The sequence below is a fragment of the Ranitomeya variabilis genome, chromosome 6, assembly GCF_051348905.1.
Source record: "Ranitomeya variabilis isolate aRanVar5 chromosome 6, aRanVar5.hap1, whole genome shotgun sequence".
NCBI classification, from domain to species: Eukaryota; Metazoa; Chordata; class Amphibia; order Anura; family Dendrobatidae; genus Ranitomeya; species Ranitomeya variabilis.
In genome coordinates this window covers 579,794,783-579,866,871 of record NC_135237.1, presented here as the reverse complement: position 1 = coordinate 579,866,871, position 72,089 = coordinate 579,794,783, and positions in this window count along the sequence as shown.

Genomic DNA, 72,089 nt, shown 5'->3' with positions numbered 1-72,089 from the left:
TAGTGTGAATGTATACAGTATATTAGTGATGGAGCAGTAGGTTATTAGTGTGAATGTATACAGTATATTAGTGATGGAGCAGTAGATTATTAGTGTGAATGTATACAGTATATTAGTGATGGGAGCAGTAGATTATTAGTGTGAATGTATACAGTATATTAGTGATGGGAGCAGTAGATTATTAGTGTGAATGTATACAGTATATTAGTGATGGGAGCAGTAGATTATTAGTGTGAATGTATACAGTATATTAGTGATGGAGCAGTAGGTTATTAGTGTGAATGTATACAGTATATTAGTGATGGGAGCAGTAGATTATTAGTGTGAATGTATACAGTATATTAGTGATGGAGCAGTAGGTTATTAGTGTGAATGTATACAGTATATTAGTGATGGAGCAGTAGATTATTAGTGTGAATGTACACAGTATATTAGTGATGGAGCAGTAGGTTATTAGTGTGAATGTATACAGTATATTAGTGATGGAGCAGTAGGTTATTAGTGTGAATGTATACAGTATATTAGTGATGGAGCAGTAGATTATTAGTGTGAATGTATACAGTATATTAGTGATGGGAGCAGTAGATTATTAGTGTGAATGTATACAGTATATTAGTGATGGGAGCAGTAGATTATTAGTGTGAATGTATACAGTATATTAGTGATGGAGCAGTAGATTATTAGTGTGAATGTATACAGTATATTAGTGATGGAGCAGTAGATTATTAGTGTGAATGTATACAGTATATTAGTGATGGAGCAGTAGGTTATTAGTGTGAATGTATACAGTATATTAGTGATGGGAGCAGTAGGTTATTAGTGTGAATGTATACAGTATATTAGTGATGGAGCAGTAGGTTATTAGTGTGAATGTATACAGTATATTAGTGATGGAGCAGTAGGTTATTAGTGTGAATCTATACAGTATATTAGTGATGGGAGCAGTAGATTATTAGTGTGAATGTATACAGTATATTAGTGATGGAGCAGTAGGTTATTAGTGTGAATGTATACAGTATATTAGTGATGGAGCAGTAGATTATTAGTGTGAATGTATACAGTATATTAGTGATGGAGCAGTAGATTATTAGTGTGAATGTATACAGTATATTAGTGATGGAGCAGTAGGTTATTAGTGTGAATGTATACAGTATATTAGTGATGGAGCAGTAGGTTATTAGTGTGAATGTATACAGTATATTAGTGATGGAGCAGTAGATTATTAGTGTGAATGTATACAGTATATTAGTGATGGAGCAGTAGATTATTAGTGTGAATGTATACAGTATATTAGTGATGGGAGCAGTAGATTATTAGTGTGAATGTATACAGTATATTAGTGATGGAGCAGTAGGTTATTAGTGTGAATGTATACAGTATATTAGTGATGGAGCAGTAGATTATTAGTGTGAATGTATACAGTATATTAGTGATGGAGCAGTAGGTTATTAGTGTGAATGTATACAGTATATTAGTGATGGAGCAGTAGGTTATTAGTGTGAATGTATACAGTATATTAGTGATGGAGCAGTAGGTTATTAGTGTGAATGTATACAGTATATTAGTGATGAGAGCAGTAGGTTATTAGTGTGAATGTATACAGTATATTAGTGATGGAGCAGTAGGTTATTAGTGTGAATGTATACAGTATATTAGTGATGGAGCAGTAGATTATTAGTGTGAATGTATACAGTATATTAGTGATGGAGCAGTAGGTTATTAGTGTGAATGTATACAGTATATTAGTGATGGAGCAGTAGATTATTAGTGTGAATGTATACAGTATATTAGTGATGGAGCAGTAGGTTATTAGTGTGAATGTATACAGTATATTAGTGATGGAGCAGTAGGTTATTAGTGTGAATGTATACAGTATATTAGTGATGGAGCAGTAGGTTATTAGTGTGAATGTATACAGTATATTAGTGATGGAGCAGTAGGTTATTAGTGTGAATGTATACAGTATATTAGTGATGGAGCAGTAGGTTATTAGTGTGAATGTATACAGTATATTAGTGATGAGAGCAGTAGATTATTAGTGTGAATGTATACAGTATATTAGTGATGGAGCAGTAGGTTATTAGTGTGAATGTATACAGTATATTAGTGATGGAGCAGTAGGTTATTAGTGTGAATGTATACAGTATATTAGTGATGGAGCAGTAGATTATTAGTGTGAATGTATACAGTATATTAGTGATGGAGCAGTAGGTTATTAGTGTGAATGTATACAGTATATTAGTGATGAGAGCAGTAGATTATTAGTGTGAATGTATACAGTATATTAGTGATGGAGCAGTAGGTTATTAGTGTGAATGTATACAGTATATTAGTGATGAGAGCAGTAGGTTATTAGTGTGAATGTATACAGTATATTAGTGATGGAGCAGTAGGTTATTAGTGTGAATGTATACAGTATATTAGTGATGGAGCAGTAGATTATTAGGGTGAATGTATACAGTATATTAGTGATGGAGCAGTAGATTATTAGTGTGAATGTATACAGTATATTAGTGATGGAGCAGTAGATTATTAGTGTGAATGTATACAGTATATTAGTGATGGGAGCAGTAGGTTATTAGTGTGAATGTATACAGTATATTAGTGATGGAGCAGTAGATTATTAGTGTGAATGATTACAGTATATTAGTGATGGAGCAGTAGATTATTAGGGTGAATGTATACAGTATATTAGTGATGGAGCAGTAGATTATTAGTGTGAATGTATACAGTATATTAGTGATGGAGCAGTAGGTTATTAGTGTGAATGTATACAGTATATTAGTGATGGAGCAGCAGGTTATTAGTGTGAATGTATACAGTATATTAGTGATGGAGCAGTAGATTATTAGTGTGAATGTATACAGTATATTAGTGATGGAGCAGTAGATTATTAGTGTGAATGTATACAGTATATTAGTGATGGGAGCAGTAGATTATTAGTGTGAATGTATACAGTATATTAGTGATGGAGCAGTAGGTTATTAGTGTGAATGTATACAGTATATTAGTGATGGAGCAGTAGATTATTAGTGTGAATGTATACAGTATATTAGTGATGGGAGCAGTAGGTTATTAGTGTGAATGTATACAGTATATTAGTGATGGAGCAGTAGGTTATTAGTGTGAATGTATACAGTATATTAGTGATGGAGCAGTAGATTATTAGTGTGAATGTATACAGTATATTAGTGATGGAGCAGTAGGTTATTAGTGTGAATGTATACAGTATATTAGTGATGGAGCAGTAGGTTATTAGTGTGAATGTATACAGTATATTAGTGATGGAGCAGTAGGTTATTAGTGTGAATGTATACAGTATATTAGTGATGGAGCAGTAGGTTATTAGTGTGAATGTATACAGTATATTAGTGATGGAGCAGTAGATTATTAGTGTGAATGTATACAGTATATTAGTGATGGAGCAGTAGGTTATTAGTGTGAATGTATACAGTATATTAGTGATGGAGCAGTAGATTATTAGTGTGAATGTATACAGTATATTAGTGATGGAGCAGTAGATTATTAGTGTGAATGTATACAGTATATTAGTGATGGAGCAGTAGATTATTAGTGTGAATGTATACAGTATATTAGTGATGGAGCAGTAGGTTATTAGTGTGAATGTATACAGTATATTAGTGATGGAGCAGTAGGTTATTAGTGTGAATGTATACAGTATATTAGTGATGGGAGCAGTAGATTATTAGTGTGAATGTATACAGTATATTAGTGATGGGAGCAGTAGGTTATTAGTGTGAATGTATACAGTATATTAGTGATGGAGCAGTAGGTTATTAGTGTGAATGTATACAGTATATTAGTGATGGGAGCAGTAGATTATTAGTGTGAATGTATACAGTATATTAGTGATGGAGCAGTAGATTATTAGTGTGAATGTATACAGTATATTAGTGATGGGAGCAGTAGGTTATTAGTGTGAATGTATACAGTATATTAGTGATGGGGGCAGTAGATTATTAGTGTGAATGTATACAGTATATTAGTGATGGGAGCAGTAGATTATTAGTGTGAATGTATACAGTATATTAGTGATGGAGCAGTAGGTTATTAGTGTGAATGTATACAGTATATTAGTGATGGAGCAGTAGGTTATTAGTGTGAATGTATACAGTATATTAGTGATGGGAGCAGTAGATTATTAGTGTGAATGTATACAGTATATTAGTGATGGGAGCAGTAGGTTATTAGTGTGAATGTATACAGTATATTAGTGATGGAGCAGTAGGTTATTAGTGTGAATGTATACAGTATATTAGTGATGGGAGCAGTAGATTATTAGTGTGAATGTATACAGTATATTAGTGATGGAGCAGTAGATTATTAGTGTGAATGTATACAGTATATTAGTGATGGGAGCAGTAGGTTATTAGTGTGAATGTATACAGTATATTAGTGATGGGGGCAGTAGATTATTAGTGTGAATGTATACAGTATATTAGTGATGGAGCAGTAGGTTATTAGTGTGAATGTATACAGTATATTAGTGATGGGAGCAGTAGGTTATTAGTGTGAATGTATACAGTATATTAGTGATGGAGCAGTAGATTATTAGTGTGAATGTATACAGTATATTAGTGATGGGAGCAGTAGATTATTAGTGTGAATGTATACAGTATATTAGTGATGGGAGCAGTAGATTATTAGTGTGAATGTATACAGTATATTAGTGATGGGAGCAGTAGATTATTAGTGTGAATGTATACAGTATATTAGTGATGGAGCAGTAGATTATTAGTGTGAATGTATACAGTATATTAGTGATGGAGCAGTAGGTTATTAGTGTGAATGTATACAGTATATTAGTGATGGAGCAGTAGGTTATTAGTGTGAATGTATACAGTATATTAGTGATGGAGCAGTAGATTATTAGTGTGAATGTATACAGTATATTAGTGATGGAGCAGTAGATTATTAGTGTGAATGTATACAGTATATTAGTGATGGAGTAGTAGATTATTAGTGTGAATGTATACAGTATATTAGTGATGGGAGCAGTAGGTTATTAGTGTGAATGTATACAGTATATTAGTGATGGGAGCAGTAGATTATTAGTGTGAATGTATACAGTATATTAGTGATGGAGCAGTAGATTATTAGTGTGAATGTATACAGTATATTAGTGATGGAGCAGTAGATTATTAGTGTGAATGTATACAGTATATTAGTGATGGAGCAGTAGGTTATTAGTGTGAATGTATACAGTATATTAGTGATGGAGCAGTAGGTTATTAGTGTGAATGTATACAGTATATTAGTGATGGAGCAGTAGATTATTAGTGTGAATGTATACAGTATATTAGTGATGGAGCAGTAGGTTATTAGTGTGAATGTATACAGTATATTAGTGATGGAGCAGTAGAATATTACTGTGAATGTATACAGTATATTAGTGATGGAGCAGTAGATTATTAGTGTGAATGTATACAGTATATTAGTGATGGAGCAGTGGGTTATTAGTGTGAATGTATACAGTATATTAGTGATGGAGCAGTAGATTATTAGTGTGAATGTATACAGTATATTAGTGATGGAGCAGTAGATTATTAGTGTGAATGTATACAGTATATTAGTGATGGGAGCAGTAGATTATTAGTGTGAATGTATACAGTATATTAGTGATGGAGCAGTAGATTATTAGTGTGAATGTATACAGTATATTAGTGATGGGAGCAGTAGGTTATTAGTGTGAATGTATACAGTATATTAGTGATGGGAGCAGTAGGTTATTAGTGTGAATGTATACAGTATATTAGTGATGGAGCAGTAGATTATTAGTGTGAATGTATACAGTATATTAGTGATGGAGCAGTAGATTATTAGTGTGAATGTATACAGTATATTAGTGATGGGAGCAGTAGATTATTAGTGTGAATGTATACAGTATATTAGTGATGGGAGCAGTAGGTTATTAGTGTGAATGTATACAGTATATTAGTGATGGGAGCAGTAGATTATTAGTGTGAATGTATACAGTATATTAGTGATGGAGCAGTAGATTATTAGTGTGAATGTATACAGTATATTAGTGATGGGAGCAGTAGATTATTAGTGTGAATGTATACAGTATATTAGTGATGGGAGCAGTAGATTATTAGTGTGAATGTATACAGTATATTAGTGATGGAGCAGTAGATTATTAGTGTGAATGTATACAGTATATTAGTGATGGAGCAGTAGGTTATTAGTGTGAATGTATACAGTATATTAGTGATGGAGCAGTAGGTTATTAGTGTGAATGTATACAGTATATTAGTGATGGAGCAGTAGATTATTAGTGTGAATGTATACAGTATATTAGTGATGGAGCAGTAGATTATTAGTGTGAATGTATACAGTATATTAGTGATGGAGCAGTAGGTTATTAGTGTGAATGTATACAGTATATTAGTGATGGAGCAGTAGATTATTAGTGTGAATGTATACAGTATATTAGTGATGAGAGCAGTAGGTTATTAGTGTGAATGTATACAGTATATTAGTGATGGGAGCAGTAGATTATTAGTGTGAATGTATACAGTATATTAGTGATGGGGGCAGTAGATTATTAGTGTGAATGTATACAGTATATTAGTGATGGAGCAGTAGGTTATTAGTGTGAATGTATACAGTATATTAGTGATGGGAGCAGTAGGTTATTAGTGTGAATGTATACAGTATATTAGTGATGGAGCAGTAGATTATTAGTGTGAATGTATACAGTATATTAGTGATGGGAGCAGTAGATTATTAGTGTGAATGTATACAGTATATTAGTGATGGGAGCAGTAGATTATTAGTGTGAATGTATACAGTATATTAGTGATGGAGCAGTAGGTTATTAGTGTGAATGTATACAGTATATTAGTGATGGAGCAGTAGGTTATTAGTGTGAATGTATACAGTATATTAGTGATGGGAGCAGTAGGTTATTAGTGTGAATGTATACAGTATATTAGTGATGGAGCAGTAGGTTATTAGTGTGAATGTATACAGTATATTAGTGATGGAGCAGTAGGTTATTAGTGTGAATGTATACAGTATATTAGTGATGGGAGCAGTAGGTTATTAGTGTGAATGTATACAGTATATTAGTGATGGAGCAGTAGATTATTAGTGTGAATGTATACAGTATATTAGTGATGGAGCAGTAGATTATTAGTGTGAATGTATACAGTATATTAGTGATGGAGCAGTAGGTTATTAGTGTGAATGTATACAGTATATTAGTGATGGAGCAGTAGGTTATTAGTGTGAATGTATACAGTATATTAGTGATGGAGCAGTAGATTATTAGTGTGAATGTATACAGTATATTAGTGATGGAGCAGTAGATTATTAGTGTGAATGTATACAGTATATTAGTGATGGAGCAGTAGGTTATTAGTGTGAATGTATACAGTATATTAGTGATGGAGCAGTAGGTTATTAGTGTGAATGTATACAGTATATTAGTGATGGAGCAGTAGATTATTAGTGTGAATGTATACAGTATATTAGTGATGGAGCAGTAGATTATTAGTGTGAATGTATACAGTATATTAGTGATGGAGCAGTAGGTTATTAGTGTGAATGTATACAGTATATTAGTGATGGGAGCAGTAGGTTATTAGTGTGAATGTATACAGTATATTAGTGATGGAGCAGTAGATTATTAGTGTGAATGTATACAGTATATTAGTGATGGGAGCAGTAGATTATTAGTGTGAATGTATACAGTATATTAGTGATGGGAGCAGTAGATTATTAGTGTGAATGTATACAGTATATTAGTGATGGAGCAGTAGGTTATTAGTGTGAATGTATACAGTATATTAGTGATGGAGCAGTAGGTTATTAGTGTGAATGTATACAGTATATTAGTGATGGAGCAGTAGATTATTAGTGTGAATGTATACAGTATATTAGTGATGGAGCAGTAGATTATTAGTGTGAATGTATACAGTATATTAGTGATGGAGCAGTAGGTTATTAGTGTGAATGTATACAGTATATTAGTGATGGAGCAGTAGGTTATTAGTGTGAATGTATACAGTATATTAGTGATGGAGCAGTAGATTATTAGTGTGAATGTATACAGTATATTAGTGATGGAGCAGTAGATTATTAGTGTGAATGTATACAGTATATTAGTGATGGAGCAGTAGGTTATTAGTGTGAATGTATACAGTATATTAGTGATGGAGCAGTAGGTTATTAGTGTGAATGTATACAGTATATTAGTGATGGAGCAGTAGATTATTAGTGTGAATGTATACAGTATATTAGTGATGGAGCAGTAGATTATTAGTGTGAATGTATACAGTATATTAGTGATGGAGCAGTAGGTTATTAGTGTGAATGTATACAGTATATTAGTGATGGGAGCAGTAGGTTATTAGTGTGAATGTATACAGTATATTAGTGATGGAGCAGTAGATTATTAGTGTGAATGTATACAGTATATTAGTGATGGGAGCAGTAGATTATTAGTGTGAATGTATACAGTATATTAGTGATGGGAGCAGTAGATTATTAGTGTGAATGTATACAGTATATTAGTGATGGAGCAGTAGGTTATTAGTGTGAATGTATACAGTATATTAGTGATGGAGCAGTAGGTTATTAGTGTGAATGTATACAGTATATTAGTGATGGAGCAGTAGATTATTAGTGTGAATGTATACAGTATATTAGTGATGGAGCAGTAGATTATTAGTGTGAATGTATACAGTATATTAGTGATGGAGTAGTAGATTATTAGTGTGAATGTATACAGTATATTAGTGATGGGAGCAGTAGGTTATTAGTGTGAATGTATACAGTATATTAGTGATGGGAGCAGTAGATTATTAGTGTGAATGTATACAGTATATTAGTGATGGGAGCAGTAGATTATTAGTGTGAATGTATACAGTATATTAGTGATGGAGCAGTAGGTTATTAGTGTGAATGTATACAGTATATTAGTGATGGAGCAGTAGGTTATTAGTGTGAATGTATACAGTATATTAGTGATGGAGCAGTAGGTTATTAGTGTGAATGTATACAGTATATTAGTGATGGAGCAGTAGATTATTAGTGTGAATGTATACAGTATATTAGTGATGGAGCAGTAGATTATTAGTGTGAATGTATACAGTATATTAGTGATGGAGCAGTAGGTTATTAGTGTGAATGTATACAGTATATTAGTGATGGAGCAGTAGGTTATTAGTGTGAATGTATACAGTATATTAGTGATGGAGCAGTAGGTTATTAGTGTGAATGTATACAGTATATTAGTGATGGAGCAGTAGATTATTAGTGTGAATGTATACAGTATATTAGTGATGGAGCAGTAGATTATTAGTGTGAATGTATACAGTATATTAGTGATGGAGCAGTAGGTTATTAGTGTGAATGTATACAGTATATTAGTGATGGAGCAGTAGGTTATTAGTGTGAATGTATACAGTATATTAGTGATGGAGCAGTAGATTATTAGTGTGAATGTATACAGTATATTAGTGATGGAGCAGTAGATTATTAGTGTGAATGTATACAGTATATTAGTGATGGAGCAGTAGGTTATTAGTGTGAATGTATACAGTATATTAGTGATGGGAGCAGTAGGTTATTAGTGTGAATGTATACAGTATATTAGTGATGGAGCAGTAGGTTATTAGTGTGAATGTATACAGTATATTAGTGATGGAGCAGTAGGTTATTAGTGTGAATGTATACAGTATATTAGTGATGGAGCAGTAGGTTATTAGTGTGAATGTATACAGTATATTAGTGATGGAGCAGTAGGTTATTAGTGTGAATGTATACAGTATATTAGTGATGGAGCAGTAGGTTATTAGTGTGAATGTATACAGTATATTAGTGATGGGAGCAGTAGATTATTAGTGTGAATGTATACAGTATATTAGTGATGGAGCAGTAGATTATTAGTGTGAATGTATACAGTATATTAGTGATGGAGCAGTAGGTTATTAGTGTGAATGTATACAGTATATTAGTGATGGAGCAGTAGGTTATTAGTGTGAATGTATACAGTATATTAGTGATGGGGCAGTAGGTTATTAGTGTGAATGTATACAGTATATTAGTGATGGAGCAGTAGATTATTAGTGTGAATGTATACAGTATATTAGTGATGGGAGCAGTAGATTATTAGTGTGAATGTATACAGTATATTAGTGATGGGAGCAGTAGATTATTAGTGTGAATGTATACAGTATATTAGTGATGGGAGCAGTAGATTATTAGTGTGAATGTATACAGTATATTAGTGATGGAGCAGTAGATTATTAGTGTGAATGTATACAGTATATTAGTGATGGAGCAGTAGATTATTAGTGTGAATGTATACAGTATATTAGTGATGGAGCAGTAGGTTATTAGTGTGAATGTATACAGTATATTAGTGATGGAGCAGTAGATTATTAGTGTGAATGTATACAGTATATTAGTGATGGAGCAGTAGATTATTAGTGTGAATGTATACAGTATATTAGTGATGGAGCAGTAGGTTATTAGTGTGAATGTATACAGTATATTAGTGATGGGAGCAGTAGGTTATTAGTGTGAATGTATACAGTATATTAGTGATGGAGCAGTAGATTATTAGTGTGAATGTATACAGTATATTAGTGATGGAGCAGTAGGTTATTAGTGTGAATGTATACAGTATATTAGTGATGGGAGCAGTAGGTTATTAGTGTGAATGTATACAGTATATTAGTGATGGAGCAGCAGGTTATTAGTGTGAATGTATACAGTATATTAGTGATGGAGCAGTAGGTTATTAGTGTGAATGTATACAGTATATTAGTGATGGAGCAGTAGGTTATTAGTGTGAATGTATACAGTATATTAGTGATGGAGCAGTAGATTATTAGTGTGAATGTATACAGTATATTAGTGATGGAGCAGTAGATTATTAGTGTGAATGTATACAGTATATTAGTGATGGAGCAGTAGGTTATTAGTGTGAATGTATACAGTATATTAGTGATGGAGCAGTAGGTTATTAGTGTGAATGTATACAGTATATTAGTGATGGAGCAGTAGATTATTAGTGTGAATGTATACAGTATATTAGTGATGGAGCAGTAGGTTATTAGTGTGAATGTATACAGTATATTAGTGATGGAGCAGTAGATTATTAGTGTGAATGTATACAGTATATTAGTGATGGAGCAGTAGGTTATTAGTGTGAATGTATACAGTATATTAGTGATGGAGCAGTAGGTTATTAGTGTGAATGTATACAGTATATTAGTGATGGAGCAGTAGATTATTAGTGTGAATGTATACAGTATATTAGTGATGGAGCAGTAGATTATTAGTGTGAATGTATACAGTATATTAGTGATGGAGTAGTAGATTATTAGTGTGAATGTATACAGTATATTAGTGATGGAGCAGTAGATTATTAGTGTGAATGTATACAGTATATTAGTGATGGAGCAGTAGATTATTACTGTGAATGTATACAGTATATTACTGATGGAGCAGTAGATTATTAGTGTGAATGTATACAGTATATTAGTGATGGAGCAGTAGGTTATTAGTGTGAATGTATACAGTATATTAGTGATGGGAGCAGTAGATTATTAGTGTGAATGTATACAGTATATTAGTGATGGAGCAGTAGATTATTAGTGTGAATGTATACAGTATATTAGTGATGGAGCAGTAGATTATTAGTGTGAATGTATACAGTATATTAGTGATGGAGCAGTAGGTTATTAGTGTGAATGTATACAGTATATTAGTGATGGAGCAGTAGATTATTAGTGTGAATGTATACAGTATATTAGTGATGGAGCAGTAGGTTATTAGTGTGAATGTATACAGTATATTAGTGATGGAGCAGTAGCTTATTAGTGTGAATGTATACAGTATATTAGTGATGGAGCAGTAGGTTATTAGTGTGAATGTATACAGTATATTAGTGATGGAGCAGTAGATTATTAGTGTGAATGTATACAGTATATTAGTGATGGAGCAGTAGATTATTAGTGTGAATGTATACAGTATATTAGTGATGGGGCAGTAGGTTATTAGTGTGAATGTATACAGTATATTAGTGATGGAGCAGTAGGTTATTATTGTGAATGTATACAGTATATTAGTGATGGAGCAGTAGGTTATTAGTGTGAATGTATACAGTATATTAGTGATGGAGCAGTAGATTATTAGTGTGAATGTATACAGTATATTAGTGATGGAGCAGTAGATTATTAGTGTGAATGTATACAGTATATTAGTGATGAGAGCAGTAGATTATTAGTGTGAATGTATACAGTATATTAGTGATGGAGCAGAAGGTTATTAGTGTGAATGTATACAGTATATTAGTGATGGAGCAGTAGGTTATTAGTGTGAATGTATACAGTATATTAGTGATGGAGCAGTAGGTTATTAGTGTGAATGTATACAGTATATTAGTGATGGAGCAGTAGATTATTAGTGTGAATGTATACAGTATATTAGTGATGGAGCAGTAGATTATTAGTGTGAATGTATACAGTATATTAGTGATGGAGCAGTAGGTTATTAGTGTGAATGTATACAGTATATTAGTGATGGAGCAGTAGATTATTAGTGTGAATGTATACAGTATATTAGTGATGGAGCAGTAGGTTATTAGTGTGAATGTATACAGTATATTAGTGATGGAGCAGTAGATTATTAGTGTGAATGTATACAGTATATTAGTGATGGAGCAGTAGGTTATTAGTGTGAATGTATACAGTATATTAGTGATGGAGCAGTAGGTTATTAGTGTGAATGTATACAGTATATTAGTGATGGAGCAGTAGATTATTAGTGTGAATGTATACAGTATATTAGTGATGGAGCAGTAGGTTATTAGTGTGAATGTATACAGTATATTAGTGATGGAGCAGTAGGTTATTAGTGTGAATGTATACAGTATATTAGTGATGGAGCAGTAGATTATTAGTGTGAATGTATACAGTATATTAGTGATGGAGCAGTAGGTTATTAGTGTGAATGTATACAGTATATTAGTGATGGGAGCAGTAGATTATTAGTGTGAATGTATACAGTATATTAGTGATGGGAGCAGTAGGTTATTAGTGTGAATGTATACAGTATAATAGTGATGAGAGCAGTAGGTTATTAGTGTGAATGTATACAGTATATTAGTGATGGAGCAGTAGATTATTAGTGTGAATGTATACAGTATATTAGTGATGGATCAGTAGGTTATTAGTGTGAATGTATACAGTATATTAGTGATGGAGCAGTAGGTTATTAGTGTGAATGTATACAGTATATTAGTGATGGAGCAGTAGGTTATTAGTGTGAATGTATACAGTATATTAGTGATGGAGCAGTAGGTTATTAGTGTGAATGTATACAGTATATTAGTGATGGGAGCAGTAGGTTATTAGTGTGAATGTATACAGTATATTAGTGATGGAGCAGTAGATTATTAGTGTGAATGTATACAGTATATTAGTGATGGGGCAGTAGGTTATTAGTGTGAATGTATACAGTATATTAGTGATGGAGCAGTAGATTATTAGTGTGAATGTATACAGTATATTAGTGATGGAGCAGTAGATTATTAGTGTGAATGTATACAGTATATTAGTGATGGGAGCAGTAGATTATTAGTGTGAATGTATACAGTATATTAGTGATGGAGCAGTAGGTTATTAGTGTGAATGTATACAGTATATTAGTGATGGAGCAGTAGATTATTAGTGTGAATGTATACAGTATATTAGTGATGGAGCAGTAGATTATTAGTGTGAATGTATACAGTATATTAGTGATGGAGCAGTAGAATATTAGTGTGAATGTATACAGTATATTAGTGATGAGAGCAGTAGGTTATTAGTGTGAATATATACAGTATATTAGTGATGGAGCAGTAGATTATTAGTGTGAATATATACAGTATATTAGTGATGGAGCAGTAGGTTATTAGTGTGAATGTATACAGTATATTAGTGATGGAGCAGTAGATTATTAGTGTGAATGTATACAGTATATTAGTGATGGAGCAGTAGATTATTAGTGTGAATGTATACAGTATATTAGTGATGGGAGCAGTAGGTTATTAGTGTGAATGTATACAGTATATTAGTGATGGAGCAGTAGATTATTAGTGTGAATGTATACAGTATATTAGTGATGGGAGCAGTAGGTTATTAGTGTGAATGTATACAGTATATTAGTGATGGAGCAGTAGGTTATTAGTGTGAATGTATACAGTATATTAGTGATGGAGCAGTAGATTATTAGTGTGAATGTATACAGTATATTAGTGATGGAGCAGTAGGTTATTAGTGTGAATGTATACAGTATATTAGTGATGGGAGCAGTAGATTATTAGTGTGAATGTATACAGTATATTAGTGATGGGAGCAGTAGGTTATTAGTGTGAATGTATACAGTATAATAGTGATGAGAGCAGTAGGTTATTAGTGTGAATGTATACAGTATATTAGTGATGGAGCAGTAGATTATTAGTGTGAATGTATACAGTATATTAGTGATGGATCAGTAGGTTATTAGTGTGAATGTATACAGTATATTAGTGATGGAGCAGTAGGTTATTAGTGTGAATGTATACAGTATATTAGTGATGGAGCAGTAGGTTATTAGTGTGAATGTATACAGTATATTAGTGATGGAGCAGTAGGTTATTAGTGTGAATGTATACAGTATATTAGTGATGGGAGCAGTAGGTTATTAGTGTGAATGTATACAGTATATTAGTGATGGAGCAGTAGATTATTAGTGTGAATGTATACAGTATATTAGTGATGGGGCAGTAGGTTATTAGTGTGAATGTATACAGTATATTAGTGATGGAGCAGTAGATTATTAGTGTGAATGTATACAGTATATTAGTGATGGAGCAGTAGATTATTAGTGTGAATGTATACAGTATATTAGTGATGGGAGCAGTAGATTATTAGTGTGAATGTATACAGTATATTAGTGATGGAGCAGTAGGTTATTAGTGTGAATGTATACAGTATATTAGTGATGGAGCAGTAGATTATTAGTGTGAATGTATACAGTATATTAGTGATGGAGCAGTAGATTATTAGTGTGAATGTATACAGTATATTAGTGATGGAGCAGTAGAATATTAGTGTGAATGTATACAGTATATTAGTGATGAGAGCAGTAGGTTATTAGTGTGAATATATACAGTATATTAGTGATGGAGCAGTAGATTATTAGTGTGAATATATACAGTATATTAGTGATGGAGCAGTAGGTTATTAGTGTGAATGTATACAGTATATTAGTGATGGAGCAGTAGATTATTAGTGTGAATGTATACAGTATATTAGTGATGGAGCAGTAGATTATTAGTGTGAATGTATACAGTATATTAGTGATGGGAGCAGTAGGTTATTAGTGTGAATGTATACAGTATATTAGTGATGGAGCAGTAGATTATTAGTGTGAATGTATACAGTATATTAGTGATGGAGCAGTAGATTATTAGTGTGAATGTATACAGTATATTAGTGATGGGAGCAGTAGATTATTAGTGTGAATGTATACAGTATATTAGTGATGGGAGCAGTAGGTTATTAGTGTGAATGTATACAGTATATTAGTGATGGAGCAGTAGATTATTAGTGTGAATGTATACAGTATATTAGTGATGGAGCAGTAGATTATTAGTGTGAATGTATACAGTATATTAGTGATGGAGCAGTAGATTATTAGTGTGAATGTATACAGTATATTAGTGATGGAGCAGTAGGTTATTAGTGTGAATGTATACAGTATATTAGTGATGGAGCAGTAGATTATTAGTGTGAATGTATACAGTATATTAGTGATGGAGCAGTAGATTATTAGTGTGAATGTATACAGTATATTAGTGATGGAGCAGTAGGTTATTAGTGTGAATGTATACAGTATATTAGTGATGGAGCAGTAGATTATTAGTGTGAATGTATACAGTATATTAGTGATGGAGCAGTAGGTTATTAGTGTGAATGTATACAGTATATTAGTGATGGAGCAGTAGATTATTAGTGTGAATGTATACAGTATATTAGTGATGGAGCAGTAGGTTATTAGTGTGAATGTATACAGTATATTAGTGATGGAGCAGTAGGTTATTAGTGTGAATGTATACAGTATATTAGTGATGGAGCAGTAGGTTATTAGTGTGAATGTATACAGTATATTAGTGATGGAGCAGTGGGTTATTAGTGTGAATGTATACAGTATATTAGTGATGGAGCAGTGGGTTATTAGTGTGAATGTATACAGTATATTAGTGATGGAGCAGTAGGTTATTAGTGTGAATGTATACAGTATATTAGTGATGGAGCAGTAGGTTATTAGTGTGAATGTATACAGTATATTAGTGATGGAGCAGTAGATTATTAGTGTGAATGTATACAGTATATTAGTGATGGGAGCAGTAGGTTATTAGTGTGAATGTATACAGTATATTAGTGATGGAGCAGTAGATTATTAGTGTGAATGTATACAGTATATTAGTGATGGAGCAGTAGATTATTAGTGTGAATGTATACAGTATATTAGTGATGGAGCAGTAGATTATTAGTGTGAATGTATACAGTATATTAGTGATGGAGCAGTAGGTTATTAGTGTGAATGTATACAGTATATTAGTGATGGAGCAGTAGATTATTAGTGTGAATGTATACAGTATATTAGTGATGGAGCAGTAGGTTATTAGTGTGAATGTATACAGTATATTAGTGATGGAGCAGTAGGTTATTAGTGTGAATGTATACAGTATATTAGTGATGGGAGCAGTAGATTATTAGTGTGAATGTATACAGTATATTAGTGATGGAGCAGTAGATTATTAGTGTGAATGTATACAGTATATTAGTGATGGGAGCAGTAGGTTATTAGTGTGAATGTATACAGTATATTAGTGATGGAGCAGTAGGTTATTAGTGTGAATGTATACAGTATATTAGTGATGGAGCAGTAGATTATTAGTGTGAATGTATACAGTATATTAGTGATGGAGCAGTAGGTTATTAGTGTGAATGTATACAGTATATTAGTGATGGGAGCAGTAGATTATTAGTGTGAATGTATACAGTATATTAGTGATAGAGCAGTAGGTTATTAGTGTGAATGTATACAGTATATTAGTGATGGAGCAGTAGGTTATTAGTGTGAATGTATACAGTATATTAGTGATGGAGCAGTAGGTTATTAGTGTGAATGTATACAGTATATTAGTGATGGAGCAGTAGATTATTAGTGTGAATGTATACAGTATATTAGTGATGGAGCAGTAGGTTATTAGTGTGAATGTATACAGTATATTAGTGATGGAGCAGTAGGTTATTAGTGTGAATGTATACAGTATATTAGTGATGGAGCAGTAGGTTATTAGTGTGAATGTATACAGTATATTAGTGATGGAGCAGTAGATTATTAGTGTGAATGTATACAGTATATTAGTGATGGAGCAGTAGGTTATTAGTGTGAATGTATACAGTATATTAGTGATGGAGCAGTAGATTATTAGTGTGAATGTATACAGTATATTAGTGATGGAGCAGTAGGTTATTAGTGTGAATGTATACAGTATATTAGTGATGGAGCAGTAGATTATTAGTGTGAATGTATACAGTATATTAGTGATGGAGCAGTAGATTATTAGTGTGAATGTATACAGTATATTAGTGATGGGAGCAGTAGGTTATTAGTGTGAATGTATACAGTATATTAGTGATGGAGCAGTAGGTTATTAGTGTGAATGTATTCAGTATATTAGTGATGGAGCAGTAGGTTATTAGTGTGAATGTATACAGTATATTAGTGATGGAGCAGTAGATTATTAGTGTGAATGTATACAGTATATTAGTGATGGAGCAGTAGATTATTAGTGTGAATGTATACAGTATATTAGTGATGAGAGCAGTAGGTTATTAGTGTGAATGTATACAGTATATTAGTGATGGAGCAGTAGGTTATTAGTGTGAATGTATACAGTATATTAGTGATGGAGCAGTAGGTTATTAGTGTGAATGTATACAGTATATTAGTGATGGAGCAGTAGGTTATTAGTGTGAATGTATACAGTATATTAGTGATGGAGCAGTAGATTATTAGTGTGAATGTATACAGTATATTAGTGATGGGAGCAGTAGATTATTAGTGTGAATGTATACAGTATATTAGTGATGGAGCAGTAGATTATTAGTGTGAATGTATACAGTATATTAGTGATGGAGCAGTAGATTATTAGTGTGAATGTATACAGTATATTAGTGATGAGAGCAGTAGGTTATTAGTGTGAATGTATACAGTATATTAGTGATGGAGCAGTAGGTTATTAGTGTGAATGTATACAGTATATTAGTGATGGAGCAGTAGGTTATTAGTGTGAATGTATACAGTATATTAGTGATGGAGCAGTAGGTTATTAGTGTGAATGTATACAGTATATTAGTGATGGAGCAGTAGGTTATTAGTGTGAATGTATACAGTATATTAGTGATGGAGCAGTAGGTTATTAGTGTGAATGTATACAGTATATTAGTGATGGAGCAGTAGGTTATTAGTGTGAATGTATACAGTATATTAGTGATGGGGCAGTAGGTTATTAGTGTGAATGTATACAGTATATTAGTGATGGAGCAGTAGATTATTAGTGTGAATGTATACAGTATATTAGTGATGGGAGCAGTAGGTTATTAGTGTGAATGTATACAGTATATTAGTGATGGGGCAGTAGGTTATTAGTGTGAATGTATACAGTATATTAGTGATGGGAGCAGTAGATTATTAGTGTGAATGTATACAGTATATTAGTGATGGAGCAGTAGGTTATTAGTGTGAATGTATACAGTATATTAGTGATGGAGCAGTAGATTATTAGTGTGAATGTATACAGTATATTAGTGATGGAGCAGTAGGTTATTAGTGTGAATGTATACAGTATATTAGTGATGGAGCAGTAGGTTATTAGTGTGAATGTATACAGTATATTAGTGATGGAGCAGTAGGTTATTAGTGTGAATGTATACAGTATATTAGTGATGGAGCAGTAGGTTATTAGTGTGAATGTATACAGTATATTAGTGATGGAGCAGTAGGTTATTAGTGTGAATGTATACAGTATATTAGTGATGGAGCAGTAGGTTATTAGTGTGAATGTATACAGTATATTAGTGATGGAGCAGTAGGTTATTAGTGTGAATGTATACAGTATATTACTGATGGAGCAGTAGATTATTAGTGTGAATGTATACAGTATATTAGTGATGGAGCAGTAGGTTATTAGTGTGAATGTATACAGTATATTAGTGATGGAGCAGTAGATTATTAGTGTGAATGTATACAGTATATTAGTGATGGAGCAGTAGGTTATTAGTGTGAATGTATACAGTATATTAGTGATGGAGCAGTAGATTATTAGTGTGAATGTATACAGTATATTAGTGATGGAGCAGTAGATTATTAGTGTGAATGTATACAGTATATTAGTGATGGAGCAGTAGATTATTAGTGTGAATGTATACAGTATATTAGTGATGGAGCAGTAGGTTATTAGTGTGAATGTATACAGTATATTAGTGATGGAGCAGTAGGTGATTAGTGTGAATGTATACAGTATATTAGTGATGGAGCAGTAGATTATTAGTGTGAATGTATACAGTATATTAGTGATGGAGCAGTAGATTATTAGTGTGAATGTATACAGTATATTAGTGATGGCAGCAGTAGATTATTAGTGTGAATGTATACAGTATATTAGTGATGGAGCAGTAGGTTATTAGTGTGAATGTATACAGTATATTAGTGATGGAGCAGTAGGTGATTAGTGTGAATGTATACAGTATATTACTGATGGAGCAGTAGATTATTAGTGTGAATGTATACAGTATATTAGTGATGGAGCAGTAGATTATTAGTGTGAATGTATACAGTATATTAGTGATGGAGCAGTAGGTTATTAGTGTGAATGTATACAGTATATTAGTGATGGAGCAGTAGATTATTAGTGTGAATGTATACAGTATATTAGTGATGGAGCAGTAGGTTATTAGTGTGAATGTATACAGTATATTAGTGATGGAGCAGTAGGTTATTAGTGTGAATGTATACAGTATATTAGTGATGGAGCAGTAGATTATTAGTGTGAATGTATACAGTATATTAGTGATGGAGCAGTAGGTTATTAGTGTGAATGTATACAGTATATTAGTGATGGAGCAGTAGGTTATTAGTGTGAATGTATACAGTATATTAGTGATGGGAGCAGTAGGTTATTAGTGTGAATGTATACAGTATATTAGTGATGGAGCAGTAGATTATTAGTGTGAATGTATACAGTATATTAGTGATGGAGCAGTAGATTATTAGTGTGAATGTATACAGTATATTAGTGATGGAGCAGTAGATTATTAGTGTGAATGTATACAGTATATTAGTGATGGAGCAGTAGATTATTAGTGTGAATGTATACAGTATATTAGTGATGGCAGCAGTAGATTATTAGTGTGAATGTATACAGTATATTAGTGATGGAGCAGTAGGTTATTAGTGTGAATGTATACAGTATATTAGTGATGGAGCAGTAGGTTATTAGTGTGAATGTATACAGTATATTAGTGATGGAGCAGTAGGTTATTAGTGTGAATGTATACAGTATATTAGTGATGGAGCAGTAGGTTATTAGTGTGAATGTATACAGTATATTAGTGATGGAGCAGTAGATTATTAGTGTGAATGTATACAGTATATTAGTGATGGAGCAGTAGATTATTAGTGTGAATGTATACAGTATAATAGTGATGAGAGCAGTAGATTATTAGTGTGAATGTATACAGTATATTAGTGATGGAGCAGTAGATTATTAGTGTGAATGTATACAGTATATTAGTGATGGGAGCAGTAGGTTATTAGTGTGAATGTATACAGTATATTAGTGATGGGGCAGTAGGTTATTAGTGTGAATGTATACAGTATATTAGTGATGGGAGCAGTAGATTATTAGTGTGAATGTATACAGTATATTAGTGATGGAGCAGTAGGTTATTAGTGTGAATGTATACAGTATATTAGTGATGGAGCAGTAGATTATTAGTGTGAATGTATACAGTATATTAGTGATGGAGCAGTAGGTTATTAGTGTGAATGTATACAGTATATTAGTGATGGAGCAGTAGGTTATTAGTGTGAATGTATACAGTATATTAGTGATGGAGCAGTAGGTTATTAGTGTGAATGTATACAGTATATTAGTGATGGAGCAGTAGGTTATTAGTGTGAATGTATACAGTATATTAGTGATGGAGCAGTAGGTTATTAGTGTGAATGTATACAGTATATTAGTGATGGAGCAGTAGGTTATTAGTGTGAATGTATACAGTATATTAGTGATGGAGCAGTAGGTTATTAGTGTGAATGTATACAGTATATTACTGATGGAGCAGTAGATTATTAGTGTGAATGTATACAGTATATTAGTGATGGAGCAGTAGATTATTAGTGTGAATGTATACAGTATATTAGTGATGGAGCAGTAGATTATTAGTGTGAATGTATACAGTATATTAGTGATGGAGCAGTAGGTTATTAGTGTGAATGTATACAGTATATTAGTGATGGAGCAGTAGGTGATTAGTGTGAATGTATACAGTATATTAGTGATGGAGCAGTAGATTATTAGTGTGAATGTATACAGTATATTAGTGATGGAGCAGTAGATTATTAGTGTGAATGTATACAGTATATTAGTGATGGCAGCAGTAGATTATTAGTGTGAATGTATACAGTATATTAGTGATGGAGCAGTAGGTTATTAGTGTGAATGTATACAGTATATTAGTGATGGAGCAGTAGGTGATTAGTGTGAATGTATACAGTATATTACTGATGGAGCAGTAGATTATTAGTGTGAATGTATACAGTATATTAGTGATGGAGCAGTAGATTATTAGTGTGAATGTATACAGTATATTAGTGATGGAGCAGTAGGTTATTAGTGTGAATGTATACAGTATATTAGTGATGGAGCAGTAGGTTATTAGTGTGAATGTATACAGTATATTAGTGATGGAGCAGTAGGTTATTAGTGTGAATGTATACAGTATATTAGTGATGGAGCAGTAGATTATTAGTGTGAATGTATACAGTATATTAGTGATGGAGCAGTAGGTTATTAGTGTGAATGTATACAGTATATTAGTGATGGAGCAGTAGGTTATTAGTGTGAATGTATACAGTATATTAGTGATGGAGCAGTAGATTATTAGTGTGAATGTATACAGTATATTAGTGATGGAGCAGTAGGTTATTAGTGTGAATGTATACAGTATATTAGTGATGGAGCAGTAGGTTATTAGTGTGAATGTATACAGTATATTAGTGATGGGAGCAGTAGGTTATTAGTGTGAATGTATACAGTATATTAGTGATGGAGCAGTAGATTATTAGTGTGAATGTATACAGTATATTAGTGATGGAGCAGTAGATTATTAGTGTGAATGTATACAGTATATTAGTGATGGAGCAGTAGATTATTAGTGTGAATGTATACAGTATATTAGTGATGGAGCAGTAGATTATTAGTGTGAATGTATACAGTATATTAGTGATGGCAGCAGTAGATTATTAGTGTGAATGTATACAGTATATTAGTGATGGAGCAGTAGGTTATTAGTGTGAATGTATACAGTATATTAGTGATGGAGCAGTAGGTTATTAGTGTGAATGTATACAGTATATTAGTGATGGAGCAGTAGGTTATTAGTGTGAATGTATACAGTATATTAGTGATGGAGCAGTAGGTTATTAGTGTGAATGTATACAGTATATTAGTGATGGAGCAGTAGATTATTAGTGTGAATGTATACAGTATATTAGTGATGGAGCAGTAGATTATTAGTGTGAATGTATACAGTATATTAGTGATGGAGCAGTAGATTATTAGTGTGAATGTATACAGTATATTAGTGATGGAGCAGTAGATTATTAGTGTGAATGTATACAGTATATTAGTGATGGAGCAGTAGATTATTAGTGTGAATGTATACAGTATATTAGTGATGGAGCAGTAGATTATTAGTGTGAATGTATACAGTATATTAGTGATGGAGCAGTAGGTTATTAGTGTGAATGTATACAGTATATTAGTGATGGAGCAGTAGGTTATTAGTGTGAATGTATACAGTATATTAGTGATGGAGCAGTAGGTTATTAGTGTGAATGTATACAGTATATTAGTGATGGAGCAGTAGGTTATTAGTGTGAATGTATACAGTATATTAGTGATGGAGCAGTAGGTTATTAGTGTGAATGTATACAGTATATTAGTGATGGAGCAGTAGATTATTAGTGTGAATGTATACAGTATATTAGTGATGGAGCAGTAGATTATTAGTGTGAATGTATACAGTATATTAGTGATGGAGCAGTAGATTATTAGTGTGAATGTATACAGTATATTAGTGATGGAGCAGTAGGTTATTAGTGTGAATGTATACAGTATATTAGTGATGGAGCAGTAGGTTATTAGTGTGAATGTATACAGTATATTAGTGATGGAGCAGTAGGTTATTAGTGTGAATGTATACAGTATATTAGTGATGGAGCAGTAGGTTATTAGTGTGAATGTATACAGTATATTAGTGATGGAGCAGTAGGTTATTAGTGTGAATGTATACAGTATATTAGTGATGGAGCAGTAGGTTATTAGTGTGAATGTATACAGTATATTACTGATGGAGCAGTAGATTATTAGTGTGAATGTATACAGTATATTAGTGATGGAGCAGTAGATTATTAGTGTGAATGTATACAGTATATTAGTGATGGAGCAGTAGATTATTAGTGTGAATGTATACAGTATATTAGTGATGGAGCAGTAGGTTATTAGTGTGAATGTATACAGTATATTAGTGATGGAGCAGTAGGTGATTAGTGTGAATGTATACAGTATATTAGTGATGGAGCAGTAGATTATTAGTGTGAATGTATACAGTATATTAGTGATGGAGCAGTAGATTATTAGTGTGAATGTATACAGTATATTAGTGATGGCAGCAGTAGATTATTAGTGTGAATGTATACAGTATATTAGTGATGGAGCAGTAGGTTATTAGTGTGAATGTATACAGTATATTAGTGATGGAGCAGTAGGTGATTAGTGTGAATGTATACAGTATATTACTGATGGAGCAGTAGATTATTAGTGTGAATGTATACAGTATATTAGTGATGGAGCAGTAGATTATTAGTGTGAATGTATACAGTATATTAGTGATGGAGCAGTAGGTTATTAGTGTGAATGTATACAGTATATTAGTGATGGAGCAGTAGGTTATTAGTGTGAATGTATACAGTATATTAGTGATGGAGCAGTAGGTTATTAGTGTGAATGTATACAGTATATTAGTGATGGAGCAGTAGATTATTAGTGTGAATGTATACAGTATATTAGTGATGGAGCAGTAGGTTATTAGTGTGAATGTATACAGTATATTAGTGATGGAGCAGTAGGTTATTAGTGTGAATGTATACAGTATATTAGTGATGGAGCAGTAGATTATTAGTGTGAATGTATACAGTATATTAGTGATGGAGCAGTAGGTTATTAGTGTGAATGTATACAGTATATTAGTGATGGAGCAGTAGGTTATTAGTGTGAATGTATACAGTATATTAGTGATGGGAGCAGTAGGTTATTAGTGTGAATGTATACAGTATATTAGTGATGGAGCAGTAGATTATTAGTGTGAATGTATACAGTATATTAGTGATGGAGCAGTAGATTATTAGTGTGAATGTATACAGTATATTAGTGATGGAGCAGTAGATTATTAGTGTGAATGTATACAGTATATTAGTGATGGAGCAGTAGATTATTAGTGTGAATGTATACAGTATATTAGTGATGGCAGCAGTAGATTATTAGTGTGAATGTATACAGTATATTAGTGATGGAGCAGTAGGTTATTAGTGTGAATGTATACAGTATATTAGTGATGGAGCAGTAGGTTATTAGTGTGAATGTATACAGTATATTAGTGATGGAGCAGTAGGTTATTAGTGTGAATGTATACAGTATATTAGTGATGGAGCAGTAGGTTATTAGTGTGAATGTATACAGTATATTAGTGATGGAGCAGTAGATTATTAGTGTGAATGTATACAGTATATTAGTGATGGAGCAGTAGATTATTAGTGTGAATGTATACAGTATATTAGTGATGGAGCAGTAGATTATTAGTGTGAATGTATACAGTATATTAGTGATGGGAGCAGTAGGTTATTAGTGTGAATGTATACAGTATATTAGTGATGGAGCAGTAGATTATTAGTGTGAATGTATACAGTATATTAGTGATGGAGCAGTAGGTTATTAGTGTGAATGTATACAGTATATTAGTGATGGGAGCAGTAGATTATTAGTGTGAATGTATACAGTATATTAGTGATGGAGCAGTAGGTTATTAGTGTGAATGTATACAGTATATTAGTGATGGAGCAGTAGATTATTAGTGTGAATGTATACAGTATATTAGTGATGGAGCAGTAGATGATTAGTGTGAATGTATACAGTATATTAGTGATGGAGCAGTAGGTTATTAGTGTGAATGTATACAGTATATTAGTGATGGAGCAGTAGATTATTAGTGTGAATGTATACAGTATATTAGTGATGGAGCAGTAGGTTATTAGTGTGAATGTATACAGTATATTAGTGATGGAGCAGTAGGTTATTAGTGTGAATGTATACAGTATATTAGTGATGGAGCAGTAGGTTATTAGTGTGAATGTATACAGTATATTAGTGATGGAGCAGTAGGTTATTAGTGTGAATGTATACAGTATATTAGTGATGGGAGCAGTAGGTTATTAGTGTGAATGTATACAGTATATTAGTGATGGAGCAGTAGGTTATTAGTGTGAATGTATACAGTATATTAGTGATGGAGCAGTAGGTTATTAGTGTGAATGTATACAGTATATTAGTGATGGAGCAGTAGATTATTAGTGTGAATGTATACAGTATATTAGTGATGGGAGCAGTAGATTATTAGTGTGAATGTATACAGTATATTAGTGATGGAGCAGTAGATTATTAGTGTGAATGTATACAGTATATTAGTGATGGAGCAGTAGGTTATTAGTGTGAATGTATACAGTATATTAGTGATGGAGCAGTAGGTTATTAGTGTGAATGTATACAGTATATTAGTGATGGAGCAGTAGATTATTAGTGTGAATGTATACAGTATATTAGTGATGGGAGCAGTAGATTATTAGTGTGAATGTATACAGTATATTAGTGATGGAGCAGTAGGTTATTAGTGTGAATGTATACAGTATATTAGTGATGGAGCAGTAGATTATTAGTGTGAATGTATACAGTATATTAGTGATGGAGCAGTAGATTATTAGTGTGAATGTATACAGTATATTAGTGATGGAGCAGTAGGTTATTAGTGTGAATGTATACAGTATATTAGTGATGGAGCAGTAGGTTATTAGTGTGAATGTATACAGTATATTAGTGATGGGAGCAGTAGGTTATTAGTGTGAATGTATACAGTATATTAGTGATGGGAGCAGTAGATTATTAGTGTGAATGTATACAGTATATTAGTGATGGAGCAGTAGGTTATTAGTGTGAATGTATACAGTATATTAGTGATGGAGCAGTAGGTTATTAGTGTGAATGTATACAGTATATTAGTGATGGAGCAGTAGATTATTAGTGTGAATGTATACAGTATATTAGTGATGGGAGCAGTAGGTTATTAGTGTGAATGTATACAGTATATTAGTGATGGAGCAGTAGGTTATTAGTGTGAATGTATACAGTATATTAGTGATGGAGCAGTAGATTATTAGTGTGAATGTATACAGTATATTAGTGATGGGAGCAGTAGGTTATTAGTGTGAATGTATACAGTATATTAGTGATGGAGCAGTAGGTTATTAGTGTGAATGTATACAGTATATTAGTGATGGAGCAGTAGGTTATTAGTGTGAATGTATACAGTATATTAGTGATGGAGCAGTAGGTTATTAGTGTGAATGTATACAGTATATTAGTGATGGAGCAGTAGATTATTAGTGTGAATGTATACAGTATATTAGTGATGGAGCAGTAGATTATTAGTGTGAATGTATACAGTATATTAGTGATGGAGCAGTAGATTATTAGTGTGAATGTATACAGTATATTAGTGATGGAGCAGTAGGTTATTAGTGTGAATGTATACAGTATATTAGTGATGGAGCAGTAGGTTATTAGTGTGAATGTATACAGTATATTAGTGATGGAGCAGTAGGTTATTAGTGTGAATGTATACAGTATATTAGTGATGGAGCAGTAGGTTATTAGTGTGAATGTATACAGTATATTAGTGATGGAGCAGTAGGTTATTAGTGTGAATGTATACAGTATATTAGTGATGGGAGCAGTAGGTTATTAGTGTGAATGTATACAGTATATTAGTGATGGGAGCAGTAGATTATTAGTGTGAATGTATACAGTATATTAGTGATGGAGCAGTAGATTATTAGTGTGAATGTATACAGTATATTAGTGATGGAGCAGTAGATTATTAGTGTGAATGTATACAGTATATTAGTGATGGAGCAGTAGGTTATTAGTGTGAATGTATACAGTATATTAGTGATGGAGCAGTAGGTTATTAGTGTGAATGTATACAGTATATTAGTGATGGAGCAGTAGATTATTAGTGTGAATGTATACAGTATATTAGTGATGGAGCAGTAGATTATTAGTGTGAATGTATACAGTATATTAGTGATGGAGCAGTAGATTATTAGTGTGAATGTATACAGTATATTAGTGATGGAGCAGTAGGTTATTAGTGTGAATGTATACAGTATATTAGTGATGGGAGCAGTAGATTATTAGTGTGAATGTATACAGTATATTAGTGATGGAGCAGTAGATTATTAGTGTGAATGTATACAGTATATTAGTGATGGGAGCAGTAGGTTATTAGTGTGAATGTATACAGTATATTAGTGATGGAGCAGTAGATTATTAGTGTGAATGTATACAGTATATTAGTGATGGAGCAGTAGGTTATTAGTGTGAATGTATACAGTATATTAGTGATGGAGCAGTAGGTTATTAGTGTGAATGTATACAGTATATTAGTGATGGAGCAGTGGATTATTAGTGTGAATGTATACAGTATATTAGTGATGGGAGCAGTAGGTTATTAGTGTGAATGTATACAGTATATTAGTGATGGAGCAGTAGGTTATTAGTGTGAATGTATACAGTATATTAGTGATGGAGCAGTAGGTTATTAGTGTGAATGTATACAGTATATTAGTGATGGGAGCAGTAGGTTATTAGTGTGAATGTATACAGTATATTAGTGATGGAGCAGTAGATTATTAGTGTGAATGTATACAGTATATTAGTGATGGAGCAGTAGGTTATTAGTGTGAATGTATACAGTATATTAGTGATGGAGCAGTAGGTTATTAGTGTGAATGTATACAGTATATTAGTGATGGAGCAGTAGGTTATTAGTGTGAATGTATACAGTATATTAGTGATGGAGCAGTAGGTTATTAGTGTGAATGTATACAGTATATTAGTGATGGAGCAGTAGGTTATTAGTGTGAATGTATACAGTATATTAGTGATGGAGCAGTAGGTTATTAGTGTGAATGTATACAGTATATTGGTGATGGGAGCAGTAGATTATTAGTGTGAATGTATACAGTATATTAGTGATGGAGCAGTAGGTTATTAGTGTGAATGTATACAGTATATTAGTGATGGAGCAGTAGGTTATTAGTGTGAATGTATACAGTATATTGGTGATGGGAGCAGTAGATTATTAGTGTGAATGTATACAGTATATTAGTGATGGAGCAGTAGGTTATTAGTGTGAATGTATACAGTATATTAGTGATGGAGCAGTAGGTTATTAGTGTGAATGTATACAGTATATTAGTGATGGAGCAGTAGATTATTAGTGTGAATGTATACAGTATATTAGTGATGGGAGCAGTAGGTTATTAGTGTGAATGTATACAGTATATTAGTGATGGAGCAGTAGGTTATTAGTGTGAATGTATACAGTATATTAGTGATGGAGCAGTAGATTATTAGTGTGAATGTATACAGTATATTAGTGATGGAGCAGTAGGTTATTAGTGTGAATGTATACAGTATATTAGTGATGGAGCAGTAGGTTATTAGTGTGAATGTATACAGTATATTAGTGATGGAGCAGTAGATTATTAGTGTGAATGTATACAGTATATTAGTGATGGGAGCAGTAGATTATTAGTGTGAATGTATACAGTATATTAGTGATGGAGCAGTAGATTATTAGTGTGAATGTATACAGTATATTAGTGATGGAGCAGTAGATTATTAGTGTGAATGTATACAGTATATTAGTGATGGAGCAGTAGGTTATTAGTGTGAATGTATACAGTATATTAGTGATGGAGCAGTAGGTTATTAGTGTGAATGTATACAGTATATTAGTGATGGGAGCAGTAGGTTATTAGTGTGAATGTATACAGTATATTAGTGATGGAGCAGTAGATTATTAGTGTGAATGTATACAGTATATTAGTGATGGAGCAGTAGATTATTAGTGTGAATGTATACAGTATATTAGTGATGGAGCAGTAGATTATTAGTGTGAATGTATACAGTATATTAGTGATGGAGCAGTAGGTTATTAGTGTGAATGTATACAGTATATTAGTGATGGAGCAGTAGGTTATTAGTGTGAATGTATACAGTATATTAGTGATGAGAGCAGTAGGTTATTAGTGTGAATGTATACAGTATATTAGTGATGGGAGCAGTAGGTTATTAGTGTGAATGTATACAGTATATTAGTGATGGAGCAGTAGGTTATTAGTGTGAATGTATACAGTATATTAGTGATGGAGCAGTAGGTTATTAGTGTGAATGTATACAGTATATTAGTGATGGAGCAGTAGATTATTAGTGTGAATGTATACAGTATATTAGTGATGGAGCAGTAGATTATTAGTGTGAATGTATACAGTATATTAGTGATGGAGCAGTAGATTATTACTGTGAATGTATACAGTATATTAGTGATGGAGCAGTAGATTATTAGTGTGAATGTATACAGTATATTAGTGATGGAGCAGTAGGTTATTAGTGTGAATGTACACAGTATATTAGTGATGGAGCAGTAGATTATTAGTGTGAATGTATACAGTATATTAGTGATGGAGCAGTAGGTTATTAGTGTGAATGTATACAGTATATTAGTGATGGAGCAGTAGGTTATTAGTGTGAATGTATGCAGTATATTAGTGATGGAGCAGTAGATTATTAGTGTGAATGTATACAGTATATTAGTGATGGGAGCAGTAGATTATTAGTGTGAATGTATACAGTATATTAGTGATGGAGCAGTAGATTATTAGTGTGAATGTATACAGTATATTAGTGATGGAGCAGTAGATTATTAGTGTGAATGTATACAGTATATTAGTGATGGAGCAGTAGATTATTAGTGTGAATGTATACAGTATATTAGTGATGGAGCAGTAGGTTATTAGTGTGAATGTATACAGTATATTAGTGATGGAGCAGTAGATTATTAGTGTGAATGTATACAGTATATTAGTGATGGAGCAGTAGATTATTAGTGTGAATGTATACAGTATATTAGTGATGGAGCAGTAGATTATTAGTGTGAATGTATACAGTATATTAGTGATGGAGCAGTAGGTTATTAGTGTGAATGTATACAGTATATTAGTGATGGAGCAGTGGGTTATTAGTGTGAATGTATACAGTATATTAGTGATGGGAGCAGTAGATTATTAGTGTGAATGTATACAGTATATTAGTGATGGAGCAGTAGATTATTAGTGTGAATGTATACAGTATATTAGTGATGGAGCAGTAGGTTATTAGTGTGAATGTATACAGTATATTAGTGATGGAGCAGTAGATTATTAGTGTGAATGTATACAGTATATTAGTGATGGAGCAGTAGGTTATTAGTGTGAATGTATACAGTATATTAGTGATGGAGCAGTAGATTATTAGTGTGAATGTATACAGTATATTAGTGATGGGAGCAGTAGATTATTAGTGTGAATGTATACAGTATATTAGTGATGGAGCAGTAGGTTATTAGTGTGAATGTATACAGTATATTAGTGATGGAGCAGTAGGTTATTAGTGTGAATGTATACAGTATATTAGTGATGGAGCAGTAGATTATTAGTGTGAATGTATACAGTATATTAGTGATGGAGCAGTAGATTATTAGTGTGAATGTATACAGTATATTAGTGATGGAGCAGTAGATTATTAGTGTGAATGTATACAGTATATTAGTGATGGAGCAGTAGGTTATTAGTGTGAATGTATACAGTATATTAGTGATGGAGCAGTAGATTATTAGTGTGAATGTATACAGTATATTAGTGATGGAGCAGTAGGTTATTAGTGTGAATGTATACAGTATATTAGTGATGGGAGCAGTAGGTTATTAGTGTGAATGTATACAGTATATTAGTGATGGAGCAGTAGATTATTAGTGTGAATGTATACAGTATATTAGTGATGGAGCAGTAGGTTATTAGTGTGAATGTATACAGTATATTAGTGATGGGAGCAGTAGGTTATTAGTGTGAATGTATACAGTATATTAGTGATGGAGCAGTAGATTATTAGTGTGAATGTATACAGTATATTAGTGATGGAGCAGTAGATTATTAGTGTGAATGTATACAGTATATTAGTGATGGAGCAGTAGGTTATTAGTGTGAATGTATACAGTATATTAGTGATGGAGCAGTAGGTTATTAGTGTGAATGTATACAGTATATTAGTGATGGAGCAGTAGGTTATTAGTGTGAATGTATACAGTATATTAGTGATGGAGCAGTAGGTTATTAGTGTGAATGTATACAGTATATTAGTGATGGAGCAGTAGATTATTAGTGTGAATGTATACAGTATATTAGTGATGGAGCAGTAGATTATTAGTGTGAATGTATACAGTATATTAGTGATGGGAGCAGTAGGTTATTAGTGTGAATGTATACAGTATATTAGTGATGGAGCAGTAGGTTATTAGTGTGAATGTATACAGTATATTAGTGATGGAGCAGTAGATTATTAGTGTGAATGTATACAGTATATTAGTGATGGAGCAGTAGATTATTAGTGTGAATGTATACAGTATATTAGTGATGGAGCAGTAGATTATTAGTGTGAATGTATACAGTATATTAGTGATGGCAGCAGTAGATTATTAGTGTGAATGTATACAGTATATTAGTGATGGAGCAGTAGGTTATTAGTGTGAATGTATACAGTATATTAGTGATGGGAGCAGTAGGTTATTAGTGTGAATGTATACAGTATATTAGTGATGGAGCAGTAGGTTATTAGTGTGAATGTATACAGTATATTAGTGATGGAGCAGTAGGTTATTAGTGTGAATGTATACAGTATATTAGTGATGGAGCAGTAGGTTATTAGTGTGAATGTATACAGTATATTAGTGATGGAGCAGTAGGTTATTAGTGTGAATGTATACAGTATATTAGTGATGGAGCAGTAGATTATTAGTGTGAATGTATACAGTATATTAGTGATGGAGCAGTAGATTATTAGTGTGAATGTATACAGTATATTAGTGATGGGAGCAGTAGGTTATTAGTGTGAATGTATACAGTATATTAGTGATGGAGCAGTAGATTATTAGTGTGAATGTATACAGTATATTAGTGATGGAGCAGTAGGTTATTAGTGTGAATGTATACAGTATATTAGTGATGGGAGCAGTAGATTATTAGTGTGAATGTATACAGTATATTAGTGATGGAGCAGTAGATTATTAGTGTGAATGTATACAGTATATTAGTGATGGGAGCAGTAGATTATTAGTGTGAATGTATACAGTATATTAGTGATGGGAGCAGTAGATTATTAGTGTGAATGTATACAGTATATTAGTGATGGAGCAGTAGGTTATTAGTCTGAATGTATACAGTATATTAGTGATGGAGCAGTAGGTTATTAGTGTGAATGTATACAGTATATTAGTGATGGAGCAGTAGGTTATTAGTGTGAATGTATACAGTATATTAGTGATGGAGCAGTAGATTATTAGTGTGAATGTATACAGTATATTAGTGATGGAGCAGTAGATTATTAGTGTGAATGTATACAGTATATTAGTGATGGAGCAGTAGATTATTAGTGTGAATGTATACAGTATATTAGTGATGGGAGCAGTAGATTATTAGTGTGAATGTATACAGTATATTAGTGATGAGAGCAGTAGGTTATTAGTGTGAATGTATACAGTATATTAGTGATGGAGCAGTAGATTATTAGTGTGAATGTATACAGTATATTAGTGATGGAGCAGTAGGTTATTAGTGTGAATGTATACAGTATATTAGTGATGGAGCAGTAGGTTATTAGTGTGAATGTATACAGTATATTAGTGATGGAGCAGTAGATTATTAGTGTGAATGTATACAGTATATTAGTGATGGAGCAGTAGGTTATTAGTGTGAATGTATACAGTATATTAGTGATGGAGCAGTAGATTATTAGTGTGAATGTATACAGTATATTAGTGATGGAGCAGTAGGTTATTAGTGTGAATGTATACAGTATATTAGTGATGGAGCAGTAGGTTATTAGTGTGAATGTATACAGTATATTAGTGATGGGAGCAGTAGATTATTAGTGTGAATGTATACAGTATATTAGTGATGGAGCAGTAGGTTATTAGTCTGAATGTATACAGTATATTAGTGATGGAGCAGTAGATTATTAGTGTGAATGTATACAGTATATTAGTGATGGAGCAGTAGGTTATTAGTGTGAATGTATACAGTATATTAGTGATGGAGCAGTAGATTATTAGTGTGAATGTATACAGTATATTAGTGATGGAGCAGTAGATTATTAGTGTGAATGTATACAGTATATTAGTGATGGGAGCAGTAGATTATTAGTGTGAATGTATACAGTATATTAGTGATGGAGCAGTAGGTTATTAGTGTGAATGTATACAGTATATTAGTGATGGAGCAGTAGATTATTAGTGTGAATGTATACAGTATATTAGTGATGGAGCAGTAGATTATTAGTGTGAATGTATACAGTATATTAGTGATGGAGCAGTAGGTTATTAGTGTGAATGTATACAGTATATTAGTGATGGAGCAGTAGGTTATTAGTGTGAATGTATACAGTATATTAGTGATGGAGCAGTAGATTATTAGTGTGAATGTATACAGTATATTAGTGATGGAGCAGTAGGTTATTAGTGTGAATGTATACAGTATATTAGTGATGGAGCAGTAGATTATTAGTGTGAATGTATACAGTATATTAGTGATGGAGCAGTAGATTATTAGTGTGAATGTACACAGTATATTAGTGATGGAGCAGTAGATTATTAGTGTGAATGTATACAGTATATTAGTGATGGAGCAGTAGGTTATTAGTGTGAATGTATACAGTATATTAGTGATGGAGCAGTAGGTTATTAGTGTGAATGTATACAGTATATTAGTGATGGAGCAGTAGATTATTAGTGTGAATGTATACAGTATATTAGTGATGGAGCAGTAGATTATTAGTGTGAATGTATACAGTATATTAGTGATGGAGCAGTAGGTTATTAGTGTGAATGTATACAGTATATTAGTGATGGAGCAGTAGGTTATTAGTGTGAATGTATACAGTATATTAGTGATGGAGCAGTAGATTATTAGTGTGAATGTATACAGTATATTAGTGATGGAGCAGTAGATGATTAGTGTGAATGTATACAGTATATTAGTGATGGAGCAGTAGGTTATTAGTGTGAATGTATACAGTATATTAGTGATGGAGCAGTAGATTATTAGTGTGAATGTATACAGTATATTAGTGATGGAGCAGTAGGTTATTAGTGTGAATGTATACAGTATATTAGTGATGGAGCAGTAGATTATTAGTGTGAATGTATACAGTATATTAGTGATGGAGCAGTAGGTTATTAGTGTGAATGTATACAGTATATTAGTGATGGAGCAGTAGATTATTAGTGTGAATGTATACAGTATATTAGTGATGGAGCAGTAGATTATTAGTGTGAATGTATACAGTATATTAGTGATGGAGCAGTAGGTTATTAGTGTGAATGTATACAGTATATTAGTGATGGGAGCAGTAGATTATTAGTGTGAATGTATACAGTATATTAGTGATGGAGCAGTAGGTTATTAGTGTGAATGTATACAGTATATTAGTGATGGAGCAGTAGGTTATTAGTGTGAATGTATACAGTATATTAGTGATGGAGCAGTAGGTTATTAGTGTGAATGTATACAGTATATTAGTGATGGAGCAGTAGGTTATTAGTGTGAATGTATACAGTATATTAGTGATGGAGCAGTAGGTTATTAGTGTGAATGTATACAGTATATTAGTGATGGAGCAGTAGGTTATTAGTGTGAATGTATACAGTATATTAGTGATGGAGCAGTAGGTTATTAGTGTGAATGTATACAGTATATTAGTGATGGAGCAGTAGATTATTAGTGTGAATGTATACAGTATATTAGTGATGGAGCAGTAGGTTATTAGTGTGAATGTATACAGTATATTAGTGATGGAGCAGTAGATTATTAGTGTGAATGTATACAGTATATTAGTGATGGAGCAGTAGGTTATTAGTGTGAATGTATACAGTATATTAGTGATGGAGCAGTAGGTTATTAGTGTGAATGTATACAGTATATTAGTGATGGAGCAGTAGGTTATTAGTGTGAATGTATACAGTATATTAGTGATGGGAGCAGTAGGTTATTAGTGTGAATGTATACAGTATATTAGTGATGAGAGCAGTAGATTATTAGTGTGAATGTATACAGTATATTAGTGATGGAGCAGTAGATTATTAGTGTGAATGTATACAGTATATTAGTGATGGGAGCAGTAGATTATTAGTGTGAATGTATACAGTATATTAGTGATGGGAGCAGTAGGTTATTAGTGTGAATGTATACAGTATATTAGTGATGGAGCAGTAGGTTATTAGTGTGAATGTATACAGTATATTAGTGATGGAGCAGTAGGTTATTAGTGTGAATGTATACAGTATATTAGTGATGGAGCAGTAGGTTATTAGTGTGAATGTATACAGTATATTAGTGATGGAGCAGTAGGTTATTAGTGTGAATGTATACAGTATATTAGTGATGGAGCAGTAGGTTATTAGTGTGAATGTATACAGTATATTAGTGATGGAGCAGTAGATTATTAGTGTGAATGTATACAGTATATTAGTGATGAGAGCAGTAGGTTATTAGTGTGAATGTATACAGTATATTAGTGATGGAGCAGTAGGTTATTAGTGTGAATGTATACAGTATATTAGTGATGGAGCAGTAGATTATTAGTGTGAATGTATACAGTATATTAGTGATGGAGCAGTAGATTATTAGTGTGAATGTATACAGTATATTAGTGATGGAGCAGTAGATTATTAGTGTGAATGTATACAGTATATTAGTGATGGAGCAGTAGGTTATTAGTGTGAATGTATACAGTATATTAGTGATGAGAGCAGTAGGTTATTAGTGTGAATGTATACAGTATATTAGTGATGGAGCAGTAGGTTATTAGTGTGAATGTATACAGTATATTAGTGATGGAGCAGTAGGTTATTAGTGTGAATGTATACAGTATATTAGTGATGGAGCAGTAGGTTATTAGTGTGAATGTATACAGTATATTAGTGATGGAGCAGTAGATTATTAGTGTGAATGTATACAGTATATTAGTGATGGAGCAGTAGATTATTAGTGTGAATGTATACAGTATATTAGTGATGGAGCAGTAGATTATTAGTGTGAATGTATACAGTATATTAGTGATGGAGCAGTAGATTATTAGTGTGAATGTATACAGTATATTAGTGATGGAGCAGTAGGTTATTAGTGTGAATGTATACAGTATATTAGTGATGGAGCAGTAGATTATTAGTGTGAATGTATACAGTATATTAGTGATGGAGCAGTAGGTTATTAGTGTGAATGTATACAGTATATTAGTGATGGAGCAGTAGATTATTAGTGTGAATGTATACAGTATATTAGTGATGGGGCAGTAGGTTATTAGTGTGAATGTATACAGTATATTAGTGATGGAGCAGTAGATTATTAGTGTGAATGTATACAGTATATTAGTGATGGGGCAGTAGATTATTAGTGTGAATGTATACAGTATATTAGTGATGGAGCAGTAGGTTATTAGTGTGAATGTATACAGTATATTAGTGATGGAGCAGTAGGTTATTAGTGTGAATGTATACAGTATATTAGTGATGGAGCAGTAGGTTATTAGTGTGAATGTATACAGTATATTAGTGATGGAGCAGTAGGTTATTAGTGTGAATGTATACAGTATATTAGTGATGGAGCAGTAGATTATTAGTGTGAATGTATACAGTATATTAGTGATGGAGCAGTAGATTATTAGTGTGAATGTATACAGTATATTAGTGATGGAGCAGTAGATTATTAGTGTGAATGTATACAGTATATTAGTGATGGAGCAGTAGGTTATTAGTGTGAATGTATACAGTATATTAGTGATGGAGCAGTAGATTATTAGTGTGAATGTATACAGTATATTAGTGATGGAGCAGTAGGTTATTAGTGTGAATGTATACAGTATATTAGTGATGGGAGCAGTAGGTTATTAGTGTGAATGTATACAGTATATTAGTGATGGAGCAGTAGATTATTAGTGTGAATGTATACAGTATATTAGTGATGGAGCAGTAGATTATTAGTGTGAATGTATACAGTATATTAGTGATGGAGCAGTAGATTATTAGTGTGAATGTATACAGTATATTAGTGATGGAGCAGTAGGTTATTAGTGTGAATGTATACAGTATATTAGTGATGAGAGCAGTAGGTTATTAGTGTGAATGTATACAGTATATTAGTGATGGAGCAGTAGGTTATTAGTGTGAATGTATACAGTATATTAGTGATGGAGCAGTAGGTTATTAGTGTGAATGTATACAGTATATTAGTGATGGAGCAGTAGATTATTAGTGTGAATGTATACAGTATATTAGTGATGGAGCAGTAGGTTATTAGTGTGAATGTATACAGTATATTAGTGATGGAGCAGTAGATTATTAGTGTGAATGTATACAGTATATTAGTGATGGAGCAGTAGGTTATTAGTGTGAATGTATACAGTATATTAGTGATGGAGCAGTAGATTATTAGTGTGAATGTATACAGTATATTAGTGATGGGAGCAGTAGATTATTAGTGTGAATGTATACAGTATATTAGTGATGGAGCAGTAGGTTATTAGTGTGAATGTATACAGTATATTAGTGATGGAGCAGTAGGTTATTAGTGTGAATGTATACAGTATATTAGTGATGGAGCAGTAGATTATTAGTGTGAATGTATACAGTATATTAGTGATGGAGCAGTAGATTATTAGTGTGAATGTATACAGTATATTAGTGATGGAGCAGTAGATTATTAGTGTGAATGTATACAGTATATTAGTGATGGAGCAGTAGGTTATTAGTGTGAATGTATACAGTATATTAGTGATGGAGCAGTAGATTATTAGTGTGAATGTATACAGTATATTAGTGATGGAGCAGTAGGTTATTAGTGTGAATGTATACAGTATATTAGTGATGGGAGCAGTAGGTTATTAGTGTGAATGTATACAGTATATTAGTGATGGAGCAGTAGATTATTAGTGTGAATGTATACAGTATATTAGTGATGGAGCAGTAGGTTATTAGTGTGAATGTATACAGTATATTAGTGATGAGAGCAGTAGGTTATTAGTGTGAATGTATACAGTATATTAGTGATGGAGCAGTAGGTTATTAGTGTGAATGTATACAGTATATTAGTGATGGAGCAGTAGATTATTAGTGTGAATGTATGCAGTATATTAGTGATGGAGCAGTAGGTTATTAGTGTGAATGTATACAGTATATTAGTGATGGAGCAGTAGATTATTAGTGTGAATGTATACAGTATATTAGTGATGGAGCAGTAGGTTATTAGTGTGAATGTATACAGTATATTAGTGATGGAGCAGTAGGTTATTAGTGTGAATGTATACAGTATATTAGTGATGGAGCAGTAGGTTATTAGTGTGAATGTATACAGTATATTAGTGATGGAGCAGTAGATTATTAGTGTGAATGTATACAGTATATTAGTGATGGAGCAGTAGGTTATTAGTGTGAATGTATACAGTATATTAGTGATGGAGCAGTAGGTTATTAGTGTGAATGTATACAGTATATTAGTGATGGAGCAGTAGATTATTAGTGTGAATGTATACAGTATATTAGTGATGGAGCAGTAGGTTATTAGTGTGAATGTATACAGTATATTAGTGATGGAGCAGTAGGTTATTAGTTTGAATGTATACAGTATATTAGTGATGGGAGCAGTAGATTATTAGTGTGAATGTATACAGTATATTAGTGATGGGAGCAGTAGGTTATTAGTGTGAATGTATACAGTATATTAGTGATGGAGCAGTAGATTATTAGTGTGAATGTATACAGTATATTAGTGATGGAGCAGTAGATTATTAGTGTGAATGTATACAGTATATTAGTGATGGAGCAGTAGATTATTAGTGTGAATGTATACAGTATATTAGTGATGGAGCAGTAGATTATTAGTGTGAATGTATACAGTATATTAGTGATGGAGCAGTAGGTTATTAGTGTGAATGTATACAGTATATTAGTGATGGAGCAGTAGATTATTAGTGTGAATGTATACAGTATATTAGTGATGGAGCAGTAGATTATTAGTGTGAATGTATACAGTATATTAGTGATGGAGCAGTAGATTATTAGTGTGAATGTATACAGTATATTAGTGATGGAGCAGTAGATTATTAGTGTGAATGTATACAGTATATTAGTGATGGAGCAGTAGATTATTAGTGTGAATGTATACAGTATATTAGTGATGGAGCAGTAGATTATTAGTGTGAATGTATACAGTATATTAGTGATGGAGCAGTAGATTATTAGTGTGAATGTATACAGTATATTAGTGATGGGAGCAGTAGATTATTAGTGTGATTGTATACAGTATATTAGTGATGGGAGCAGTAGATTATTAGTGTGAATGTATACAGTATATTAGTGATGGAGCAGTAGGTTATTAGTGTGAATGTATACAGTATATTAGTGATGGGAGCAGTAGGTTATTAGTGTGAATGTATACAGTATATTAGTGATGGGAGCAGTAGGTTATTAGTGTGAATGTATACAGTATATTAGTGATGGAGCAGTAGATTATTAGTGTGAATGTATACAGTATATTAGTGATGGAGCAGTAGATTATTAGTGTGAATGTATACAGTATATTAGTGATGGAGCAGTAGATTATTAGTGTGAATGTATACAGTATATTAGTGATGGAGCAGTAGGTTATTAGTGTGAATGTATACAGTATATTAGTGATGGAGCAGTAGATTATTAGTGTGAATGTATACAGTATATTAGTGATGGAGCAGTAGATTATTAGTGTGAATGTATACAGTATATTAGTGATGGAGCAGTAGGTTATTAGTGTGAATGTATACAGTATATTAGTGATGGAGCAGTAGATTATTAGTGTGAATGTATACAGTATATTAGTGATGGAGCAGTAGATTATTAGTGTGAATGTATACAGTATATTAGTGATGGAGCAGTAGATTATTAGTGTGAATGTATACAGTATATTAGTGATGGAGCAGTAGGTTATTAGTGTGAATGTATACAGTATATTAGTGATGGAGCAGTAGGTTATTAGTGTGAATGTATACAGTATATTAGTGATGGAGCAGTAGATTATTAGTGTGAATGTATACAGTATATTAGTGATGGAGCAGTAGATTATTAGTGTGAATGTATACAGTATATTAGTGATGGAGCAGTAGATTATTAGTGTGAATGTATACAGTATATTAGTGATGGAGCAGTAGATTATTAGTGTGAATGTATACAGTATATTAGTGATGGAGCAGTAGATTATTAGTGTGAATGTATACAGTATATTAGTGATGGAGCAGTAGATTATTAGTGTGAATGTATACAGTATATTAGTGATGGGAGCAGTAGATTATTAGTGTGATTGTATACAGTATATTAGTGATGGGAGCAGTAGATTATTAGTGTGAATGTATACAGTATATTAGTGATGGAGCAGTAGGTTATTAGTGTGAATGTATACAGTATATTAGTGATGGGAGCAGTAGGTTATTAGTGTGAATGTATACAGTATATTAGTGATGGGAGCAGTAGGTTATTAGTGTGAATGTATACAGTATATTAGTGATGGAGCAGTAGATTATTAGTGTGAATGTATACAGTATATTAGTGATGGAGCAGTAGATTATTAGTGTGAATGTATACAGTATATTAGTGATGGAGCAGTAGATTATTAGTGTGAATGTATACAGTATATTAGTGATGGAGCAGTAGGTTATTAGTGTGAATGTATACAGTATATTAGTGATGGAGCAGTAGATTATTAGTGTGAATGTATACAGTATATTAGTGATGGAGCAGTAGATTATTAGTGTGAATGTATACAGTATATTAGTGATGGAGCAGTAGGTTATTAGTGTGAATGTATACAGTATATTAGTGATGGAGCAGTAGATTATTAGTGTGAATGTATACAGTATATTAGTGATGGAGCAGTAGATTATTAGTGTGAATGTATACAGTATATTAGTGATGGAGCAGTAGATTATTAGTGTGAATGTATACAGTATATTAGTGATGGAGCAGTAGGTTATTAGTGTGAATGTATACAGTATATTAGTGATGGAGCAGTAGGTTATTAGTGTGAATGTATACAGTATATTAGTGATGGAGCAGTAGATTATTAGTGTGAATGTATACAGTATATTAGTGATGGAGCAGTAGATTATTAGTGTGAATGTATACAGTATATTAGTGATGGAGCAGTAGGTTATTAGTGTGAATGTATACAGTATATTAGTGATGGAGCAGTAGATTATTAGTGTGAATGTATACAGTATATTAGTGATGGAGCAGTAGATTATTAGTGTGAATGTATACAGTATATTAGTGATGGGAGCAGTAGGTTATTAGTGTGAATGTATACAGTATATTAGTGATGGAGCAGTAGGTTATTAGTGTGAATGTATTCAGTATATTAGTGATGGAGCAGTAGGTTATTAGTGTGAATGTATACAGTATATTAGTGATGAGAGCAGTAGGTTATTAGTGTGAATGTATACAGTATATTAGTGATGGGAGCAGTAGATTATTAGTGTGAATGTATACAGTATATTAGTGATGGAGCAGTAGATTATTAGTGTGAATGTATACAGTATATTAGTGATGGAGCAGTAGGTTATTAGTGTGAATGTATACAGTATATTAGTGATGGAGCAGTAGGTTATTAGTGTGAATGTATACAGTATATTAGTGATGGAGCAGTAGGTTATTAGTGTGAATGTATACAGTATATTAGTGATGGAGCAGTAGGTTATTAGTGTGAATGTATACAGTATATTAGTGATGGAGCAGTAGATTATTAGTGTGAATGTATACAGTATATTAGTGATGGAGCAGTAGGTTATTAGTGTGAATGTATACAGTATATTAGTGATGGAGCAGTAGATTATTAGTGTGAATGTATACAGTATATTAGTGATGGAGCAGTAGGTTATTAGTGTGAATGTATACAGTATATTAGTGATGGAGCAGTAGATTATTAGTGTGAATGTATACAGTATATTAGTGATGGAGCAGTAGGTTATTAGTGTGAATGTATACAGTATATTAGTGATGGAGCAGTAGGTTATTAGTGTGAATGTATACAGTATATTAGTGATGGAGCAGTAGGTTATTAGTGTGAATGTATACAGTATATTAGTGATGGAGCAGTAGATTATTAGTGTGAATGTATACAGTATATTAGTGATGGAGCAGTAGATTATTAGTGTGAATGTATACAGTATATTAGTGATGGGAGCAGTAGATTATTAGTGTGAATGTATACAGTATATTAGTGATGGAGCAGTAGGTTATTAGTGTGAATGTATACAGTATATTAGTGATGGAGCAGTAGGTTATTAGTGTGAATGTATACAGTATATTAGTGATGGAGCAGTAGGTTATTAGTGTGAATGTATACAGTATATTAGTGATGGAGCAGTAGGTTATTAGTGTGAATGTATACAGTATATTAGTGATGGAGCAGTAGGTTATTAGTGTGAATGTATACAGTATATTAGTGATGGAGCAGTAGATTATTAGTGTGAATGTATACAGTATATTAGTGATGGAGCAGTAGGTTATTAGTGTGAATGTATACAGTATATTAGTGATGGAGCAGTAGGTTATTAGTGTGAATGTATACAGTATATTAGTGATGGAGCAGTAGATTATTAGTGTGAATGTATACAGTATATTAGTGATGGAGCAGTAGATTATTAGTGTGAATGTATACAGTATATTAGTGATGGAGCAGTAGATTATTAGTGTGAATGTATACAGTATATTAGTGATGGAGCAGTAGGTTATTAGTGTGAATGTATACAGTATATTAGTGATGGAGCAGTAGGTTATTAGTGTGATTGTATACAGTATATTAGTGATGGGAGCAGTAGGTTATTAGTGTGAATGTATACAGTATATTAGTGATGGAGCAGTAGGTTATTAGTGTGAATGTATACAGTATATTAGTGATGGAGCAGTAGATTATTAGTGTGAATGTATACAGTATATTAGTGATGGAGCAGTAGGTTATTAGTGTGAATGTATACAGTATATTAGTGATGGAGCAGTAGATTATTAGTGTGAATGTATACAGTATATTAGTGATGGAGCAGTAGGTTATTAGTGTGAATGTATACAGTATATTAGTGATGGAGCAGTAGGTTATTAGTGTGAATGTATACAGTATATTACTGATGGAGCAGTAGGTTATTAGTGTGAATGTATACAGTATATTAGTGATGGAGCAGTAGATTATTAGTGTGAATGTATACAGTATATTAGTGATAGAGCAGTAGATTATTAGTGTGAATGTATACAGTATATTAGTGATGGAGCAGTAGGTTATTAGTGTGAATGTATACAGTATATTAGTGATGGAGCAGTAGGTTATTAGTGTGAATGTATACAGTATATTAGTGATGGAGCAGTAGATTATTAGTGTGAATGTATACAGTATATTAGTGATGGAGCAGTAGATTATTAGTGTTAAAGTATACAGTATATTAGTGATGGAGCAGTAGATTATTAGTGTGAATGTATACAGTATATTAGTGATGGAGCAGTAGATTATTAGTGTGAATGTATACAGTATATTAGTGATGGAGCAGTAGGTTATTAGTGTGAATGTATACAGTATATTAGTGATGGAGCAGTAGGTTATTAGTGTAAATGTATACAGTATATTAGTGATGGGAGCAGTAGGTTATTAGTGTGAATGTATACAGTATATTAGTGATGGAGCAGTAGATTATTAGTGTGAATGTATACAGTATATTAGTGATGGAGCAGTAGGTTATTAGTGTGAATGTATACAGTATATTAGTGATGGAGCAGTAGGTTATTAGTGTGAATGTATACAGTATATTAGTGATAGAGCAGTAGATTATTAGTGTGAATGTATACAGTATATTAGTGATGGAGCAGTAGATTATTAGTGTGAATGTATACAGTATATTAGTGATGGAGCAGTAGGTTATTAGTGTGAATGTATACAGTATATTAGTGATGGAGCAGTAGGTTATTAGTGTAAATGTATACAGTATATTAGTGATGGGAGCAGTAGGTTATTAGTGTGAATGTATACAGTATATTAGTGATGGAGCAGTAGATTATTAGTGTGAATGTATACAGTATATTAGTGATGGAGCAGTAGGTTATTAGTGTGAATGTATACAGTATATTAGTGATGGAGCAGTAGGTTATTAGTGTGAATGTATACAGTATATTAGTGATAGAGCAGTAGATTATTAGTGTGAATGTATACAGTATATTAGTGATGGAGCAGTAGGTTATTAGTGTGAATGTATACAGTATATTAGTGATGGAGCAGTAGGTTATTAGTGTGAATGTATACAGTATATTAGTGATGGAGCAGTAGATTATTAGTGTGAATGTATACAGTATATTAGTGATGGAGCAGTAGGTTATTAGTGTGAATGTATACAGTATATTAGTGATGGAGCAGTAGATTATTAGTGTGAATGTATACAGTAGATTAGTGATGGAGCAGTAGGTTATTAGTGTGAATGTATACAGTATATTAGTGATGGGAGCAGTAGGTTATTAGTGTGAATGTATACAGTATATTAGTGATGGAGCAGTAGGTTATTAGTGTGAATGTATACAGTAGATTAGTGATGGAGCAGTAGGTTATTAGTGTGAATGTATACAGTATATTAGTGATGGGAGCAGTAGGTTATTAGTGTGAATGTATACAGTATATTAGTGATGGAGCAGTAGGTTATTAGTGTGAATGTATACAGTATATTAGTGATGGAGCAGTAGATTATTAGTGTGAATGTATACAGTATATTAGTGATGGAGCAGTAGGTTATTAGTGTGAATGTATACAGTATATTAGTGATGGAGCAGTAGGTTATTAGTGTGAATGTATACAGTATATTAGTGATGGAGCAGTAGATTATTAGTGTGAATGTATACAGTATATTAGTGATGGAGCAGTAGATTATTAGTGTGAATGTATACAGTATATTAGTGATGGAGCAGTAGGTTATTAGTGTGAATGTATACAGTATATTAGTGATGGAGCAGTAGGTTATTAGTGTGAATGTATACAGTATATTAGTGATGGAGCAGTAGATTATTAGTGTGAATGTATACAGTATATTAGTGATGGAGCAGTAGATTATTAGTGTGAATGTATACAGTATATTAGTGATGGAGCAGTAGATTATTAGTGTGAATGTATACAGTATATTAGTGATGGAGCAGTAGATTATTAGTGTGAATGTATACAGTATATTAGTGATGAGAGCAGTAGGTTATTAGTGTGAATGTATACAGTATATTAGTGATGGGAGCAGTAGATTATTAGTGTGAATGTATACAGTATATTAGTGATGGAGCAGTAGATTATTAGTGTGAATGTATACAGTATATTAGTGATGGGAGCAGTAGATTATTAGTGTGAATGTATACAGTATATTAGTGATGGGAGCAGTAGGTTATTAGTGTGAATGTATACAGTATATTAGTGATGGAGCAGTAGATTATTAGTGTGAATGTATACAGTATATTAGTGATGGAGCAGTAGGTTATTAGTGTGAATGTATACAGTATATTAGTGATGGAGCAGTAGGTTATTAGTGTGAATGTATACAGTATATTAGTGATGGAGCAGTAGGTTATTAGTGTGAATGTATACAGTATATTAGTGATGGAGCAGTAGGTTATTAGTGTGAATGTATACAGTATATTAGTGATGGAGCAGTAGGTTATTAGTGTGAATGTATACAGTATATTAGTGATGGAGCAGTAGATTATTAGTGTGAATGTATACAGTATATTAGTGATGGAGCAGTAGATTATTAGTGTGAATGTATACAGTATATTAGTGATGGAGCAGTAGATTATTAGTGTGAATGTATACAGTATATTAGTGATGGAGCAGTAGATTATTAGTGTGAATGTATACAGTATATTAGTGATGGAGCAGTAGATTATTAGTGTGAATGTATACAGTATATTAGTGATGGAGGAGTAGGTTATTAGTGTGAATGTATACAGTATATTAGTGATGGAGCAGTAGATTATTAGTGTGAATGTATACAGTATATTAGTGATGGGAGCAGTAGGTTATTAGTGTGAATGTATACAGTATATTAGTGATGGAGCAGTAGATTATTAGTGTGAATGTATACAGTATATTAGTGATGGGAGCAGTAGATTATTAGTGTGAATGTATACAGTATATTAGTGATGGAGCAGTAGATTATTAGTGTGAATGTATACAGTATATTAGTGATGGAGCAGTAGATTATTAGTGTGAATGTATACAGTATATTAGTGATGGAGCAGTAGATTATTAGTGTGAATGTATACAGTATATTAGTGATGGAGCAGTAGATTATTAGTGTGAATGTATACAGTATATTAGTGATGGGAGCAGTAGGTTATTAGTGTGAATGTATACAGTATATTAGTGATGGAGCAGTAGATTATTAGTGTGAATGTATACAGTATATTAGAGATGGGAGCAGTAGGTTATTAGTGTGAATGTATACAGTATATTAGTGATGGAGCAGTAGATTATTAGTGTGAATGTATACAGTATATTAGTGATGGAGCAGTAGGTTATTAGTGTGAATGTATACAGTATATTAGTGATGGAGCAGTAGGTTATTAGTGTGAATGTATACAGTATATTAGTGATGGAGCAGTAGGTTATTAGTGTGAATGTATACAGTATATTAGTGATGGAGCAGTAGATTATTAGTGTGAATGTATACAGTATATTAGAGATGGGAGCAGTAGATTATTAGTGTGAATGTATACAGTATATTAGTGATGGAGCAGTAGGTTATTAGTGTGAATGTATACAGTATATTAGTGATGGAGCAGTAGGTTATTAGTGTGAATGTATACAGTATATTAGTGATGGAGCAGTAGGTTATTAGTGTGAATGTATACAGTATATTAGTGATGGAGCAGTAGATTATTAGTGTGAATGTATACAGTATATTAGTGATGGAGCAGTAGATTATTAGTGTGAATGTATACAGTATATTAGTGATGGAGCAGTAGAATATTACTGTGAATGTATACAGTATATTAGTGATGGAGCAGTAGGTTATTAGTGTGAATGTATACAGTATATTAGTGATGGAGCAGTAGATTATTAGTGTGAATGTATACAGTATATTAGTGATGGAGCAGTAGGTTATTAGTGTGAATGTATACAGTATATTAGTGATGGAGCAGTAGGTTATTAGTGTGAATGTATACAGTATATTAGTGATGGAGCAGTAGATTATTAGTGTGAATGTATACAGTATATTAGTGATGGAGCAGTAGATTATTAGTGTGAATGTATACAGTATATTAGTGATGGAGCAGTAGGTTATTAGTGTGAATGTATACAGTATATTAGTGATGGAGCAGTAGGTTATTAGTGTGAATGTATACAGTATATTAGTGATGGGAGCAGTAGGTTATTAGTGTGAATGTATACAGTATATTAGTGATGGAGCAGTAGGTTATTAGTGTGAATGTATACAGTATATTAGTGATGGAGCAGTAGATTATTAGTGTGAATGTATACAGTATATTAGTGATGGAGCAGTAGGTTATTAGTGTGAATGTATACAGTATATTAGTGATGGGAGCAGTAGATTATTAGTGTGAATGTATACAGTATATTAGTGATGGAGCAGTAGATTATTAGTGTGAATGTATACAGTATATTAGTGATGGGAGCAGTAGGTTATTAGTGTGAATGTATACAGTATATTAGTGATGGAGCAGTAGGTTATTAGTGTGAATGTATACAGTATATTAGTGATGGAGCAGTAGATTATTAGTGTGAATGTATACAGTATATTAGTGATGGAGCAGTAGATTATTAGTGTGAATGTATACAGTATATTAGTGATGGGAGCAGTAGGTTATTAGTGTGAATGTATACAGTATATTAGTGATGGAGCAGTAGATTATTAGTGTGAATGTATACAGTATATTAGTGATGGAGCAGTAGGTTATTAGTGTGAATGTATACAGTATATTAGTGATGGAGCAGTAGATTATTAGTGTGAATGTATACAGTATATTAGTGATGGGAGCAGTAGATTATTAGTGTGAATGTATACAGTATATTAGTGATGGAGCAGTAGGTTATTAGTGTGAATGTATACAGTATATTAGTGATGGAGCAGTAGATTATTAGTGTGAATGTATACAGTATATTAGTGATGGGAGCAGTAGATTATTAGTGTGAATGTATACAGTATATTAGTGATGGGAGCAGTAGATTATTAGTGTGAATGTATACAGTATATTAGTGATGGAGCAGTAGGTTATTAGTGTGAATGTATACAGTATATTAGTGATGGGAGCAGTAGATTATTAGTGTGAATGTATACAGTATATTAGTGATGGAGCAGTAGATTATTAGTGTGAATGTATACAGTATATTAGTGATGGGAGCAGTAGGTTATTAGTGTGAATGTATACAGTATATTAGTGATGGGAGCAGTAGGTTATTAGTGTGAATGTATACAGTATATTAGTGATGGAGCAGTAGGTTATTAGTGTGAATGTATACAGTATATTAGTGATGGAGCAGTAGATTATTAGTGTGAATGTATACAGTATATTAGTGATGAGAGCAGTAGGTTATTAGTGTGAATGTATACAGTATATTAGTGATGGGAGCAGTAGATTATTAGTGTGAATGTATACAGTATATTAGTGATGGAGCAGTAGGTTATTAGTGTGAATGTATACAGTATATTAGTGATGGAGCAGTAGATTATTAGTGTGAATGTATACAGTATATTAGTGATGGAGCAGTAGGTTATTAGTGTGAATGTATACAGTATATTAGTGATGGAGCAGTAGATTATTAGTGTGAATGTATACAGTATATTAGTGATGGAGCAGTAGATTATTAGTGTGAATGTATACAGTATATTAGTGATGGAGCAGTAGATTATTAGTGTGAATGTATACAGTATATTAGTGATGGGAGCAGTAGGTTATTAGTGTGAATGTATACAGTATATTAGTGATGGAGCAGTAGGTTATTAGTGTGAATGTATACAGTATATTAGTGATGGAGCAGTAGATTATTAGTGTGAATGTATACAGTATATTAGTGATGGAGCAGTAGATTATTAGTGTGAATGTATACAGTATATTAGTGATGGAGCAGTAGGTTATTAGTGTGAATGTATACAGTATATTAGTGATGGAGCAGTAGGTTATTAGTGTGAATGTATACAGTATATTAGTGATGGAGCAGTAGGTTATTAGTGTGAATGTATACAGTATATTAGTGATGGGGCAGTAGATTATTAGTGTGAATGTATACAGTATATTAGTGATGGAGCAGTAGGTTATTAGTGTGAATGTATACAGTATATTAGTGATGGAGCAGTAGATTATTAGTGTGAATGTATACAGTATATTAGTGATGGAGCAGTAGATTATTAGTGTGAATGTATACAGTATATTAGTGATGGAGCAGTAGGTTATTAGTGTGAATGTATACAGTATATTAGTGATGGAGCAGTAGATTATTAGTGTGAATGTATACAGTATATTAGTGATGGAGCAGTAGGTTATTAGTGTGAATGTATACAGTATATTAGTGATGGGAGCAGTAGGTTATTAGTGTGAATGTATACAGTATATTATAGATGAGAGCAGTAGGTTATTAGTGTGAATGTATACAGTATATTAGTGATGGAGCAGTAGATTATTAGTGTGAATGTATACAGTATATTAGTGATGGAGCAGTAGATTATTAGTGTGAATGTATACAGTATATTAGTGATGGAGCAGTAGGTTATTAGTGTGAATGTATACAGTATATTAGTGATGGAGCAGTAGGTTATTAGTGTGAATGTATACAGTATATTAGTGATGGAGCAGTAGGTTATTAGTGTGAATGTATACAGTATATTAGTGATGGGGCAGTAGATTATTAGTGTGAATGTATACAGTATATTAGTGATGGAGCAGTAGGTTATTAGTGTGAATGTATACAGTATATTAGTGATGGAGCAGTAGGTTATTAGTGTGAATGTATACAGTATATTAGTGATGGAGCAGTAGATTATTAGTGTGAATGTATACAGTATATTAGTGATGGAGCAGTAGGTTATTAGTGTGAATGTATACAGTATATTAGTGATGGAGCAGTAGGTTATTAGTGTGAATGTATACAGTATATTAGTGATGGAGCAGTAGATTATTAGTGTGAATGTATACAGTATATTAGTGATGGGAGCAGTAGGTTATTAGTGTGAATGTATACAGTATATTAGTGATGGAGCAGTAGGTTATTAGTGTGAATGTATACAGTATATTAGTGATGGAGCAGTAGATTATTAGTGTGAATGTATACAGTATATTAGTGATGGAGCAGTAGGTTATTAGTGTGAATGTATACAGTATATTAGTGATGGAGCAGTAGATTATTAGTGTGAATGTATACAGTATATTAGTGATGGAGCAGTAGGTTATTAGTGTGAATGTATACAGTATATTAGTGATGGAGCAGTAGATTATTAGTGTGAATGTATACAGTATATTAGTGATGGAGCAGTAGATTATTAGTGTGAATGTATACAGTATATTAGTGATGGAGCAGTAGATTATTAGTGTGAATGTATACAGTATATTAGTGATGGAGCAGTAGATTATTAGTGTGAATGTATACAGTATATTAGTGATGAGAGCAGTAGGTTATTAGTGTGAATGTATACAGTATATTAGTGATGGAGCAGTAGGTTATTAGTGTGAATGTATACAGTATATTAGTGATGGAGCAGTAGATTATTAGTGTGAATGTATACAGTATATTAGTGATGGAGCAGTAGGTTATTAGTGTGAATGTATACAGTATATTAGTGATGGAGCAGTTGGTTATTAGTGTGAATGTATACAGTATATTAGTGATGGAGCAGTAGATTATTAGTGTGAATGTATACAGTATATTAGTGATGGGAGCAGTAGGTTATTAGTGTGAATGTATACAGTATATTAGTGATGGAGCAGTAGGTTATTAGTGTGAATGTATACAGTATATTAGTGATGGGAGCAGTAGGTTATTAGTGTGAATGTATACAGTATATTAGTGATGGAGCAGTAGGTTATTAGTGTGAATGTATACAGTATATTAGTGATGGAGCAGTAGATTATTAGTGTGAATGTATACAGTATATTAGTGATGGAGCAGTAGGTTATTAGTGTGAATGTATACAGTATATTAGTGATGGGAGCAGTAGGTTATTAGTGTGAATGTATACAGTATATTAGTGATGGAACAGTAGGTTATTAGTGTGAATGTATACAGTATATTAGTGATGGAGCAGTAGATTATTAGTGTGAATGTACACAGTATATTAGTGATGGAGCAGTAGATTATTAGTGTGAATGTATACAGTATATTAGTGATGGAGCAGTAGGTTATTAGTGTGAATGTATACAGTATATTAGTGATGGAGCAGTAGGTTATTAGTGTGAATGTATACAGTATATTAGTGATGGAGCAGTAGATTATTAGTGTGAATGTATACAGTATATTAGTGATGGAGCAGTAGATTATTAGTGTGAATGTATACAGTATATTAGTGATGGAGCAGTAGATTATTAGTGTGAATGTATACAGTATATTAGTGATGGAGCAGTAGATTATTAGTGTGAATGTATACAGTATATTAGTGATGGAGCAGTAGATTATTAGTGTGAATGTATACAGTATATTAGTGACGGAGCAGTAGGTTATTAGTGTGAATGTATACAGTATATTAGTGATGGGAGCAGTAGATTATTAGTGTGAATGTATACCGTATATTAGTGATGGAGCAGTAGATTATTAGTGTGAATGTATACAGTATATTAGTGATGGAGCAGTAGGTTATTAGTGTGAATGTATACAGTATATTAGTGATGGAGCAGTAGGTTATTAGTGTGAATGTATACAGTATATTAGTGATGGAGCAGTAGATTATTAGTGTGAATGTATACAGTATATTAGTGATGGAGCAGTAGGTTATTAGTGTGAATGTATACAGTATATTAGTGATGGAGCAGTAGATTATTAGTGTGAATGTATACAGTATATTAGTGATGGAGCAGTAGATTATTAGTGTGAATGTATACAGTATATTAGTGATGGAGCAGTAGATTATTAGTGTGAATGTATACAGTATATTAGTGATGGAGTAGTAGATTATTAGTGTGAATGTATACAGTATATTAGTGATGGAGCAGTAGGTTATTAGTGTGAATGTATACAGTATATTAGTGATGGGAGCAGTAGGTTATTAGTGTGAATGTATACAGTAGATTAGTGATGGAGCAGTAGGTTATTAGTGTGAATGTATACAGTATATTAGTGATGGAGCAGTAGGTTATTAGTGTGAATGTATACAGTATATTAGTGATGGAGCAGTAGGTTATTAGTGTGAATGTATACAGTATATTAGTGATGGAGCAGTAGGTTATTAGTGTGAATGTATACAGTATATTAGTGATGGAGCAGTAGAATATTACTGTGAATGTATACAGTATATTAGTGATGGGAGCAGTAGATTATTAGTGTGAATGTATACAGTATATTAGTGATGGGAGCAGTAGATTATTAGTGTGAATGTATACAGTATATTAGTGATGGAGCAGTAGATTATTAGTGTGAATGTATACAGTATATTAGTGATGGAGCAGTAGGTTATTAGTGTGAATGTATACAGTATATTAGTGATGGGAGCAGTAGGTTATTAGTGTGAATGTATACAGTATATTAGTGATGGAGCAGTAGGTTATTAGTGTGAATGTATACAGTATATTAGTGATGGAGCAGTAGGTTATTAGTGTGAATGTATACAGTATATTAGTGATGGAGCAGTAGGTTATTAGTGTGAATGTATACAGTATATTAGTGATGAGAGCAGTAGGTTATTAGTGTGAATGTATACAGTATATTAGTGATGGAGCAGTAGGTTATTAGTGTGAATGTATACAGTATATTAGTGATGGAGCAGTAGGTTATTAGTGTGAATGTATACAGTATATTAGTGATGGAGCAGTAGGTTATTAGTGTGAATGTATACAGTATATTAGTGATGGAGCAGTAGGTTATTAGTGTGAATGTATACAGTATATTAGTGATGGAGCAGTAGGTTATTAGTGTGAATGTATACAGTATATTAGTGATGGGAGCAGTAGATTATTAGTGTGAATGTATACAGTATATTAGTGATGGAGCAGTAGATTATTAGTGTGAATGTATACAGTATATTAGTGATGGAGCAGTAGATTATTAGTGTGAATGTATACAGTATATTAGTGATGGAGCAGTAGGTTATTAGTGTGAATGTATACAGTATATTAGTGATGGGAGCAGTAGGTTATTAGTGTGAATGTATACAGTATATTAGTGATGGAGCAGTAGATTATTAGTGTGAATGTATACAGTATATTAGTGATGGGAGCAGTAGATTATTAGTGTGAATGTATACAGTATATTAGTGATGGAGCAGTAGGTTATTAGTGTGAATGTATACAGTATATTAGTGATGGAGCAGTAGGTTATTAGTGTGAATGTATACAGTATATTAGTGATGGAGCAGTAGATTATTAGTGTGAATGTATACAGTATATTAGTGATGGAGCAGTAGGTTATTAGTGTGAATGTATACAGTATATTAGTGATGGAGCAGTAGGTTATTAGTGTGAATGTATACAGTATATTAGTGATGGAGCAGTAGGTTATTAGTGTGAATGTATACAGTATATTAGTGATGGAGCAGTAGGTTATTAGTGTGAATGTATACAGTATATTAGTGATGGAGCAGTAGGTTATTAGTGTGAATGTATACAGTATATTAGTGATGGAGCAGTAGGTTATTAGTGTGAATGTATACAGTATATTAGTGATGGAGCAGTAGATTATTAGTGTGAATGTATACAGTATATTAGTGATGGGGCAGTAGATTATTAGTGTGAATGTATACAGTATATTAGTGATGGAGCAGTAGGTTATTAGTGTGAATGTATACAGTATATTAGTGATGGAGCAGTAGGTTATTAGTGTGAATGTATACAGTATATTAGTGATGGAGCAGTAGATTATTAGTGTGAATGTATACAGTATATTAGTGATGGAGCAGTAGAATATTAGTGTGAATGTATACAGTATATTAGTGATGGAGCAGTAGATTATTAGTGTGAATGTATACAGTATATTAGTGATGAGAGCAGTAGGTTATTAGTGTGAATGTATACAGTATATTAGTGATGGAGCAGTAGGTTATTAGTGTGAATGTATACAGTATATTAGTGATGGAGCAGTAGATTATTAGTGTGAATGTATACAGTATATTAGTGATGGAGCAGTAGGTTATTAGTGTGAATGTATACAGTATATTAGTGATGGGAGCAGTAGGTTATTAGTGTGAATGTATACAGTATATTAGTGATGGAGCAGTAGATTATTAGTGTGAATGTATACAGTATATTAGTGATGGAGCAGTAGGTTATTAGTGTGAATGTATACAGTATATTAGTGATGGGAGCAGTAGATTATTAGTGTGAATGTATACAGTATATTAGTGATGGAGCAGTAGATTATTAGTGTGAATGTATACAGTATATTAGTGATGGAGCAGTAGGTTATTAGTGTGAATGTATACAGTATATTAGTGATGGAGCAGTAGGTTATTAGTGTGAATGTATACAGTATATTAGTGATGGAGCAGTAGGTTATTAGTGTGAATGTATACAGTATATTAGTGATGGAGCAGTAGATTATTAGTGTGAATGTATACAGTATATTAGTGATGGAGCAGTAGGTTATTAGTGTGAATGTATACAGTATATTAGTGATGAGAGCAGTAGGTTATTAGTGTGAATGTATACAGTATATTAGTGATGGAGCAGTAGATTATTAGTGTGAATGTATACAGTATATTAGTGATGGAGCAGTAGGTTATTAGTGTGAATGTATACAGTATATTAGTGATGAGAGCAGTAGGTTATTAGTGTGAATGTATACAGTATATTAGTGATGGAGCAGTAGATTATTAGTGTGAATGTATACAGTATATTAGTGATGGAGCAGTAGGTTATTAGTGTGAATGTATACAGTATATTAGTGATGGGAGCAGTAGATTATTAGTGTGAATGTATACAGTATATTAGTGATGGAGCAGTAGATTATTAGTGTGAATGTATACAGTATATTAGTGATGGAGCAGTAGGTTATTAGTGTGAATGTATACAGTATATTAGTGATGGAGCAGTAGGTTATTAGTGTGAATGTATACAGTATATTAGTGATGGAGCAGTAGGTTATTAGTGTGAATGTATACAGTATATTAGTGATGGAGCAGTAGATTATTAGTGTGAATGTATACAGTATATTAGTGATGGAGCAGTAGGTTATTAGTGTGAATGTATACAGTATATTAGTGATGGAGCAGTAGGTTATTAGTGTGAATGTATACAGTATATTAGTGATGGGAGCAGTAGGTTATTAGTGTGAATGTATACAGTATATTAGTGATGGAGCAGTAGGTTATTAGTGTGAATGTATACAGTATATTAGTGATGGAGCAGTAGATTATTAGTGTGAATGTATACAGTATATTAGTGATGGAGCAGTAGGTTATTAGTGTGAATGTATACAGTATATTAGTGATGGGGCAGTAGGTTATTAGTGTGAATGTATACAGTATATTAGTGATGGGGCAGTAGATTATTAGTGTGAATGTATACAGTATATTAGTGATGGAGCAGTAGATTATTAGTGTGAATGTATACAGTATATTAGTGATGGAGCAGTAGATTATTAGTGTGAATGTATACAGTATATTAGTGATGGAGCAGTAGGTTATTAGTGTGAATGTATACAGTATATTAGTGATGGAGCAGTAGATTATTAGTGTGAATGTATACAGTATATTAGTGATGGAGCAGTAGGTTATTAGTGTGAATGTATACAGTATATTAGTGATGGAGCAGTAGATTATTAGTGTGAATGTATACAGTATATTAGTGATGGAGCAGTAGATTATTAGTGTGAATGTATACAGTATATTAGTGATGGAGCAGTAGATTATTAGTGTGAATGTATACAGTATATTAGTGATGGAGCAGTAGATTATTAGTGTGAATGTATACAGTATATTAGTGATGGAGCAGTAGGTTATTAGTGTGAATGTATACAGTATATTAGTGATGGAGCAGTAGGTTATTAGTGTGAATGTATACAGTATATTAGTGATGGGAGCAGTAGGTTATTAGTGTGAATGTATACAGTATATTAGTGATGGAGCAGTAGATTATTAGTGTGAATGTATACAGTATATTAGTGATGGGAGCAGTAGGTTATTAGTGTGAATGTATACAGTATATTAGTGATGGAGCAGTAGGTTATTAGTGTGAATGTATACAGTATATTAGTGATGGGAGCAGTAGATTATTAGTGTGAATGTATACAGTATATTAGTGATGGAGCAGTAGATTATTAGTGTGAATGTATACAGTATATTAGTGATGGAGCAGTAGGTTATTAGTGTGAATGTACACAGTATATTAGTGATGGAGCAGTAGATTATTAGTGTGAATGTATACAGTATATTAGTGATGGAGCAGTAGGTTATTAGTGTGAATGTATACAGTATATTAGTGATGGAGCAGTAGATTATTAGTGTGAATGTATACAGTATATTAGTGATGGAGCAGTAGATTATTAGTGTGAATGTATACAGTATATTAGTGATGGAGCAGTAGATTATTAGTGTGAATGTATACAGTATATTAGTGATGGAGCAGTAGGTTATTAGTGTGAATGTATACAGTATATTAGTGATGGAGCAGTAGGTTATTAGTGTGAATGTATACAGTATATTAGTGATGGAGCAGTAGATTATTAGTGTGAATGTATACAGTATATTAGTGATGGAGCAGTAGGTTATTAGTGTGAATGTATACAGTATATTAGTGATGGAGCAGTAGGTTATTAGTGTGAATGTATACAGTATATTAGTGATGGAGCAGTAGATTATTAGTGTGAATGTATACAGTATATTAGTGATGGAGCAGTAGATTATTAGTGTGAATGTATACAGTATATTAGTGATGGAGCAGTAGATTATTAGTGTGAATGTATACAGTATATTAGTGATGAGAGCAGTAGGTTATTAGTGTGAATGTATACAGTATATTAGTGATGGGAGCAGTAGGTTATTAGTGTGAATGTATACAGTATATTAGTGATGGAGCAGTAGATTATTAGTGTGAATGTATACAGTATATTAGTGATGGAGCAGTAGGTTATTAGTGTGAATGTATACAGTATATTAGTGATGGAGCAGTAGGTTATTAGTGTGAATGTATACAGTAAATTAGTGATGGAGAAGTAGGTTATTAGTGTGAATGTATACAGTATATTAGTGATGGGAGCAGTAGGTTATTAGTGTGAATGTATACAGTATATTGGTGATGGGAGCAGTAGATTATTAGTGTGAATGTATACAGTATATTAGTGATGGAGCAGTAGATTATTAGTGTGAATGTATACAGTATATTAGTGATGGAGCAGTAGGTTATTAGTGTGAATGTATACAGTATATTAGTGATGGAGCAGTAGATTATTAGTGTGAATGTATACAGTATATTGGTGATGGGAGCAGTAGATTATTAGTGTGAATGTATACAGTATATTGGTGATGGGAGCAGTAGATTATTAGTGTGAATGTATACAGTATATTGGTGATGGGAGCAGTAGGTTATTAGTGTGAATGTATACAGTATATTAGTGATGGAGCAGTAGGTTATTAGTGTGAATGTATACAGTATATTAGTGATGGGAGCAGTAGATTATTAGTGTGAATGTATACAGTATATTAGTGATGGAGCAGTAGATTATTAGTGTGAATGTATACAGTATATTAGTGATGGAGCAGTAGATTATTAGTGTGAATGTATACAGTATATTAGTGATGGAGCAGTAGATTATTAGTGTGAATGTATACAGTATATTAGTGATGGAGCAGTAGGTTATTAGTGTGAATGTATACAGTATATTAGTGATGGAGCAGTAGATTATTAGTGTGAATGTATACAGTATATTAGTGATGGAGCAGTAGATTATTAGTGTGAATGTATACAGTATATTAGTGATGGAGCAGTAGATTATTAGTGTGAATGTATACAGTATATTAGTGATGGAGCAGTAGGTTATTAGTGTGAATGTATACAGTATATTAGTGATGGGAGCAGTAGATTATTAGTGTGAATGTATACAGTATATTAGTGATGGAGCAGTAGGTTATTAGTGTGAATGTATACAGTATATTAGTGATGGGAGCAGTAGGTTATTAGTGTGAATGTATACAGTATATTAGTGATGGAGCAGTAGGTTATTAGTGTGAATGTATACAGTATATTAGTGATGGAGCAGTAGATTATTAGTGTGAATGTATACAGTATATTAGTGATGGAGCAGTAGGTTATTAGTGTGAATGTATACAGTATATTAGTGATGGGAGCAGTAGGTTATTAGTGTGAATGTATACAGTATATTAGTGATGGAGCAGTAGATTATTAGTGTGAATGTATACAGTATATTAGTGATGGAGCAGTAGATTATTAGTGTGAATGTATACAGTATATTAGTGATGGAGCAGTAGGTTATTAGTGTGAATGTATACAGTATATTAGTGATGGAGCAGTAGATTATTAGTGTGAATGTATACAGTATATTAGTGATGGGAGCAGTAGATTATTAGTGTGAATGTATACAGTATATTAGTGATGGAGCAGTAGGTTATTAGTGTGAATGTATACAGTATATTAGTGATGGAGCAGTAGGTTATTAGTGTGAATGTATACAGTATATTAGTGATGGGAGCAGTAGGTTATTAGTGTGAATGTATACAGTATATTAGTGATGGAGCAGTAGATTATTAGTGTGAATGTATACAGTATATTAGTGATGGGAGCAGTAGATTATTAGTGTGAATGTATACAGTATATTAGTGATGGAGCAGTAGATTATTAGTGTGAATGTATACAGTATATTAGTGATGGAGCAGTAGGTTATTAGTGTGAATGTATACAGTATATTAGTGATGGGAGCAGTAGGTTATTAGTGTGAATGTATACAGTATATTAGTGATGGAGCAGTAGGTTATTAGTGTGAATGTATACAGTATATTAGTGATGGAGCAGTAGATTATTAGTGTGAATGTATACAGTATATTAGTGATGAGAGCAGTAGGTTATTAGTGTGAATGTATACAGTATATTAGTGATGGGAGCAGTAGATTATTAGTGTGAATGTATACAGTATATTAGTGATGGGAGCAGTAGGTTATTAGTGTGAATGTATACAGTATATTAGTGATGGGAGCAGTAGGTTATTAGTGTGAATGTATACAGTATATTAGTGATGGAGCAGTAGGTTATTAGTGTGAATGTATACAGTATATTAGTGATGGAGCAGTAGGTTATTAGTGTGAATGTATACAGTATATTAGTGATGGAGCAGTAGATTATTAGTGTGAATGTATACAGTATATTAGTGATGGAGCAGTAGGTTATTAGTGTGAATGTATACAGTATATTAGTGATGGAGCAGTAGGTTATTAGTGTGAATGTATACAGTATATTAGTGATGGAGCAGTAGGTTATTAGTGTGAATGTATACAGTATATTAGTGATGGAGCAGTAGGTTATTAGTGTGAATGTATACAGTATATTAGTGATGGAGCAGTAGGTTATTAGTGTGAATGTATACAGTATATTAGTGATGGAGCAGTAGATTATTAGTGTGAATGTATACAGTATATTAGTGATGGAGCAGTAGATTATTAGTGTGAATGTATACAGTATATTAGTGATGGAGCAGTAGGTTATTAGTGTGAATGTATACAGTATATTAGTGATGGAGCAGTAGGTTATTAGTGTGAATGTATACAGTATATTAGTGATGGGAGCAGTAGGTTATAGTGTGAATGTATACAGTATATTAGTGATGGAGCAGTAGATTATTAGTGTGAATGTATACAGTATATTAGTGATGGAGCAGTAGGTTATTAGTGTGAATGTATACAGTATATTAGTGATGGAGCAGTAGATTATTAGTGTGAATGTATACAGTATATTAGTGATGGAGCAGTAGATTATTAGTGTGAATGTATACAGTATATTAGTGATGGAGCAGTAGGTTATTAGTGTGAATGTATACAGTATATTAGTGATGGAGCAGTAGATTATTAGTGTGAATGTATACAGTATATTAGTGATGGAGCAGTAGATTATTAGTGTGAATGTATACAGTATATTAGTGATGGAGCAGTAGGTTATTAGTGTGAATGTATACAGTATATTAGTGATGGAGCAGTAGGTTATTAGTGTGAATGTATACAGTATATTAGTGATGGAGCAGTAGATTATTAGTGTGAATGTATACAGTATATTAGTGATGGAGCAGTAGGTTATTAGTGTGAATGTATACAGTATATTAGTGATGGAGCAGTAGATTATTAGTGTGAATGTATACAGTATATTAGTGATGGAGCAGTAGGTTATTAGTGTGAATGTATACAGTATATTAGTGATGGAGCAGTAGGTTATTAGTGTGAATGTATACAGTATATTAGTGATGAGAGCAGTAGGTTATTAGTGTGAATGTATACAGTATATTAGTGATGGAGCAGTAGGTTATTAGTGTGAATGTATACAGTATATTAGTGATGAGAGCAGTAGGTTATTAGTGTGAATGTATACAGTTTATTAGTGATGGGAGCAGTAGGTTATTAGTGTGAATGTATACAGTATATTAGTGATGGAGCAGTAGATTATTAGTGTGAATGTATACAGTATATTAGTGATGGAGCAGTAGATTATTAGTGTGAATGTATACAGTATATTAGTGATGGGAGCAGTAGATTATTAGTGTGAATGTATACAGTATATTAGTGATGGAGCAGTAGGTTATTAGTGTGAATGTATACAGTATATTAGTGATGGAGCAGTAGGTTATTAGTGTGAATGTATACAGTATATTAGTGATGGAGCAGTAGATTATTAGTGTGAATGTATACAGTATATTAGTGATGGAGCAGTAGATTATTAGTGTGAATGTATACAGTATATTAGTGATGGAGCAGTAGGTTATTAGTGTGAATGTATACAGTATATTAGTGATGGGAGCAGTAGATTATTAGTGTGAATGTATACAGTATATTAGTGATGGAGCAGTAGATTATTAGTGTGAATGTATACAGTATATTAGTGATGGGAGCAGTAGATTATTAGTGTGAATGTATACAGTATATTAGTGATGGAGCAGTAGGTTATTAGTGTGAATGTATACAGTATATTAGTGATGGAGCAGTAGGTTATTAGTGTGAATGTATACAGTATATTAGTGATGGAGCAGTAGATTATTAGTGTGAATGTATACAGTATATTAGTGATGGAGCAGTAGATTATTAGTGTGAATGTATACAGTATATTAGTGATGGAGCAGTAGATTATTAGTGTGAATGTATACAGTATATTAGTGATGGAGCAGTAGGTTATTAGTGTGAATGTATACAGTATATTAGTGATGGAGCAGTAGGTTATTAGTGTGAATGTATACAGTATATTAGTGATGGGAGCAGTAGGTTATTAGTGTGAATGTATACAGTATATTAGTGATGGAGCAGTAGATTATTAGTGTGAATGTATACAGTATATTAGTGATGGAGCAGTAGGTTATTAGTGTGAATGTATACAGTATATTAGTGATGGAGCAGTAGATTATTAGTGTGAATGTATACAGTATATTAGTGATGGAGCAGTAGGTTATTAGTGTGAATGTATACAGTATATTAGTGATGGAGCAGTAGGTTATTAGTGTGAATGTATACAGTATATTAGTGATGGAGCAGTAGATTATTAGTGTGAATGTATACAGTATATTAGTGATGGGAGCAGTAGATTATTAGTGTGAATGTATACAGTATATTAGTGATGGAGCAGTAGATTATTAGTGTGAATGTATACAGTATATTAGTGATGGAGCAGTAGGTTATTAGTGTGAATGTATACAGTATATTAGTGATGGAGCAGTAGGTTATTAGTGTGAATGTATACAGTATATTAGTGATGGAGCAGTAGGTTATTAGTGTGAATGTATACAGTATATTAGTGATGGAGCAGTAGATTATTAGTGTGAATGTATACAGTATATTAGTGATGGGAGCAGTAGATTATTAGTGTGAATGTATACAGTATATTAGTGATGGAGCAGTAGATTATTAGTGTGAATGTATACAGTATATTAGTGATGGGAGCAGTAGATTATTAGTGTGAATGTATACAGTATATTAGTGATGGAGCAGTAGGTTATTAGTGTGAATGTATACAGTATATTAGTGATGAGAGCAGTAGATTATTAGTGTGAATGTATACAGTATATTAGTGATGGAGCAGTAGATTATTAGTGTGAATGTATACAGTATATTAGTGATGGAGCAGTAGATTATTAGTGTGAATGTATACAGTATATTAGTGATGGAGCAGTAGATTATTAGTGTGAATGTATACAGTATATTAGTGATGGAGCAGTAGATTATTAGTGTGAATGTATACAGTATATTAGTGATGGAGCAGTAGGTTATTAGTGTGAATGTATACAGTATATTAGTGATGGAGCAGTAGGTTATTAGTGTGAATGTATACAGTATATTAGTGATGGAGCAGTAGGTTATTAGTGTGAATGTATACAGTATATTAGTGATGGGAGCAGTAGATTATTAGTGTGAATGTATACAGTATATTAGTGATGGAGCAGTAGGTTATTAGTGTGAATGTATACAGTATATTAGTGATGGAGCAGTAGATTATTAGTGTGAATGTATACAGTATATTAGTGATGGAGCAGTAGGTTATTAGTGTGAATGTATACAGTATATTAGTGATGGAGCAGTAGATTATTAGTGTGAATGTATACAGTATATTAGTGATGGAGCAGTAGGTTATTAGTGTGAATGTATACAGTATATTAGTGATGGGAGCAGTAGGTTATTAGTGTGAATGTATACAGTATATTAGTGATGGGAACAGTAGGTTATTAGTGTGAATGTATACAGTATATTAGTGATGGAGCAGTAGGTTATTAGTGTGAATGTATACAGTATATTAGTGATGGAGCAGTAGATTATTAGTGTGAATGTATACAGTATATTAGTGATGGAGCAGTAGGTTATTAGTGTGAATGTATACAGTATATTAGTGATGAGAGCAGTAGGTTATTAGTGTGAATGTATACAGTATATTAGTGATGGAGCAGTAGGTTATTAGTGTGAATGTATACAGTATATTAGTGATGGAGCAGTAGATTATTAGTGTGAATGTATACAGTATATTAGTGATGGAGCAGTAGGTTATTAGTGTGAATGTATACAGTATATTAGTGATGGAGCAGTAGGTTATTAGTGTGAATGTATACAGTATATTAGTGATGAGAGCAGTAGGTTATTAGTGTGAATGTATACAGTATATTAGTGATGGAGCAGTAGGTTATTAGTGTGAATGTATACAGTATATTAGTGATGGAGCAGTAGATTATTAGTGTGAATGTATACAGTATATTAGTGATGGAGCAGTAGATTATTAGTGTGAATGTATACAGTATATTAGTGATGGAGCAGTAGGTTATTAGTGTGAATGTATACAGTATATTAGTGATGGAGCAGTAGGTTATTAGTGTGAATGTATACAGTATATTAGTGATGGAGCAGTAGGTTATTAGTGTGAATGTATACAGTATATTAGTGATGGAGCAGTAGGTTATTAGTGTGAATGTATACAGTATATTAGTGATGGAGCAGTAGGTTATTAGTGTGAATGTATACAGTATATTAGTGATGGGAGCAGTAGATTATTAGTGTGAATGTATACAGTATATTAGTGATGGAGCAGTAGATTATTAGTGTGAATGTATACAGTATATTAGTGATGGGAGCAGTAGATTATTAGTGTGAATGTATACAGTATATTAGTGATGGAGCAGTAGGTTATTAGTGTGAATGTATACAGTATATTAGTGATGGAGCAGTAGATTATTAGTGTGAATGTATACAGTATATTAGTGATGGAGCAGTAGATTATTAGTGTGAATGTATACAGTATATTAGTGATGGAGCAGTAGGTTATTAGTGTGAATGTATACAGTATATTAGTGATGGAGCAGTAGGTTATTAGTGTGAATGTATACAGTATATTAGTGATGGAGCAGTAGATTATTAGTGTGAATGTATACAGTATATTAGTGATGGAGCAGTAGGTTATTAGTGTGAATGTATACAGTATATTAGTGATGGAGCAGTAGATTATTAGTGTGAATGTATACAGTATATTAGTGATGGAGCAGTAGATTATTAGTGTGAATGTATACAGTATATTAGTGATGGAGCAGTAGGTTATTAGTGTGAATGTATACAGTATATTAGTGATGGAGCAGTAGATTATTAGTGTGAATGTATACAGTATATTAGTGATGGAGCAGTAGATTATTAGTGTGAATGTATACAGTATATTAGTGATGGAGCAGTAGATTATTAGTGTGAATGTATACAGTATATTAGTGATGGGAGCAGTAGGTTATTAGTGTGAATGTATACAGTATATTAGTGATGGGAGCAGTAGATTATTAGTGTGAATGTATACAGTATATTAGTGATGGAGCAGTAGATTATTAGTGTGAATGTATACAGTATATTAGTGATGGAGCAGTAGGTTATTAGTGTGAATGTATACAGTATATTAGTGATGGAGCAGTAGGTTATTAGTGTGAATGTATACAGTATATTAGTGATGAGAGCAGTAGGTTATTAGTGTGAATGTATACAGTATATTAGTGATGGAGCAGTAGGTTATTAGTGTGAATGTATACAGTATATTAGTGATGGAGCAGTAGATTATTAGTGTGAATGTATACAGTATATTAGTGATGGAGCAGTAGGTTATTAGTGTGAATGTATACAGTATATTAGTGATGGAGCAGTAGATTATTAGTGTGAATGTATACAGTATATTAGTGATGGAGCAGTAGGTTATTAGTGTGAATGTATACAGTATATTAGTGATGGAGCAGTAGGTTATTAGTGTGAATGTATACAGTATATTAGTGATGGAGCAGTAGGTTATTAGTGTGAATGTATACAGTATATTAGTGATGGAGCAGTAGGTTATTAGTGTGAATGTATACAGTATATTAGTGATGAGAGCAGTAGATTATTAGTGTGAATGTATACAGTATATTAGTGATGGAGCAGTAGATTATTAGTGTGAATGTATACAGTATATTAGTGATGGAGCAGTAGGTTATTAGTGTGAATGTATACAGTATATTAGTGATGGAGCAGTAGATTATTAGTGTGAATGTATACAGTATATTAGTGATGGAGCAGTAGGTTATTAGTGTGAATGTATACAGTATATTAGTGATGGGAGCAGTAGGTTATTAGTGTGAATGTATACAGTATATTAGTGATGGAGCAGTAGGTTATTAGTGTGAATGTATACAGTATATTAGTGATGGAGCAGTAGGTTATTAGTGTGAATGTATACAGTATATTAGTGATGGAGCAGTAGGTTATTAGTGTGAATGTATACAGTATATTAGTGATGGAGCAGTAGATTATTAGTGTGAATGTATACAGTATATTAGTGATGGAGCAGTAGGTTATTAGTGTGAATGTATACAGTATATTAGTGATGGAGCAGTAGGTTATTAGTGTGAATGTATACAGTATATTAGTGATGGAGCAGTAGGTTATTAGTGTGAATGTATACAGTATATTAGTGATGGAGCAGTAGGTTATTAGTGTGAATGTATACAGTATATTAGTGATGGAGCAGTAGGTTATTAGTGTGAATGTATACAGTATATTAGTGATGGAGCAGTAGGTTATTAGTGTGAATGTATACAGTATATTAGTGATGGGAGCAGTAGATTATTAGTGTGAATGTATACAGTATATTAGTGATGGAGCAGTAGATTATTAGTGTGAATGTATACAGTATATTAGTGATGGGAGCAGTAGATTATTAGTGTGAATGTATACAGTATATTAGTGATGGAGCAGTAGGTTATTAGTGTGAATGTATACAGTATATTAGTGATGGGAGCAGTAGATTATTAGTGTGAATGTATACAGTATATTAGTGATGGAGCAGTAGGTTATTAGTGTGAATGTATACAGTATATTAGTGATGGGAGCAGTAGATTATTAGTGTGAATGTATACAGTATATTAGTGATGGAGCAGTAGGTTATTAGTGTGAATGTATACAGTATATTACTGATGGAGCAGTAGATTATTAGTGTGAATGTATACAGTATATTAGTGATGGAGCAGTAGGTTATTAGTGTGAATGTATACAGTATATTAGTGATGGAGCAGTAGGTTATTAGTGTGAATGTATACAGTATATTAGTGATGGAGCAGTAGGTTATTAGTGTGAATGTATACAGTATATTAGTGATGGAGCAGTAGATTATTAGTGTGAATGTATACAGTATATTAGTGATGGAGCAGTAGATTATTAGTGTGAATGTATACAGTATATTAGTGATGGAGCAGTAGATTATTAGTGTGAATGTATACAGTATATTAGTGATGGAGCAGTAGGTTATTAGTGTGAATGTATACAGTATATTAGTGATGGAGCAGTAGATTATTAGTGTGAATGTATACAGTATATTAGTGATGGAGCAGTAGATTATTAGTGTGAATGTATACAGTATATTAGTGATGGAGCAGTAGGTTATTAGTGTGAATGTATACAGTATATTAGTGATGGAGCAGTAGATTATTAGTGTGAATGTATACAGTATATTAGTGATGGGAGCAGTAGATTATTAGTGTGAATGTATACAGTATATTAGTGATGGAGCAGTAGATTATTAGTGTGAATGTATACAGTATATTAGTGATGGGAGCAGTAGGTTATTAGTGTGAATGTATACAGTATATTAGTGATGGAGCAGTAGATTATTAGTGTGAATGTATACAGTATATTAGTGATGGAGCAGTAGGTTATTAGTGTGAATGTATACAGTATATTAGTGATGGAGCAGTAGATTATTAGTGTGAATGTATACAGTATATTAGTGATGGAGCAGTAGATTATTAGTGTGAATGTATACAGTATATTAGTGATGGGAGCAGTAGGTTATTAGTGTGAATGTATACAGTATATTAGTGATGGAGCAGTAGATTATTAGTGTGAATGTATACAGTATATTAGTGATGGAGCAGTAGATTATTAGTGTGAATGTATACAGTATATTAGTGATGGAGCAGTAGATTATTAGTGTGAATGTATACAGTATATTAGTGATGGAGCAGTAGATTATTAGTGTGAATGTATACAGTATATTAGTGATGGAGCAGTAGATTATTAGTGTGAATGTATACAGTATATTAGTGATGGGAGCAGTAGGTTATTAGTGTGAATGTATACAGTATATTAGTGATGGAGCAGTAGGTTATTAGTGTGAATGTATACAGTATATTAGTGATGGGAGCAGTAGGTTATTAGTGTGAATGTATACAGTATATTAGTGATGGAGCAGTAGGTTATTAGTGTGAATGTATACAGTATATTAGTGATGGAGCAGTAGATTATTAGTGTGAATGTATACAGTATATTAGTGATGGAGCAGTAGGTTATTAGTGTGAATGTATACAGTATATTAGTGATGGAGCAGTAGATTATTAGTGTGAATGTATACAGTATATTAGTGATGGAGCAGTAGGTTATTAGTGTGAATGTATACAGTATATTAGTGATGGAGCAGTAGATTATTAGTGTGAATGTATACAGTATATTAGTGATGGAGCAGTAGATTATTAGTGTGAATGTATACAGTATATTAGTGATGGGAGCAGTAGGTTATTAGTGTGAATGTATACAGTATATTAGTGATGGAGCAGTAGGTTATTAGTGTGAATGTATACAGTATATTAGTGATGGGAGCAGTAGGTTATTAGTGTGAATGTATACAGTATATTAGTGATGGAGCAGTAGGTTATTAGTGTGAATGTATACAGTATATTAGTGATGGAGCAGTAGATTATTAGTGTGAATGTATACAGTATATTAGTGATGGGAGCAGTAGGTTATTAGTGTGAATGTATACAGTATATTAGTGATGGAGCAGTAGGTTATTAGTGTGAATGTATACAGTATATTAGTGATGGGAGCAGTAGGTTATTAGTGTGAATGTATACAGTATATTAGTGATGGAGCAGTAGGTTATTAGTGTGAATGTATACAGTATATTAGTGATGGAGCAGTAGATTATTAGTGTGAATGTATACAGTATATTAGTGATGGAGCAGTAGATTATTAGTGTGAATGTATACAGTATATTAGTGATGGGAGCAGTAGGTTATTAGTGTGAATGTATACAGTATATTAGTGATGGAGCAGTAGATTATTAGTGTGAATGTATACAGTATATTAGTGATGGAGCAGTAGGTTATTATTGTGAATGTATACAGTATATTAGTGATGGAGCAGTAGGTTATTAGTGTGAATGTATACAGTATATTAGTGATGGAGCAGTAGATTATTAGTGTGAATGTATACAGTATATTAGTGATGGAGCAGTAGATTATTAGTGTGAATGTATACAGTATATTAGTGATGGAGCAGTAGGTTATTAGTGTGAATGTATACAGTATATTAGTGATGGGAGCAGTAGATTATTAGTGTGAATGTATACAGTATATTAGTGATGGAGCAGTAGGTTATTAGTGTGAATGTATACAGTATATTAGTGATGGAGCAGTAGGTTATTAGTGTGAATGTATACAGTATATTAGTGATGGGAGCAGTAGGTTATTAGTGTGAATGTATACAGTATATTAGTGATGGAGCAGTAGATTATTAGTGTGAATGTATACAGTATATTAGTGATGGAGCAGTAGATTATTAGTGTGAATGTATACAGTATATTAGTGATGGGAGCAGTAGGTTATTAGTGTGAATGTATACAGTATATTAGTGATGGAGCAGTAGATTATTAGTGTGAATGTATACAGTATATTAGTGATGGAGCAGTAGATTATTAGTGTGAATGTATACAGTATATTAGTGATGGAGCAGTAGGTTATTAGTGTGAATGTATACAGTATATTAGTGATGGAGCAGTAGGTTATAGTGTGAATGTATACAGTATATTAGTGATGGAGCAGTAGATTATTAGTGTGAATGTATACAGTATATTAGTGATGGGAGCAGTAGGTTATTAGTGTGAATGTATACAGTATATTAGTGATGGAGCAGTAGGTTATTAGTGTGAATGTATACAGTATATTAGTGATGGAGCAGTAGATTATTAGTGTGAATGTATACAGTATATTAGTGATGGAGCAGTAGGTTATTAGTGTGAATGTATACAGTATATTAGTGATGGAGCAGTAGGTTATTAGTGTGAATGTATACAGTATATTAGTGATGGAGCAGTAGATTATTAGTGTGAATGTATACAGTATATTAGTGATGGAGCAGTAGGTTATTAGTGTGAATGTATACAGTATATTAGTGATGAGAGCAGTAGATTATTAGTGTGAATGTATACAGTATATTAGTGATGGAGCAGTAGATTATTAGTGTGAATGTATACAGTATATTAGTGATGGGAGCAGTAGGTTATTAGTGTGAATGTATACAGTATATTAGTGATGGAGCAGTAGATTATTAGTGTGAATGTATACAGTATATTAGTGATGGAGCAGTAGGTTATTAGTGTGAATGTATACAGTATATTAGTGATGGAGCAGTAGGTTATTAGTGTGAATGTATACAGTATATTAGTGATGGAGCAGTAGGTTATTAGTGTGAATGTATACAGTATATTAGTGATGGAGCAGTAGGTTATTAGTGTGAATGTATACAGTATATTAGTGATGGAGCAGTAGATTATTAGTGTGAATGTATACAGTATATTAGTGATGGGAGCAGTAGGTTATTAGTGTGAATGTATACAGTATATTAGTGATAGAGCAGTAGGTTATTAGTGTGAATGTATACAGTATATTAGTGATGGAGCAGTAGGTTATTAGTGTGAATGTATACAGTATATTAGTGATGGAGCAGTAGGTTATTAGTGTGAATGTATACAGTATATTAGTGATGGAGCAGTAGGTTATTAGTGTGAATGTATACAGTATATTAGTGATGGAGCAGTAGATTATTAGTGTGAATGTATACAGTATATTAGTGATGGGAGCAGTAGATTATTAGTGTGAATGTATACAGTATATTAGTGATGGAGCAGTAGGTTATTAGTGTGAATGTATACAGTATATTAGTGATGGAGCAGTAGGTTATTAGTGTGAATGTATACAGTATATTAGTGATGGAGCAGTAGATTATTAGTGTGAATGTATACAGTATATTAGTGATGGAGCAGTAGGTTATTAGTGTGAATGTATACAGTATATTAGTGATGGAGCAGTAGGTTATTAGTGTGAATGTATACAGTATATTAGTGATGGAGCAGTAGATTATTAGTGTGAATGTATACAGTATATTAGTGATGGAGCAGTAGATTATTAGTGTGAATGTATACAGTATATTAGTGATGGGAGCAGTAGGTTATTAGTGTGAATGTATACAGTATATTAGTGATGGAGCAGTAGGTTATTAGTGTGAATGTATACAGTATATTAGTGATGGAGCAGTAGGTTATTAGTGTGAATGTATACAGTATATTAGTGATGGAGCAGTAGGTTATTAGTGTGAATGTATACAGTATATTAGTGATGGGAGCAGTAGATTATTAGTGTGAATGTATACAGTATATTAGTGATGGGAGCAGTAGGTTATTAGTGTGAATGTATACAGTATATTAGTGATGGAGCAGTAGGTTATTAGTGTGAATGTATACAGTATATTAGTGATGGAGCAGTAGATTATTAGTGTGAATGTATACAGTATATTAGTGATGGAGCAGTAGATTATTAGTGTGAATGTATACAGTATATTAGTGATGGAGCAGTAGGTTATTAGTGTGAATGTATACAGTATATTAGTGATGGAGCAGTAGATTATTAGTGTGAATGTATACAGTATATTAGTGATGGAGCAGTAGATTATTAGTGTGAATGTATACAGTATATTAGTGATGGAGCAGTAGATTATTAGTGTGAATGTATACAGTATATTAGTGATGGAGCAGTAGGTTATTAGTGTGAATGTATACAGTATATTAGTGATGGAGCAGTAGATTATTAGTGTGAATGTATACAGTATATTA